The 57,456-nt window shown below is 39.9% G+C and overlaps 1 protein-coding gene across 5 annotated transcripts; it reads right to left on the bottom strand.

The window, feature by feature from the left end:
- Positions 1-4,668: 4,668 nt before the first annotated feature.
- On the bottom strand, positions 4,669-51,808 carry LOC117902914 (zinc finger protein 2). 5 transcript variants are annotated; one of them, XM_034814484.1, is made up of 12 exons: positions 49,272-49,623; positions 32,343-32,374; positions 22,892-24,595; positions 20,508-20,689; positions 18,710-20,314; positions 13,389-14,849; positions 12,636-13,324; positions 12,409-12,549; positions 9,386-12,343; positions 7,710-8,313; positions 6,168-6,234; positions 4,669-6,109 (listed from the first exon to the last, which is right to left on the bottom strand). In XM_034814484.1, the coding sequence occupies exons 3-11, from the start codon at positions 24,562-24,564 to the stop codon at positions 6,218-6,220; spliced, it is 9,330 nt and encodes a 3,109-aa protein (XP_034670375.1). In that variant the 5' UTR covers positions 24,565-24,595; positions 32,343-32,374; positions 49,272-49,623; the 3' UTR covers positions 4,669-6,109; positions 6,168-6,217. The 5 variants fall into 5 exon arrangements, with proteins under 5 accessions (XP_034670375.1, XP_034670378.1, XP_034670374.1 ...); XM_034814483.1 differs by lacking the exons at positions 4,669-6,109; positions 6,168-6,234 and adding an exon at positions 51,748-51,808 and having other exon boundaries at positions 6,493-8,313; positions 49,272-49,570; XM_034814486.1 differs by lacking the exons at positions 4,669-6,109; positions 6,168-6,234 and having other exon boundaries at positions 6,493-8,313; positions 12,636-12,992; positions 13,059-13,324.
- Positions 51,809-57,456: the final 5,648 nt, after the last annotated feature.

Here is a 57,456-nt window from a genome sequence, read left to right as displayed (position 1 = left end):
TCAGATCACCAAATTGGGATACGATTGGATCATTATTATAGCCACAATGAAGAAATTAATTTGCAGTGGCCAAACCCACCCCGTCCCGCAGCATTCACACTCTGCTTCGCGCAGTTTATGGCCTCTCCCCCTGACACGTCTCTGCCACGACTCTGCCCTGACTCTGCAAAGTGTGTCTATAGGGGAGGGTGGCGAGCTAAAGGAGCGTGTTGGCGTGAGCAGTGTTGTTGATGTAGATGACAGATGAAGAAAAAATGTAAAATTTGACAAATAACCGCTAAGTTGCAGATGTAGTACTGAGTGCCGGGTATAAAAGTTGTGACGCGTAAGAAGCGTCTCAAACGTCCCTTCTCGTTTTTTTTGAGCCGCAGACAATTATTAAATTTCCTCTCTTTTGGTTACTTGGCAATCTTATTTCAGTTATCTTTATCGGTACTTCTGTGTAACGAAAATCCTAAGCAGGCTGCTGGATATGCTGTTAGCCAGATAAGAGTTTTAACGCTCAGCACCATGGCTTGTGCCTTCGCTTAAAATAGCATTACAGTTTGCCACTATAATTTTAAATTCGATTTTTTTTTTTAATTACTGGAGACACTTTAGTGACTCAAGGAGAAATGGTTTTTTGATGATTACTCTTTCCCATAAAAATAAGTGTATTCGGTAAGCTAAGCTAAGCTTTTTCTGAATACCGAAATAGGGAAATTATTGATGGTAGATTGGGAAGTTTTAGGAGAAGGCTTGGAAGCATAAATCTTTACAAAAACATTCATATTCATGCTTACTAATATAATTCTGACATAAATACAGAAGTAATACGGAAGACTGTGACGAAATGTGTATATTGTGTGTAATAATTAATTACTATTTATAAATATTATAAAGAAATACTATTGTCCGTATGTATATTCTTATATATGTATGTATGTATACTTGAATATGTTTTACTAGAATAATATTTCATGTCTACGTGTTTATTTCGTTTGCTCATTGTAGACAGTGTAAGCACTTTCTGGGCCATAATAAAGCCTAAAATGATTCATATTTTCCTTAAATGAATGTAAGTATTGTTCATGATTTTGCTCCAGATATTATGCCCGATGATACTGTTTACACATGGAAAAAACAAAGCTTGTCCTCAGCAACTGTTAGTCTATCGATGTAAGGCATGCATGTGCTTAGATTTGTCAACGGAATTCTTTTTTGGTCAATATTCGGATGGCGTATACTCGAAAATCAGCTACTACTAATTCTCTCTCTGTGGCTCTGGCGCAGGGGGAAGCTAAAAGGGCGTCTGGGTGTAAGAAGTGATGTAGAACAAATGTAACATTTTAAATTCGACAGTATATAATGACTGGGTAGCGGTTATAAAAGTTTTGAAGCGGTTCAGCACGTCTCAAACTATTCCCTCTTGTTATACCCGGAACTCGAAGAGTAAATAGGGTATATTGTATTTGGGGGGAAAGCATCAATAACTGAGTCGACATAGATGTAGATGACATGAGTCTGTCTGTCTGTCTGTCTGTCCGTCCGTCCGTCCTTCTGCCCGTCCTTATGAGCGCCTAGACCTCAGAGACCATAAGAGATAGTGTAGCCAAGTTTTGCATCCAGACTTCTGTATGCTCACACTGTTACAAGTGTATTTCAAAAATGAGCCCCGCCCCCATCCGCCGCCATAAATGTCTGAGATCTCCCACAGCCACTATTTTGAAGATAGAAGAAAACTAAGAACGCATTCTGTAGGGAATGACCATATCTATCAGATCACCGAATTGGGGTCAGATTGGATCATTATTATAGCCAGAATGAAGAAATTATTTTTCCGTGGCTAAACCCGTCCCGCAGCTTTTTTTTGTGTTTTTTGCACATTCTCTCATTCACACTCTGCAGTGCCTCTGCAGTGTGCGGCTCGAGCGTGTTGGCGTGAGAAGTGTTGTAGGTGTAGATGTAGGTGACATACATACATATGAAGAAAAAATGTAAAATGTAAAATTTGAGAAAAACGATTAAGGTACAGATGTACTACTGAGTACCGGGTATAAAGGTTGTGACGCGTAAGAAGCGTATTACACGTCTCTTCTCGTTTCATTTTTTGCACATTCTTTCTCACTCTTCTTCGTGTAGTGTGCGGCTCTAGGCGAGGGGGGCGAGCTAAAAGAGCGTGTTGGCGTGAGCAGTGTTGTAGATGTAGATGACATAAAACATATGTAGAAAAATGTAAAATGTAAAATTTGAGAAAAACTACTAAGGTACAGATGTACGACTGAGTACCGGGTGCAAAGGTTGTGACGCGTAAGAAGCGTATCCACGTCCTTCCTCGTTTATTTTTTGAACATTCTCATTCCACACTCTGCTTCGTACGGTGTGCAGCTCTAGTGGAGGGGGGCGAGCTAAAATAGCGTGTTGGCGTGAGAAGTGATGTAGATGTAGATGACATATGTATGTATGTTGAAAAAATGTAAAATATGAAAAAAACCCCTAAGGTACTGATGTACTACTGAGTACCGGGTATAAAAATTGTGACGCTTAAGAAGCGTCTCACACGTCCCAATTCGTTTTTATATTCTGAAGATTATAAATTTGTGGTCAAAGTGATGTTTTTCCAACGCATTAAAGGATGTCCTGGATAAGCCGAGTCGTAAAGTCTTGTCTTTCCCGATGAGTGTTTAGAGTTTTCAAAATTTCCCATAAGAGCTAGAAAAATCTGTGGCATTCACATCTTTGAAGATAGGAGAAAAGCGAAAAGTATCGCAGTTTCGTAGAGAATCAGATTGTATCAGAATCATCTATCAGTTTGCAGAATCCAGACAGAATAAAAGAAATTCAGAGCCAACTTCTCTAGTGGTGGTGGCGAGTGTCTGACTTAATTGGACTTCTTGAATTTCTGCCTTTACGGGTAATTCCCTTTCTCAAATTCTGAATCTTGAATCTTGTGAGTGGCCACTAGGGTTGCGCTTATTTGTATGGGTGAAAAAAAATGAGTCGGAATCGAAGGGGTCAGGGTCTAAAAATTTTCCTTTTGGCCTAAAACAATACAATTTTGGCCCGATTCGAAATCTTTTAGAGGTGGCTTAGAGGTGGTCAAAGTTGATAAATACAATATTTGACGGATGGTTCCTACGGCAAACCACCATGGAGGTAGAGTTAAAGGCGCACTTTTTTTAACGTGGTGTGCCCTCTAGGCATAGTAGTCATAGTCTAGGCATAGTCGCATATGACGGTAGTCGACTGCAATCTTTCCTAATAGAGTACCAAAGAGTCCTCCTCAAAAACTCTTTATCTTCAACTGTTATGGATACTTCTGGAGTACCACAGGGTAGCCTTCTAGGCTCCCTACTTTTTACACTCTTTGACCTGCCAGCAGTTCCTTCCGTATTTCTTCCGTCCATGCAACTGCTTGGTGCCGCTCAAACATCTTAACTTTACATAATTCCAATTGCCTTTAGAGTTTTTGTTGAGTTGAGCTACCGGATACTTGCTAATTTCTAAAACCGGTATATGCATGTGTACATGTCAGTCATACTTAAGCAAGCAGAATACTCAAGCTTTTGATTCAGCATATTACGCACATTTAAAAGATGTGTAAAATAAAATTAAAAAATATTATTCTTTATGTATTGTTCATATCTTTATTTAGTCATAATTTTATAATATATGCACATCTTTTGCCATTCATTAAATATATAGGAACTTTATAAATATGTATTTATATCTTTCATTTTTAAGTTCTACTCAAATTTGCAGCAACTCTGGTTAATACACACATATGTACGTAGATATTAATATTAAAATTAATTTTTCTTTTAAATTTAATTACATCCCGATTTATGAATCGTGGTCGTTGTATAGGATGTACTCTGACGTCTCTATGCAGATAACTAGCAACGGTAAGGTTTTATTAACACCCTTCCCTCACTTTTGCACACAAAATATTTTTGTAACATGACCAAGTTACGAAACAAAGCCCAAATAATGATAACTCTTAGGAAAAAAAAAATAAAGATAGCTGCAAATCTGAAGAAGAAAATAAACATTTTCATGTTAATAGTATTAGTGAGCTGTCAAATCTAGTCTGAGGCTTTCGTTATTTATGTATGTATGTATATGATGATATGTCATATATGTATTGTATGTCTATGTATAAGGAGGTTTGCAATGTAACATGATCTGAGCTCCCCATATTATATTCTGTGTGTTGAGGGTGGGGTTCATGTACATGTATGCATGAGCGCATGGATGTTTACCTACATACATACATATGTACTTTTGCAAGTACATACAGGAACTTTGGCAAGTGTAATAAACTTGCCTTCGTATTTTCATCGAAGGCTTTGCGAGGATTTTATGTCGTTCTTGTATCTGCATTTATGTTTTTTTTATTATAATAATATTATATACATATATGTATATATATATATATGTATGTGGTGTTTGTAGTTTTTTCATTTTTTTTGATACAACATTTATTCTTGTTCAATACTGGCATTTTCTTACTCATAGTTTGTAATATATTCAAAGGTGTATTCCATGAAACACCTTGAGATTAAAAAATTGAATAAACAGATACCCGCATTTCATATACATACATACATACATATACATATGTATGTATATAATATATTTTTCTTAAAGTTACAATAAAATGTAGTTTGGTTTTGTCTGGGTTTTTTCATATTAAATACTATAGGAACTTTTTAGTAAAGTTTTTCTTAACTCTCTTAACATAGTCTACACTTAGGCTATGTTGGGAGTACGTGTATAATGGAGAGAGAAGGTGAAAGGAACATAAGTATCAACTGAGTTTCAATACGATTTTTTAAGAAATTGAATCGCTCTTAAGCTTCTCAAATCTGTTTTCATTTAGCTATTTGGCTAGCCCATGTGTTTTTGAAGTCTTTTAACTAGATGGAAGTACGGCAAGAAGAGTTCAAACATAAGCATATGTATGTAACAGTATGATATTTATGTTGAGCTTTCCCACAAAAAACTCAGAACTGTAATAGGAAGCCTTACAAAATTATGTAATTGTGAAATATATTGGTTGTAACCACTGCCTAACGTTTTAGCTCTTTAGATCTTCAAAATAATAAATAAGAATTAAGTAAATAGTAAATAATAGTGTGATATTTAATAACAAATACATATTTAACAAGGATGCTATCTGACAGGACTAAATAAGAGTAATTTTTCTGGGTATCCATTTATCCAACAATCGAACCCGTGTGCTATTAAAGCCAAGCAGCTCTAAATACACATGACAGTATATTAATATTTTGTAATAGAAACTGAAACTCATTCGAAAGCGAATATTAAATAATAATGTGGCTTTAGTCATAGAATGTGCTAACCATGAAGGTACATATGTACATATGAACATACAAATGTACATATGTATTTATATGCATGCTTCGCGAAATAAATCCTTGGCACATTTAACCTCCGCGTTTTTAGGTAATAATAAAACAATAGTTCTTATCTTTTGTTCGTTTCGTTGATGCACACTCCACACTGCACACTGATCCAAAACTTTAATCGTAAGGATATACTTTAAAGACTAAGCATGTATCAGTTTTTGATAGGTGTCCAAAGGGACTTCGGCAAGCCGAAGTAGCTTCTAAGTATTAATTGTATTCTTGTGACTATGATTATATTCTAAAATAGAAAACAAAGGCATAAAGCAATCAAATGCTAGGAACTCAGTTTGCATCTCATTAAATCTAATGCTTTTGTTAAGTCAGTATATATATATGTCATAATATTTACTTTTGGTAGAAGCTGCCATGGCCTATAAACGTTTAACCTTCCATTTCTGCAATTATATGTATAAACTTTTCGATTATTGCTATATTTATATTTTGAATAGTTAGGAACACTTCCGTATCATTTTGCAATTCATACTAAGGTTGAAGTACATAGGTATTCGTGAGATTTCTTATACATGTATTCATTTTTAGTATCATGAAATGGCAAAAATTTCATTTATGTATGTATGTATTTCTATAAAATAGGAACTTTCAAGTTTGCATAGTATGGTTAATATGTATGTATGCTGGAGTGTAATTATCCTTCACATCAAGTGTTTTAATCATATTCTTCGTCCTTTCTCCATAATCTGAATAAAATCCATATTGATTAATATACTATGCTTGGAAAGTATTTCGAGAACTCACCTGCCCTCTAATCCTTATCCACAATGACAAGATAATGGTAGCCCTTCAGTTCATTTTCCACCTATAACTAATAAAAGATGCGTTACTAAATTTATTCATAATGTACATAGATATGTACATCCAAAAATACGCCCATTAAATATGGAAGCATGTGTGCTATACGCCAGGACTGAAATAAAAATGTCTCCATCATAATTGAGAAGGACAACAAAAATGTAACGAACAGAAATGCAAACAATATATAAAACCAAACAAGTAAAAAAACGCTAATATGCAATGAATTGATTTGAATAAAATAAAAGATTTATTTTTGTACATGTTTTTAATAACGTACTTATATATAAGTTTATTTCGGTTGTTGTATTTATTTTTGTCTATTATTTAAACACGTAATGCTAATTAAGCTACCAAACAACTATCATAATCAAGAATCCGCAATAGTTGCGACAAGGGCTGAATCGGCATATGTACATATAAAAAGGTACATATGCATATGTATTTGTAGATATACATAATATATTCGTAAATATTCAAGATATTGACATTGCAAGAAAAAGAGAGACATATGACACCAGTTGGTAAACTTGAGCGAGGTTGAGAAACAAAAATTAGATAAAAAAAAAGTAGTAGTAGTACCACGTACTACAGTACCTACTAATTCTGTCGCATTCACTTTTAGTGTTTTTATTAATTTACTGAAGTTGTCACATTCATCCTCACTAAATTTTTCAAATACTTTCTAGCTGAATATACGCACACCTCATACTCCTATTAAATAATTATTTATATGCATAAAATATGTATCTAATAAAGTTGAATGAATCCTATCCTAACATTATGTAAAAATATAGTATAATGTAAAATTTTGCGAGGCTTTAAAGTGTATTCCTATTTATAAGTTCTGTATACTTATTACGATAATAGTGTTTGTTTAAAACAACATAGTTTTAGTCTTTGACAATGCCAATACATTTGCGTTTTATACATACTTATACAGTGCATTGCACAACTAGTTGACAGTTTCAAAAGTATCGATTTTTTCTTTTAAAAACTCAACAGCACACATTTTGTTGTTGTTTGTGGCTGCTTGCGCTTCCCGATGCATCGGTTTCCAACTGAAGCTTATTTACGCAAATACTCGTTATGAATCTTACATCACAATGTCTTACTCTTTGAAAACAGACTGTATGCATATTCAGGTCCCTATTCTAAAGAGAGTCGAACTAATCTTCTGAACAATTAAATTTAAGAGCTGTTTTATGAAGACTTCCATTTCAAAGCAGTTTGTATGGGGATTCAGTAATGGAATGATCAAAGCAACAAAAAAATATTTTCAGTTATAGACAATTCAACAAATGTACATAAATTATTTCACATTAAGAACGATTAAACAAACAAAATACAAAATGAAAATAATAATGCTGCCACGTTTATGGTGAGTTAAGGGTGTAGCTACTGGTACTGCTACTGGTTTAGATAGGCATGTAGGTTAGATCAGTAAGAGCAGAGTTTCTGTTATTATGTCGTCGTAACCTTTCTTACCGGTGATATGATTTCGGTTGAATAGTTGTTGCATGAGATCCTGATTTCCACCGACATTTTGTACATCCTTACTTCCAACGTCGGAAGCCGAATGATGCTTAATATGGCCTTTGCTCTCGCAAGAAGCGGCGTCAAAGTTAAGCAGACAGTTCTTTTCTGGGAGCACATCTGTGTCTGGGCCAGTACCAGCACCTGGCGCATGGCGTTGTGTCGATATGCTAGCAGCGTTGGAAACAACGTGCTGTAATAGAAAAGCTTTTGATAGGTTGTAGAAGCGCTTTTCTCTGTCGGAATCGTTATCGTCGCTGCCACTGCCATTACTGTTGGCATATAGTTCGGTGGTTTGTTCAAGAAGCTCCTTCATTTTGCATATATGCTCTACGCTAAAAGCGTGCTTTTGCATGTTGACTTGCGTGACTTGGCAAAGCTGGCAGTCCTGCAAATCCATGTCGTGGTCCTGTACAACGGAGACGCACTTTCCCTTCATGTCATTACCAACCTCTTTGCCACTGGAGCCGTCGTAGCTATTGTCATCCGAAATATGCGAATAATGCCGCTGATTTCGAGATTTTTTGTCTTTGGCACGTGAGTTTTGAAACCAAACCTGTAAGATCAATGTAAAAGTAAGTAAGTAAGTTTATGTATTAGACTGATTTCCTTTCATTAAAAATATGGTGAGACTAGTGCCACCAAGGACCTGAATATCATAGCTCACTACTGTAGCACTGGTACATCTGAAAAATGTTCAGTCTTTGACCTTGCAGACTCTTGTCTGTTCCTTGAAAACTTCCTTCCTTCCGCGTCTTTGAAGCTATCTTACAGAAACTGTCAAAGACCATTATTTTGACTCATGCTGTAAAAGTCGAAAAACAGGTGTTTGTGGGAAAAGCTGAATACATTTTTTATGCTTAAGCTCAAACACACAATCCAAATCGCTCACCTACTATATGCAGCCGAGTGAGTGAGTACCCCAACTGCTTTGAAATTGATATCCTTATAAAATAGATGACAATTAAGAGCTGATTTGATATAGACGACTTAATGAAAATTGTACGGTCCTTTGCTTTCAGTTAATACATAGCGGCAAACACTTCTCACATTAATTAAATTACCTTTATTGCCTTTTCTTCGAGCCAAGTTCAACAAACTGCAGGTTCGAAAGACCAGTGTCTTATCAATACATTTTTGTATGATGTCCCTCGAATACGATTTACATTTTTTGTTTTTATTTACTGGATACTCATTTGGTAATTCATCTCACGTTTTCAATTGTTGTCTCATCACTAAATAACAAAATTAAAAGAAAGCATAAAGAAATATAAGAAATAAATCAATAATTTGATACCAAAAAGGGAAGATCGTAATAAAAATCTTAAAAAGGATGGTGCTCAATGGGAACAAGAAGAAACTGTAGCCCATAAGAAACAGTTTTAAACTGGATCTGTAGTATAATCCTACAATATCTTATCTTCCGAACGATTTAATATACATATGTAAAAACCTCTGTCGATAATGATACAAATAAATGTACATCAATATTTATCTCAAAAAATAGTAAAGCAACTTAGTTGCTATTACTGTATTCACCACAGTTGGTGTTATTTGGCTTGTTAATTGCAGTTGTCTTATGCATTTAATGTACTTTGTACAACTATTGTTAATAATTGTTAGCTTACCTGTACCACACGTTTCTTCAGGTTTACTTTCTTGGATATCTCCTCAAGCATTTTTCGGCTGGGATTCGACTCGGATTGATAGCATTCGTACAAAAAGTTCAATTGCTCGGGAAGTATTGTCGTGCGTAGGCGCTTGTTCTGCTTAGATGGGGCATTGACCGGAGACACTGAATTTACATTTTCATGGACCTTATGGTTTGAGGAGATTTTAGCATCATCTTTCTGCCTAGCAGTGTCGTCATCGTTAAAAGTTAGAGTTTGAGAGTTGTTTTCAATCATTGTGGCATCCAAAAAGTCCTCAAGGTTTTGAAAAAACTGCGACTTCTCTTTATCGTTTTTTTGTGGTGACCTGCCAAATAAAGATTTTTCATCCTCAGTGATCGACATTAAAGTGGGTGTCACTGCCGGTTGCTGATGGTCTCTGATTTCAATTGATTGCGTCTCGCATGCTTCAACTCTAACTGGTGTGAACTGAGCTGATTCAGATGAACTCGAGTTGATTGTAATGCTGTTATTATTCAACTTTTCCTGTTCTTTCTTGTCGTCGCCGGCCAAGTCGGCTTTTCCAAGACGTTTTCTCCCGACGTTAGAGTGCTCTTGATTATTCTGTGACTGGTCTTGTAATTTCTGTCCCTCTTCTGGTTCGCCGATAACATTCATGGTTTCATCCGCCGTCGCGTTCGGCAACTGCGACGACGGTTGGTACCCTTGACCATCAGGCATCGTTTGGGGCGAGGCAACTAACTGAAAAAACTTTTTCGACTCATTAAGCTGATAGTACTGCAACAGGAACTCAATCGTTGGCTTTTTGCTGGAGCTGAATGTCTGCTGTGGCGACTTTGTGTTCAAGGATATTTCTTCACTTTTGCGATAATATTGTAGCAAGAAGTCATAGTTGCTGACATTCTTCAGCTCGCTCTGTTGATAGAAATTAGTTAAAAACTCCAATTCAAAATCCGTTTCATTTCCTTTCTGCTGCTGCTGCTGTTGCTGGTGCTGCATTAGGAACTGCTGTTTGAGCTCGGAGTTCGTTTCATGCTGCATAAAATATTGATATAGGAATTCATATTTCTTTTGTGGGGTCTCCATCTCCCCCACGGACGTTACATCATCTGCGTTGGAAGAGCTATCCGAGTATTTTCGCTTTTTTGTTGGAGGCTGTTGATGCTGCTGCTGATGGGCCGCTGCATTGTGCAGACTTTGCAGTATGCTACCGAATGGACCATAGCTCGCGTCTGGATTGGGGTGTTGACCGGCAGCGGCCAAGAGTGCTGTTGGATTCATCAGATGCATCATTTGGTGTTCACGCAATAGCTCCAGATGGATGAACTGCATGTCACATTTGTCGCAGTCAAACTTTGATGCGGTTCGATGCGGCTGGTCCAAACTATTGCTTCGTTCCCGCTGCGGAGGCGTTGGAGTCGTGGATGGGCTAAAGTCGGTGAGTGATGACGACTTGCTAAATATATGCTGTGGCGAGGGCGAAGCACCAAAAGGCTGGGACCCTGCGTGTGTAGATGGGGTTACGATAGACACAGGGGCGGCAGAAATTATCTGTGAACCCAGCGGCCCCATAGGACCCGGAGGACAGATGCCAGCATGATGTATATCCAGGGAAGAGTTCGAGTCTTCCGAACTTAGATTTTGGGCAATTTGCGCAGCAGCAATCTGGGCTTTGGCCGACTTTTTGTTGTTTTCCTCTTTGAAGCAGTGATTCTTCTGGTGACGTATTAGCTCGTAGTAGCGCTGGAACACCAGGCTACACTTCTTGCACGCATAGTTAATGTTCTGCTTCTTCGTCTCTTCATTCTCGAAAAGTGAATTATTTGGCTGATTTTCGTAAATCTTGCGTTGCTTCTGTCTGGCATTCTGAAACCACACCACTATGACACGGGGTGACAAGAGCAGCAGTTTGCTTAAATACTCTAGATCACTGTCCTTTGGATATGAATTGTTCTCAAAGAACTCCTGCAATACCTTAATTTGATAGTCCGTGAAACGTGTTCTGTTTGCCCGTTTACCTCCCGACGTCGACGATGAATTCGACGAGCTAGAGGAATTACTCTCAAACTGATTGCATGCTGTTGCCGAGCTGGACACGGGGGCCGTGCCTTTGTCGAATGTCTTGCCAGCAATTTGCATTTTTTTGGGAGGACCCATGTTGCTCCCCATGTTTTCTAGCTGATGGCTCAGCAAGTCATTCATGCTGCCATACAAATTGCTTGCAGCCACACTATTTGGAGTTGGTGGACGCGACATTACATCAGAACTTCCGCTCTCTGATTTGGTTTCGCAGCTATTCGTTTGTGCCTGCTGTTGCTGTTGCAGTTGCTGCTGGTTGTGGCAATGAACTGCAAGCGATGCGCCTCCGAGAAGCGATTGATCTTGTAGGGTGTCAGGATCTTGAAGCTGGGACTGCTCCGGAGGATCACCTTGCTGCTGCTGTTGATGCTTAAAAAAATGAAAGCCTTGCTGTTGCTGCTGTTGCTTTCTGAGAAATGCAAGTTCACTGGACACAATCGTCTCGTCCTGCGGCTCCGATTTTATTTGCACTTCCACGGGACACGGCTGGCTCTGTTCTTTGCTCTCTTGCTGTCCAAAACACAAATTGCTGCTTAAATAATCGGATATATTGCCACTTGAGTTGGTTGACGCTGGGCGGGATGCGGAACCAGAGACAGGAGCAGGCAAGATTGCAGGTGCCGACACCGTGGCATTTGTGTTCTCCTTAGAGTTTGCGTTTCCGGATGGAGCCGACAAAACCGCTGACGACGTGGGTATGGTTGCGGGCGTCGCTGAACTGACAATATCATTTAAGGGTGTTACCTTGGTCTGGCCTGTGCGCTCGTACTCCTCCAAGTTTAGGGTAGTTGACGGTGGGTTATTGAAATTGTAGGGTGAGTCCTTATTGCGTTGTCGTTCTTTAAACAGTGTGTTTCGGAACCAGTGCTTGACCACCTGTAATGTCAAAGGCACTTAGTCACAACAGATCTACTCGAGGCAATTAACACCCATGCACCTACCTTCATTGGCAGATTCGCCTTCTGCGACATCTCCATAATGCTCTCCTCGCTGGGCGAGTTATTTATGTCGAAATGTGCCCGCAATATTTTTAACTGATCGTCTGTGATGCGTGTGCGAGCTCGCTTTTGGTTGTTGTTCATCTATTGGTAGATAATAGATAAGGATTTAAACCGAATAACCAATAACCGCACTCTCGTTGTGCAGTATCAAGTAAAAAATCACTCACCTGAGAGTTACTATTGACGCTATGCTGGGCCGTGGGATTGTTTGCGTTGGAGGATTCTCCAGTCAAGTTACATACTCCGCTTCCAATCTGCATGTCGGGGGTTTGGGAAGCTGGTGCTGATAAGGAAGAGGAGGTCATGCCGTTGTTTTGGGCACCGGCTGTTGAAGTTTTATTGCCGGTGGCCGTATTCGCGCCAAATATCAGTGGTGGGGCCAGATTCATGAAGTTAAGAGACATTAAATGATGGAACTGCATAAGGTTGAGCATGTCCACCGGGTTAATTGGCATTCCCGAAGAGGCAGCAACGGCACTAAATTGCTGCTGCATGTGCTGCAGATTTTGTAGATTTTGTAGGCCCTGCAAGGATTGCTGATTAATGCCAGCGACTCCGAAAGCCCCAAGCTGAGATTGCGGTGGCACTACCTGCAACTGCTGAGCAAAGTCGGCTGCGGAAAACGATAAAGGATCTACCGACAGAAGGCCTGCCTCTGGGTGACACTGCTGCTGCTGCTGCTTAAGCAACGCCGCTGTCAGTGTGGCCATATGTTCGTGCTGCTGCTGCTGGGTTTGGATTGCGTCAAGGTTGTGCGGACTGGGGCAGGGTGACAGTTGCGCCGTCTCTTTAGTGTATTTCATCTCTAATCTCAGCGGTGATAGTGAACGCCGTGAGGTGTCATTCGATTTTGGCCCTAAAAATATAACTCTCGATGAGGATCGATATTACCTGGATTTTGTTCGTAAATGCTGTCATACCTGGGTTACTGGCCATGGGGGGCTCTCGTTCCCCCGATGATAATTTGCCTATCTCGCAGTAGCTTTGTGTTGGTGTTGGTGGTCCGGGACTATTCGTACTGGTACTGCCAGCCGCAACTCCAGTTTCAGGTCCATCGTTGGAGTGCGTCTGCTCCATGTGCTTCTGCAGGGCCTGTGTACTACGAAAGTTGCGATGGCACAGGGAGCACTTTGTGGCATCGCGCATTGTGTGATAGAGCATATGTGTGGTAAGTTTTTCCTGTGTTTTGAATGCTAGGGAACACTGCTTGCAACGATATTTGTAGACGTGGCGCTCCGAGATAACTAGACTCATGTGAGAGTCCTTAAAGTGGGTGATCATTGCCGAGAGTGCGCTGAAGCTCATAAAGCAGGGACGGCTGATGTGACTGCTCGCGAGGCAGATGTACTCTCCATTCTGCTCTGGAAAGTGTTGCGTCTGTTGTGCATGCTGCAACAGCTGTTCCTCGTGCTTGAAGATGGCCTCACACTGCTGGCAAGAGAGTCCTTGCATTCCAGCTGAGCTTGCGGTGGAGATGGCTGCTGCGGCAGCAGGGATCCTATTCGACTCACAGTCTTCGGTATTTACACTCCCCGTGGTTGTCGCACAGTCTTCCAATTTGGAAGTGCAATGGGATGTAATACTCGAAGTTGCGGTTAGAGATGGGAAATCAGTGGCTACACTCCAGGCCTTACTGTCGACCAGCTGCAAGAGCCTGGAGAGGCCATCTTTGGTGACGCTATGCACGCCCGTTAAATGGGTCTCAAGCAATTTCTTCTCTCGGAAACCATTTTCTAGACAGAGGGGACACTGCACACCCGTTGGTGCTGTAGGTGTTGTATTTGTTGCCGACGATTTTGGCGCCTCCTCATTTAGACTGGCTGTTGATTTTTTGTCCTCTATACCCGTCATTGGATCGTCATCCACTTCGAGACGCTCACGCTTAATGTCTATGGGGCAGTCGCTTATGCAAGGATCCATATCCGTATCTGCTTCTCTAGGCATGTGGATGGCACTGCAGCGTTGTTGGACCGCCGCTAAGGCTGCAGCTGCAACAGCAGTTTGGAAGGCTTGCAGAGCTGCCGTGTTGGTTGGTATACTCATGAAGTCGTCACCCTCCGCCCCCGGGTGCACTGATTCAATGTGGCTGGCCACGTCCTTCTTCGATTGCACAAAGTACTCGCACAAATTGCACTTGAAAACTGTGGTGGGAATGCTGCTTGAAGCACTCAAACTAAAGTCATTTATGCTTGGAGACGCAGTGCGACCTATACTCTTGCCACACGATGTCGAGCAACTTGAGGTAGACTTTGGAGATAATATGTTGCTATCTGCAGCGGCGGCGACCGAACATCCCGCTGTTGCTGCTGCAGAGCCGACGTCTGATGATCCCCCAACCGGTGCGGTTGTTGCTATATTGAAGCCAGCTTCAAAAATTATATCTGGAATATATACATATAAAAACGTTAAAGAAGAACGGTAGTGGTAACTTATGTTGAAAACAAGTCATTTTCAGTTTCGAGTCCTTAGAGTACATGGATGGCCTTTTAGTTTTATGCTATCTTCAAAATTGTAGATTTGGGAGGTTTTCGCCCTTTTGCGGAGGCGGAAGGGGCGTGGCTCATTTTTTAAATACACTGGTTTCAGTGTGAGCATACAGCAGTCTGGAGCCAAAATTTGGTGGCTCTAGCTCTTATAGTCTCAGAGAACTAGCCGACAAACAAGACGGACAGACGGACAGACAGACAGAGAGACATAGACTCGGCTATTGATGCTGATCAAGAATATATGTATATACTTTATGGGGTTGGAAACGTTTCCTTCTGTGCTTTACATACAACCGTTATTCGCACAAATACAATATACCCTATTTACTCTTCGAGTACCGGGTATAATAAAAATAATCGAAAAATCTTCCATTTCAACTTTTGGAAGCTCACAATCTCTACATCGATATTGTTATCTGTTAACAAACTAGTTTGTTATGTGAGAGCAGAGGAACTGCATGGAATCGGAAAGGTAGACATAAAGCTCAATACGAAGAAGTCTTTCCCTTTCCCGTCATCATTTATCATACATTATTGCACTCTAGTCGACCAGCGCAGGAGATTGATTCTGTGGTCATAAGATTGGCCTCAGCTGCTGCATGAGTTAATTGCTAGCAACGAAGCGTGGCGCAGGGTTCAAAGTGGAAATCGGGGAATCTAGTGTTCTGTCTCAAATTCCATTATCAATTTTCAAGAAATTTCCATACAGTTTGATTGAATCAAAATAAAAACCGAGAACCGAAGGACAATGTTGGTAGCAGGGGCGGTGGTCTGGACGTGGGCATGAGCCGAAAAATTAAGACAGCTGAATGAATAAATCTAACCAAATCGAACATGCTCAAGTGGTAGTTCATTTGTTTAAATTTTTCAACTTCTTAGTTACTTAACATATGCAAATACATACATATTTATGTACATACATATGTATGCGTATAAACACTAGCATACCTACATTTGTACAATAATAGGCCATAATCATGCGCAGCTGTTACCGCTGTCGCTCCTGGGAACAAAAGTGAAAACACACAAACGCATAAACATACTCAAAAACGAGTAGGAACGTTTGTGAGCCGCTTCGTACGCGTCACAACTTTTGTACCCTGTACCTAGTCATTATAAACATATGTATGTATGTACATTCATTTGAATGTAAACTTGGTGTGATACATATGTAACCTTTGTGTGATACATACGTCAATACATATGTAAACTTTCGATTTTTTCGAATTTAACAATTTACATTATGTCTACTTATGTCATCTACATCACTTCTCATGCCATCACGCACTTTAAGCTCGCCCCTTTCCCCCAGAACCGCCACCAGAGTCACAAACTGCATGAGGCAGAGTGTGCGAGCGAGATATTGTGCGAGATGACAACAACGAGCAAGCATACGCAAATCTGCTGGAAGGGGAGAAGTTTTTAATTTCTTCATTCTGGCTAGAATAATAATCCAATCTAATCCCTATTCGGTGATCTGCTAGATATGGTCATTCTCTATGGAATTACATTTTTAGTTTACTCTTATCTTCAAAATTGTGGACACAACAGCAAGGGATTTGCCCTTTGTAGGAAGGGTCTGGGGCGAAATTTTGAAATACAATTGAAATAGTGTGAGCAGACAGAAATTTGGATGCAAAACTTGGATAGCCTATCTCTTATGGTCTCTGAGTACTAGGCGTTCATCAGCACAGACAGACGGATAGTTGGACAGACAGACGTACATACAGAAATAGGTATATTGTCTTGGCTATTGATATTCTTAAATAATATATATGTATACTTTATAGGGTCGGAAACGCTTCCTTCTGTGTGTTAAATTTTTCGGCCACAAATACAATATACCCTATTTACTCTTCGAGTACCGGGTATAATAGAGAAGTTTGAGGCTTCGGCATGGAATACAGTATATCCGATAGAGCGGAGAATTAGAATAATTTAAGGGAAGATTTAAAGCGCAGATTTTAAAACCACATAACACATCAAAACACATCACAACATTATTACATACGCGTAGTATGTACAAGTATTCCTTGTCTGCGTTGCCCAAAATCATAATACGCTCTGCAAGAGTATACAAGAAGAGGAGTTTTCGGATGCGAGCGTCCAGCAGTTTTTTCTTCAATACTTATGTATGACTTAAGATGAGTATCATTATGCAGCGCTTTATTGCCAGCACAATCAAATTTAGCCACATATTCACATAAGTATGCACATACATACCCATACCTTCGCGAAGAGTGATTGTGTGCGAAAAACAAAAACACGTTGGGGAACACTTTGAAAATCGAAGACGGAAAGGTTATGTTATATGATGGGTATGTTTAATAATGTATATATGTACATATGTATGTAAATATGTACTTATATTCATGAGTCCACACGATTTACGATAATCAAATGACCATTATTTAGTGCTCGCTGATATTCTTACTGTCGTCTCCCATAATTGCTTGAGATAGTTAATTCAAATTGTTTTTCTTGGTTTTTTTGTTTGCTAGCTATAATGCTGTTGAGGCTCATTTGAGGCGCAAGCTTTAGCGGAAGCAGAGGCGCAGACGCAGACTGAGGCAGAAGCAAAGACTGTGAAAAAGGAGCAAAGCAATAGCAGTCGCATCCCGAAATACAAGGCCAGCTTTTCGAATCCGCAGGCACAAACACAAAGACTCTTTAGACGGAACGAAGCAGCAGGCAAAGAAACCAGAGGGAGACAACGAAAATCGTATGAGCCTCATTGTCTACGTTAGCAAGCATTTCAATTTTGCATATAAGCCTCCGACACGACACCCTACAGTGGTGCGGAGCGGCATGTGCAATTATCAACATCTGTGGAGGAGGAGGAGTGGGTGAGTAGAAGGCGCGCGCATTGCCAGGCTCAGATTCATGTGGTGTGGTGCGGTGCGGTGCGATGCGATGCTATGCGATGCGCTGCGGAGTGAAGTAGAGCGGTGTGCGGCGACTGTTTGTTGTGTCTCTGCGTGGCCTGTTCTGTGCTCTGTGGTTAGGTGCCATGCCTGCGGTTCGGTCCCGCACGACGCCGCACATCTGATATGGGAATCTCACACTGCGGAGTGGATATGTATGTTTGCCTTTTGGGATTGTGGGCATCGCGCACCGTACCAAAGAGGAGTCGGAGTCCAGTCGAAGCCTGAATCGGAGGTTGAGGTTGAGGTTGAAACTGGCGTGGAGCAAAGTGTGCACGTCACTAATTGCAAATTCGATGGATACACATAATCGTTTTTGCATTCTTAAGTAATTTGTAATAATTTCCTTAAGGGTCAGCGTCAGCGTATAAATCTCAGAGCGCATATAAATCGCATCGGGAGCGAGCGAGGGCGAATGCGAAGGCGACGGTAGAGAAGAGGATGAAGGGTACGCAGTGAAGAATTTACGTAAACGCGACGACTATACCGAACGTGAGGATGGGGATGGGGACGGGAATAGGAATGGGCATGAAGACGAAAAAAAGACGAAGACGATAATAATCGAAGGGTGAAGCAAAAGAAATTGAACTGAAATCAGCTCTTAATGATGAGTTACGAACGAACGAACGAGCCGTATCTACTACAATGCAATATTGTTATGTACTCGGTATGCTCGTAGTGGTTGTAGGTTGCAGTTGTGGTTGTGGTTGTGGTGGGAGAAAACATTGGTAGGTCTTGGAAAAATAGGCATATCAGCTAATAAGTACTCGGACATTGCCTACACAAAATATAAATATGTACTGAGACTCGATTAAAATGATTATTACATACCTTCGCTACCACGGATCCGTTCAGTCACTTTGTATACCTCGTTTAATCCAGGCATCTCCTGGTTCTCACTACGACGCTGCAGACAAATGAACTGCTCCACCTGCATGTGCCGTATGCCCTTCACATGCTGAACCATTTCATACAGATTTTTGGCGGCATAGCTGCACAGCTGGCAAATGAGAACCTTCTCGATCGTTGTAATCGATTGTTGGTCTTCATCCGGACAAGGACATAGAGCATCGTCAGATACCGTGCACGACGGCGACTCCTTATGCATTCGACTCTGCTGCGTAATGTACAACAAATGCTGGAAAATCATCCGCATTGTGTCGTGTCGCATTTGCTGTGTGTGCATGGACAGCTTCTGTATGGAATTGGTGTGAAAGTCACAACAGTTGCACATCAGTTGAACGACGTTGGCAGTAAGCTGAGGCTGATACTGCAGTTTGTACTCATTACGGGCTCCGCCCTCCCTAATGTGGTTTATAAAGTTTAGTTTCTGCAGATGCTTGTCCGTCTTACTGTGCAGCTGGAAGTTGGCCTTTAGGTTCGTCTTGTAGTTGCAGAGCCGGCATATGTAGTTGTTGTTGTGTATGACCATTATGTCAGCGGATGCGCTCGAGGACTGTCGAGATCGATCCACCAACAGATGCTGGTTCAGATCGTCCAAATTGTTTGTGCTGAAGGAGTCGCAGATTAGGCAACTGTAGAGCGCCGTGGGCCACATATCTGGCTTCGCCAGTGGATGAGCATCGCTCCCCGATTCACCAGATGCCTCATTAGAATGGCCGATTCCCATTGGCATCCCCAAGCCCATTCCCATTCCATGACCATGCTTCATGGCCTTTGGGGAAAATGAAAACTGATCAGTTGAGCTAACTGGCGAGGACGATGTGGGCGACATTTTTGCATTAGATGGCTGCTGTTGTTGCTGTTGATGCAGGAGTTGAATCATGAGCGCTTGGTTGTAGGCCAGATCAGCCAATGCCACCTCCGGCATGAAGCTACCACTAGCACTTGACCCTGAAGTACTACCCCCCGCACCTTGTTGTTGCTGCTGCTGCTGTTGCAAGAAGTTGAATGCCTGTATGTGCTTTATGTTGTTCTGTAGCACAGCCATGTTGTGCGTATGCTTCTCACTAGTCATGTGGATTCGAAGATTGCGGGCAACGGAAGTCTCGTAGCTGCAGATGTCGCACCGAAACGAGGGCTTCGGTTTGACGCTGCCGCATCCGCTGGCCACAGCCACACCCGTGCAACCAGGCGTTGGAGTCGCACCCATAGCCGAATTTCCCCCAACGCTGTTAGAAATGACAGCGGTGCTCGCGCTTGCGCTTGAGCCCAGAACAGTTTGTTGGCTGGCAGCAGATGCTTGTGTCGATGAGCTGGACAGCAGCAACTTCCCGCTCGCAGCTGCTGCCGCCGCAGCAGCAACCATGTTTTGGGAACTATTCAGCTCCTGCATGTTGTTCAGGTGCTTGTCTGACTGCATATGTATCGATAGGTTACCCTTTGTGGTCGTTGAGTAGTTGCATATCTCACATCTGTATGGCTTATAGCCGCATGAATACGACTCGCCACGGGCCAGCCGAGGATGCTGTTGTCCTAGGGCACAAACAAAATGGGAGAAAAGATACAAAAATTACAGCTAAATGTCTACTAAAAGTCTTGCAGAAATTTTCGGATGCTGAACATACATACATAGTTCATTTGTACCCGAATATTACCATTTTTGTATATTGGTAATTTATGTACATATGTATTTAGGTCGAGAAGATATTTATGTATGTAGTCGTACCTGCTAGGCAATAGCCACAGGCGCTTTCACCATCAGGATGCTTTTCACGCATATGTATCTCCAGAGTCTCCTGATATTTGTAGTGCCAATTGCACTGGGGACATTTAAGCGTCTTGCACGAGTTTCGGGTAGACATCTGGACGCCGCTATTGAGTCGAGCCGAGTTCAGCAGCATTTCGCAGCTGTAGTTAATTGAAGAAACGAATACAATAATAAGAGCAGGGTCAAAAATGGTATGTGAAAAAACATGTTTTATGTACATATGTATGTAGGTGTAGTGTGTGTGTGTGTGTTTGTGTGTTTACTGATATACATATGTATGTAAATGATAACAAAGATGATCACTTTATAAAGCCATAATTTGCATTCTCCGCTTAGTATGTATTTGGGTAGACTATTTTTATTATCATAATTATTTAATTTGGATCCCAGCCGACAAGGCGACTGCACAGCGCAAATCTGCTGCGGAAACATCGTATCCACATTCAATAGCGTGGTGGAGGTACCGTCACCAAGGCAAACCCGGCACCCAACAACGTTATGTGTTGACGAAATTTTAATGATACCGAACTGAGCCGCGACCCAGTCGCCAACACTAAATTGTGACAATTGAGGACACGGACAGGGACAGAGGCATTTATTAAGTGAAATCAGCGCAATTGGTTTAATTTTTTGTCGGTTAAGCCACCGCCGCCACCATATCATCCATTTGAATATATGTATCTCATTCCACCCTTGTGAAATGATTCTCATCAGGCAAAAGCAAAGCCCACAGATCATCAAATCGCAACAAAGATTTCCCAACAATCAGTTAATTTAAATAGTGTAGTGCTCGTAGTATACTGGCACTCTACTCGTATGCATAAACATACATACATACATACGCCTAAGCGGTGCGGTGCGGTGCGGAGGGAGGTGAGATGTAACAGATGTACGTACACTACTGGCCAAACAAATAAGTACACGCCTTCGAATTTCTTTCATGACTCCTACAATTTTTTTTGTTAAATGATGGCTTTCTAACTGATTAGATTATAGTAGATTAAAAAAAATGTTTAACACAATCATTTTTCATTTTAACTATGTAGTCTGTGTTCGATTAAAGCTAAAATGCATTAAAACGGGTGGGTCAAAATAACAAGTACAGCAATTCTACAAAAACAAAAACTCAAAACGTATCAACATTTTTCTACTATTTTCTTATTATCAGTAATCCCGTGATAATATACGGTAAAGCCGTATTATAGCCGCATTTTAAGTCATGGCATGGCAACGCAGTATGCAGTATACGCAGTACAATGTTTTTTCGCCCTATCTAAAGAATTGTATTTAACTCACATTTACTTAAATATGCAAGGAGTCAATAAAAACCTTAAGGCCAACCTTGACCAGGCCAACATGCCCATCCATAACAAATTGAAGCTTAAAATGTAATAAAGATTGTTCCCCACTTTAATTTTGGATTTAAATGATTTGCTGTCAAAACTGTCATCTTTAAAAAATATAAACAATTGCCAGCCATGCATTCAACAACGTTCGGGATATTTCATAGACAATTGTTTCGGTTCCTATGTACTTATTTTTTTTAGCCAGTAGTGTACATACATATGTACATACATATGTATGTATGTATGTATGTATGTATGTATGTACATACAACGGGAGCATGTTCAAATCAGCCACCTAAAAAAGAACACTTGCTGTACGTGTAAATATCAACATAGAAAACACATAAAGCTACGGTTTTTTTTTGGGCCATTAAAGGGCTTCTCATAAATTTAAGAAATACCTAAAGAATTAATACATCCAATTGAGGAATGAATATTGTTAAGTGGGATGGGGTCCCAGAAGGTGAAATGGAACACCAACACAAATTCAAGTATTGTGTACTCAGTGGTGCGAATCAACCAACCAGAGATAGCCAGATCCAAATCCCAAGGTTCATTTGCGTTTAAATGAACAACCCGCAACGGACCGCAGGGCATAACACATCCTTCCTCCCTGCCTGCCAGCATGCCAGCCTGCCTCTCTGCCGTAACTACTGCTTCTGGGCCTAATGAGTTATTGTGTGCCAATGCCCATCAGCTTTCCCCCATTCAAAGTTCAAACAGTGTCAATAATTACGCATATTACAGCAGTAAGAAAAACACGTAATCCCAACCCTTTCCCATTTCGGCCGAAAGATCTTGCACGCTGCATACGTGCAACCCTTACACTCGCCTTACTAAATGAATCGCTAGCGGCATGCTCTAATTGCCCGGCTGGCCCCCTGTTTTCCCCCAACTTCTTCCTTGCAACGGCAGCCCTACACACACTTTGCTGCTCTCATTTGAGATTTTTGATTCAGTTTGGGGCTACCGCTTTGAGGGATATGCATGACTTACCGGGCACAGTCTATTCCTTGGGGTCGCCCATTGATGTGCTCGGAACACGCTCCGATTGTGAAGCTGGAAGCCGCACCAGACGCATTTCCAACGCTGGCCACCGATGAGGAGCTGGGCGATATGGCCAGACCGCCACTGTTGCTGTTAGGAGAGCGATGTGGCTGAGGCTGAGACTGAGATTGAGCCAGAGACAGATGCTGGTGCTGGTTTTGGTGCGATGGGGGCGGCGATTTAACCCGTTGTTGGATATCAATGAGCTCGCAAGTCTTGCAATCCACCCCCTTGAAGTCGGGATGGTCGGGACATAAGCTGGGGAACAAGGAACTCTGTTGCTGTTGCTGTTGCTGCTGCTGCTGCTGCAGCTGCTGTTGAAGAAACTCCGTGAGAAGCTTGACCCTATTGGCATTTGGTTCGTTGGCGGCCAGCGCTGCCAAGGAGGCATGGAAGGAACTGACTTCGGGAGGAAATATGCTAACAGCCGCAGCCACCTGTTGCAGTTGCAAGAAATCTGCGCCTGCTGTATCCGACTCGTTTGGTTGAGGTGAAGTGCAAACAGAAGCTGTTGGGCTCTGACTCTTGGCATCATTCAGATATCCATATGATGTTGTTGGCGGCTCTATTCCTTGTCTACAATTCGTTGACTTATTTTTACTTATATTATCAGTACTAGGTAATGGGACCTCTCCCTCAACCACGGTTGCGGATGCGTATGCTGGTGAGCTTGATGAGGATACTTTTGATAGATTATTAGTCTTAGCTGTTGCTGAGTTTAAGGAACCAAATTTCACAGTTACTGATTTCGCTGCTACTTTAGTCGATGATGATGCGAGATTGGCACTAGGTGCTGCCATTCTTTTTCTATTAGCATGGTCCTGATCCTGATCCCGATCCCGATCCTGATCCTGATCCTGATCCTGATTATGCTCTGAGTCTTGCTCTTTCTCTTGCGCTACTCCTTTTTCCTGACCACGATCGTTTTCATGCTCATAAAGATCATGACTGACCTCTGACTCAGAAGCCAGAGGAGTACAATGTGCATCGGTGGCAAGTATAAGCTTCTCGACAGCACAAGTGGCATTAATGTCCAGGGGCTGCAGGAAGGATATCTGCGGCTTCTCATCCATATTACGCTGGATAATGGCACTGGAGTACTCGCGATTCAGTAGCTGCTGCTCGAGCTCTTCCAGATTGAGTCTGTGCTCTGTATTCGCATGCAGGCTAAATGATTTCACGTTGCCAAATGATAGTTTACATATAAAGCACATTAAAATTGGTTTTTGAATGTTAAGTGCTCCATTCGGATCCGGGCAAGTTGTATTTGCATCTTGCGCGGACACAACGCGGAAGGAATGGATCTTTGGACTTGATTTATAACCAAATCCCCCAGCAGGAGCACCACCAGCATCAGCTTCAGCTTCAGCATCAGCGTCGTCCTGATCCTCTTCCTGTTTATGTTTCTGTTCCTGTGGCTGTTGGTCTTCCTCCTTTTCCGGTCTTCGGTCTTTAGTCTTCGGTGGTCTTTTCACTAGTGTCGATGTTGAGGCATCTGAACTTTGGAGAGAGACAGAAACAGATTCACATCCATTGGCATTATCAGCATCGATAATATATGCGCTGCCATCGATATTGTAAACTATTTTGCCTTTGAAAGTTTCCACATCAGAACTGGACATTGGAGAGCCGTCGTCTTTAGCATTATTGAAACTGCAAATATTTCCAAATAAAAGTTTAAAATAAGTAAATGCTACATAAGATATTGAGTAAGTGTTTAATCTTAAAGCCTACTCGCCCAGACATTAGGGCATAAGGGCAACTAAGGGCCATGGCCTTCCTTTTCTTCATTCAGCACCCCTTAATTAAATGACCATCCTTTCGTAGCTCTCACATTACCAAAGAAGCAGCCCACGCAACTCCATAGACCTAGACATTTCTCAGACTGAGCCACAGGTCCAGGTCGACCGTGAGCACTTTTTGGTGGCAGTACACCTATGTACATATGTATGTATGTACATATGTATGTATGTATGTATGTATGTACATATGTATGTATGTATGTACATATGTATGTATGTACATATGTATGTATGTATGTAGATAAATGCGTAGTGAGGGGTGGTCAATTACCTGAAAATTATTTGATCACATCTACCCTTTCTCAATTAAAACACTCAATAGTTGGAACTAAAAGTAGTGCACTCTATATATATTCGAACTTTGAATTTTTATCGTGGCACGGTACAGCCCAACAGCCCCATTTTCTATGTCTGCATGTATATCCGTACGTAATTTACACTTTCTTACTTGATCAGTGGTTTGGTGTGGTCACAAATGGAAGGAAGGGTTCACTGCCTCTTATGGTTGTACACAAAACAAAGGAAGTCAAGGTTTTCCTTCTTCCCCATTCCCCATTCCCCATTCTCCGTCACCCATCCAGCAACCATCCCTTTCCCATTCTATCCCCACATATCCCTCTCCTCTCCACTCCACTCCTCTGCACTACCAGATTTCAGCTTGTGCTGCGCGTGCCTTGTTGTTGTACGTCTTTATTTCTGTGGAGTCGTCTTTATCTGTTCTTCATATTCCTCAACTGGTTTGACTCAGTCGTCTTTGTAGTCTTTTGCTTTTGCTTATGCTTATGCTTATATATGTATGTAGCCAGCACCCTGTACAGTGTACACCCACACACAAATTCCGTAATATATCAGCCACCACCATCGAGTGGCATGCAGCGCTGTGCGGTTTGGTTTTAGTTCAATCTTCGACTTTGGATTTAGCAGGCAAGTTGGGGTAGCCGAGCAGAGTTGGTATGCAAACAACTCTTGAAGCACAGCACTCAAAAGCCAGGCAAGAACCAGGTTCATGTTTAGGTCGATCGGCGCTGCGCGTCTGTCTTCCCATTACACCTTTAGTCTTCTTAATAATTTTTTGCTCTTTCTTGTCGACAATGCGTTGCCAGCGCCTGAAACTTACTTATTTTTACCTTAACCATTCCATCCCATTGTCGTCTCACATTAAAGGCGTCGTCTCTTCCCAACTTTGCGAGTTGGTTTATATAGTTACATATACATACATACATATACGAATAGTTTATTGAAACGAGAGAAAAGCATTTCCCAAGCCACTGCGTTCATCTTTCACCAGTGCTTCCATACATATTCGAATTGGCGATGCAGTCTTGACATTTCTACTCAGTCTAACGTTGCTCTATTTAAACAGATTTACTACTATATACATACATGGGACTACGGTACATGTCTGTATTAAAGTGATCCAAGACCAGACATCATTTTTGTATTTTTGGTTCCTTTGGTTCTGTGACTATTTGCTCAGCAATGCATGAAATTATTTCAAATTACATTCGCAACAAAAGCTTTATACAGGATATGTACATATGTATGTACAAAGCTGTACATACATAGCTCGTGAAGCAATTGTCAGTGCGCCTAACATATCAGTCAGAAGAGTAAAAAGAGTGTTGTATTTGTGGTCGAAGCAAGTTGCGTAACGGACCGGGAAGAGCTTTCCGATATACAAAAAAAAGTATAAAAGTACATAAATTCTTGATCAGCATAAATAGCCGGTCGATATGTGTATGTAGCTATGATTCTCTGTCCGTTGGTCCGTGCCTGTTTTTCAGAGACTTTAAAAGGCAGTCACCAAAATTTGAGTGAAGACTCATGTGATATCATACTGAATCAAGTTTGTTTCAAAATTATGCCCTGCCCCCTTAAAGCGCGAAAATCTGCTGTATCCACAATTTTAAAGATAGAAGAAACTAAAAACGCAGTTCCGTAGGGAACTCCTAAGGTGTAAAAAGTGATGTATGTAGATGTTCATATGTACATGACAGATGTAGCAATAATGTGAAATTCTAAAAAATCATAGGGATACATACATACATATGTATGAATGAATGTATTTATCTCACTAAAGTTACGAATTAAATAAATATGTACATATGAATATATATGTACATCTAAATGTATGTACATACATATATACTTAGTGAGTACCGGGTATAAGAGTTGTTCTCCTTTTTTTTATACCCGGTACTCGAAGAGTAAATAGGGAATATTGTATTTGTGCGAATAACGGTTGTATGTAACGCACAGAAGGAAACGTCTCCGACCCCATAAAGTATATATATTCTTGATCAGCATCAATAGCCGAGTCGATTGAGCCATGTCTGTCTGTCTGTCTGTCGCTCCGTCCGTCTGTCCGTCCGTCCGTGTTGTTTGTCGGCTAGTTCTCAGAGACTATAAGAGCTAGAGCCACCAAATTTTGCATCCAGACTGCTGTATGCTCCACTGAAACCAGTGTATTTCAAAAATTAGCCCCGCCCCCTTCCGCCCCCGCAAAAGGGCGAAAACCTGCCAAAAATTCTGTAGGGAATGACCATATCGATCAGATCACCAAATTGGGATCCAATTGGATCAATATTATAGCCACAATGAAGAAATTAATTTGCAGTGGCTAAACCCCATCTCGCAGCTTATATTTGTGTTTTTCACATTTTTCGCCTCTGCCTCTCGCGTTTCTCTGCCTCTGCTGGGACTCTGCAGTTTGTGGCTCTAGGAAAGGGGGCGAGCTAAAGGAGCGTGTTGGCGTGAGAAGTGTTGTAGATAGATGTAGATGACAAATGAAGAAAAAGGTAAAATTTGACAAAAAACCGCTAAGGTACAGATGTAGTACTGAGTGCCGGGTATAAAAGTTGTGACGCGTAAGAAGCGTCTCACACGTCCCTTCTCGTTTCATTTTGGGAACCGAACCTCTCCACTTGGTTGGGTTCAAATTCAAGATTCTTCATCCCCCGGGCACCCTTTTAATATCGCATCTGTTGATTCTCTGTGGGTGAGGCGAGTGTGTGTCGTGTCCCCTTTTTTTACACAGCAATACCACATGCATTTGTACACACTAACAACGGTACATGTACATATGTATGTATGCAAATTACAGCCGCTTTGAATGCACTTGCATGCAGAAACGATTTATTGACCTTAGTGAATGCCAGTGCAACAATAGCTGATACACATACGAGCACACACATAATTACACAGAACACATGCGAAACTGCACGCATAATAATATTTAAGTTGTCATCAGAGCTAAAGTTGTCATTAAATAGCTATAAAGCAGTTGGGAAAACGTAGTTTCAGATAATTGTCTAGTCGGGAGTTGCGTCGAGTTGAGTTGAGTCAAGTAATTACCCATTTTACATTGTTTGTGTTCCCTTTTACCCTCTGGTGGTTGTCATCGCTGTTATTCTCGTTGTAGAGAGCTCTGGGCCTGCGTCTGGGTCTGCTCTTCCTATCCTTCCTCCCTACCACCCTTTACACTTTAAACAAGGAAGACGTATCTTGACTTTATTTACCAGTTATGGAGTATTACCCGTAATGCATTTAAAAGATTAGAAGCCCTCGCTACCATCAAATGGGTTCAATAAGGATCATAACTTACAAATGTACATGCATACATATGTACATATGTCATCGCGAAGTAAAACTTAACGGTCGTACCGCGAGAGGGATACGGAGAGTAGGGGGGTTTTTAGTGGGTGAGGTAATTCCAAGTCCCACACTTATCGGCTTTCAATGCTTTTCCCTCCTATACATACAAAAAAAAAAAAAAAAAAATACATATGTCAAAAGCATTGACTTAACATTTCAACGATTCCAGAATAGTATCAATATTAATTAAACGCACTTTAATATTATCTTTAATACCATTGGTGCTTGCTTCTTGGTGCCAGTGCCATTAAAGAGTACTCAGTATTTTCAAGGAGACGGGTCGGAATGGTAAGGGCAGCAAGTAAAAGATGTATGTATGTATACAAAGATCTTATGTATGGGTTCAGGTTTTTTTTTACCAAGAAATCGTCTTTTGTTCTCGGGGATTCAGCATAAAAAGTTGCGAATATAAAACAAAAGTGTCACTTGGCGAGGGTCTGGAGGAACCAGAGAGGTCCAGGTTTAGCTTGCATTGTTTTTCCCTTTGTCGCTGGCTTGGCTTGTGTTGATTCATTTTTTTCCGGAATATGTATTCATGTAGGTATGAATGTATGTATGTCTGTATGTACATATGTATGTCTGTATGTATATGGCCATTTGATTTTTTATGCTGTGGCTTCCACAAAAGCTCCACAATCATTCATTTCGGTAAGATCAATGGATCGATACAATATACCTGGGGAGGCTGAGAATTGCGACAAAAAGGAAAACTGGAGGCAAAAGCCAAACGGTATGAGCTCTTGGGATCGGGACGATACGGAACGGAACTGAACGGAAAAGGGAAGGGATTTCGAAGCCTCCGTTGATGAACTCTTTTCAAAATTCTCGAAACGAGTTGCACAAAAACAACAATAAATTTCATTTATTTTAAGCCTTTTCAGCCTTCATTAAAATTGTCGCGTATTGTTTTCATCGCATGAATATGTTAATGAATGGTTGTAAGCAGGACACATTCACACACATCGAAATGTACACATGTATGTACGTTCGAATGTACATACATACATACATATGTATGTATGTACAAACATATGCAATGCCTCAGCATGACGACAATGCAAGGGCAAGGGCAACGAAAATGCCTTCGCTACCGACTACGGAGCGTGACACATAACAATGCGAGCCCATGCCATTGTTGTAGCTCTGGATCTTAAGTATGTATATATGTACATATATATGTATGTATTTCTATAACTATTTTTACTATTTTGTCCAGTTAAATGACATGTATCTACATTTATGTAAATTCATATCCATATAGATATACTTACATACATACATATGTTCGTATGTAGCTATGTACACATGTCTACGTTTCTATGTTTATGTATTGGCTATGTACCTACATATCTATTGAATCTGTATTCACTGCACTTTTGAGGACGTAGATACATACATACATATGTACATGCATACGTACATACATACATAGGTGAGTTGCACATTTCTACTAAAATTACAGGCTACATGACCGCTCTCCCTCCACGACTGTTTTAAAAAGTGACATCGGCCTCTGACACAGCTAGTCAACATCACTTCGCGACTTCAAGACAGCAATTCATCATTTTCAGTTATATTGTCCGTTAGGTTAGACCCAAAAATAATGAGAACGAAATTGAATGAAACTAGACTAAGATAGGCTGAGGCGATGGCAGAATCGTTGAAGTTGATGCCGGTGCCAATTCAGAGTCACCCTCTTTTTTGCAATCAATAGCCAATACATAGACTTAGCCACACATACATACATATGTATACAGATACAGATTCATACAGAACATTCATAAGTCATGCTGCGGAATAGGAATTGAGAGAAAAATGTCCACAGGCTTCATTATGAAATGTACATACCCTAGTCTCAGACGTCAGTACCCAAGTATATACCAGTATAAGTGTAGTGTAGTATACGAGTGTACCAATGTACCAATGTAAGAAACAGGGCAAATAAGCCCTGAACATTCCCTGTTTCAGGGAAAATACAATGAGACTGTGCAAAGGAAGGCGCAGCACAATTTGAATCCATAAATTCATAAGCAAGAGCTGCACACAATGAACATGAGCACGAGGATGAGGACGAGGATCTGGATGTGGATGTGGTTGTGGATGTGGTTGTGGATGCGGAGGACCAGCAAAATAGAAGGCCGAGAAGGAGTAAAAAAGCAATAATAAAACGAATTAATGCACTGTAAATATATATGGACACAATATCAAAGAGAACAAAAACAAAGATGAAGAAGAAGAAAATGAAAAAATGTATTGTGTTTTATTGAAAGAATTGTTTTCTTTGCCTTCTTTTCTCAGAACAGAAAAGAACAGAACTAAACAGAACGGTGTTCCGTACGTAGGCCCGAACACAATGCGGATCATGTGAGTAGAGACTGGAATCGGAATGGGGACTGTGTGAGATTGTGATTGGAGTGGGACAGTGAGTAAAAGCTGGACGGAGGCAGTTGAGCTGCTAAATCTAGATGACAGTGTCTGAGTGTACACTGTGACTTGACCCAAACATATTCTTAGTTGAATATGTGCATACACATGTACATACATATGTATGTATTTACATCCATCATAGTACATACATATGTACAATACATAGGCCCGTCGGGAGCAAATATGTACATACGTACACACAAAAAGTTCGACTATATTAGGTAAGAATTAAATTCAGATTTACATATGTATGTACCTTCAGAATTAAATATGTAAATACATGTACATACATACATATGTATGTATGTATGTACATACATATTTACATATGTACATATATAGGTCCTCAGGGGCATAACAGAATGTCAATGTACATTGTACTTATGTACATACATATGTAGGTATGTATATACTTTCTTGGGTCGGAAACGTTTCCATTTGTGCGTTACATATGTACTTATGTATATCTACTTTCGAGCACAAATTCGGTCTCGACAAAAAGACAAAACGCTATCACTCAGTTTATGGACATTTCAACTTATTTATTTCCATTTCCAAACCAAGACGTGCAACCCTGACAATAACCCACTTGCCTGGAGATATTACTTCCTCTAGATCAGTGGTCGGTATCAGTACAATAACAGTCAGGCAACACGGCACAATAGAATGATACAAAATGTTATTGTACTAGTGCCGATTATGTATGTACATGTTCTTCAAATGTATTTAAAATGTATTTCAAAGAGAAAATCTGCTGTATCCACAATTTAAAAAAGAAAATAAATCTAAAAATGCCATTCTGTAGGAAAGGACCATATTTATCAGATCACCGTCTTGGGATCAGATTAGATCCTTATTATAGCCAGAATGAAGAAATTAATTTGCAGTAGCTACCCCCACCCCTTCCAGCAACTATTTTTGGTTTTTGCACATTCTCTTGTTCCACACTCTGCTTCGTGTAGTGTGTGGCTCTTGGGGAGTGGGGAGAGCTAAAAGAGATGTAGATGTAGATGACATTCATAGATATGTAGAAAACATTTAAAATGTAAAATTTGAAAAAACCACGTAGATTCAAATGTACTACTGAGTACCGGGTATAAAAGATGTGACGCCTAAGAAGCGTCTCACACGTCCCTTCTCGTTTATAGTTATTTTCTTCTTCCCTTCCTATCAAGAGATAAAAGAAACAAATGCAAAATGCTATCCGGGTGGATGGACAATCTCTTTCACTCCCTGTGAAATTCTCACTTTAATTGAACGGCGACAGATAACGTTAATTCCTTCATTCCGGATGTAAAAATTATCCGATTGGGTCTGCATGGACCAATTGTGCATATTACAAAAATATGTGTCAAGGCAAGCACCTGCATGTACATATGTACATAAATATTTACATATGTATGTACATATATATGTATTTATGTATGTACGTATGTATGTACATACATATGTATGCATGTACTCGTATCTACAACTAAATGAATATTTTGTTAGCCATAGAAGTAGGTGGAACTTACCAATTCTATTGGTTCTTTAGCCATTTAATGCTCTGGAAGGGAAAGAGTGTTCTTTAATTAGTGTTAAAATAAATAATGTGTCATAAATATTTATACATGTTTGATAGTTCGATTTAAAGAGTATACAATGCTCAAGGCTGTTTTAAGCGTTTGCTTATTTGTGTGCGTATAAAACAGACATAACGGAAGACCAGAACGCTTAATATTCATATGTATGTACATATGTATGTACATATGTATATATGCACGTACATATACATATATGTATGTAAATATATCCGTTCCAGTCCTTCGAATTGAACAAGTGACACCTTTGCATTCCATATTCTTGTTTTACAAGACTTTAGAAAAATACCCATGAAAACTGCTGTTCAACGAAAGAGTAGTGCTGGGTATTGCTAGTGCAAGTATATAAAAAAGAAATAAATAAATAAATCAAATCAACTAAAACGAGAAGGGACGTGTGAGACCCTTCTTACCCGTCACAACTTTTATACCCGGTACTCAGTAGGACATCTGTACCTTAGTGGTTTTTTTAAAATTTTACATTTGACATTTTTGATAGTTTCTACATACATATGTCATTTACATGCTGATCAAGAATATATGTATTTATGTCTATACTTTGTGGGGTCGGAAACGTCTCCTTCTGTGTTTTACATATGTATGTATGTATGCACATCCACTTTGTGCACAAATACAATATACCCTATTTATTCTTCGAGTACCGGGCACAAAAAAGTCACCATCAGTAAGCCTAATTTATATATTGAATATTTTGATGGAATTTGAATATAGCGGTACTTCTATTTATTGAGCGTAGCAGAAATCATTGGTCGGTCCAGTAGGGTTGACTTAAGAATTAGACTAAAAACTAAAATCAGGAGGTATAATGGAATTCAAAATGAATTTGAATGTGCGTTTACTGTTATATTAAATAGTTTAAATTAAAAGAAGCACCCTGAAAAATGATTTTTTATGCGAAAAAACTGTCTTTTAGTAGATGGTCGAAGATGGTTGAAGGCAAGACCAAGGTCTTCGATATCCTCAATATCCTCCTTTAGCTCGCCACCCTCCCCTATAGACACACACTGCAGAGTCGCTGCAGAGGCAGCGGCAGAGGCAGCGGCAGAGGCAGCGGCAGAGATGTGTCAGGGGCAGAGGCCATAAACAGCTCGAAGCAGAGTGTGAATGCTGCGGGACGGGGTGGGTTTGGCCACTGAAAATTAATTTCTTCATTGTGGCTATAATAATGATCCAATCGGATCAATTTGGTGATCTGATAGATATGGTCATTCCCTACGGAATGGCGTTTTTAGTTTTCTGTTATCTTCAAAATTGTAGATTTGGGAGGTTTTCGCCCTTTTGCGGAGGCGGAAAGGGGCGTGGCTCTTATAGTCTCTGAGAACTAGACGACAAACAAGACGGACAGACGGACGGACGGACAGACAGACATGGCTCAATCGACTCGGCTATTGATGCTGATCAAGAATATATGTATATACTTTATGGGGTCGGAAACGTTTCCTTCTGTGCGTTACATACATTCACTTTGTGCACAAATACAATATACCCTATTTACTCTTCGAGTACCGGGCACAAAAAGTCACCATCAGTAAGCCTAATTTATATATTGAATATTTTGATGGAATTTGAATATAGCGGTACTTCTATTTATTGAGCGTAGCAGAAATCATTGGTCGGTCCAGTAGGGTTGACTTAAGAATTAGACTAAAAACTAAAATCAGGAGGTATAATGGAATTCAAAATGAATTTGAATGTGCGTTTACTGTTATATTAAATAGTTTAAATTAAAAGAAGCACCCTGAAAAATGATTTTTTATGCGAAAAAACTGTCTTTTAGTAGATGGTCGAAGATGGTTGAAGGCAAGACCAAGGTCTTCGATATCCTCAATATCCTCCTTTAGCTCGCCACCCTCCCCTATAGACACACACTGCAGAGTCGCTGCAGAGGCAGCGGCAGAGGCAGCGGCAGAGGCAGCGGCAGAGATGTGTCAGGGGCAGAGGCCATAAACAGCTCGAAGCAGAGTGTGAATGCTGCGGGACGGGGTGGGTTTGGCCACTGAAAATTAATTTCTTCATTGTGGCTATAATAATGATCCAATCGGATCAATTTGGTGATCTGATAGATATGGTCATTCCCTACGGAATGGCGTTTTTAGTTTTCTGTTATCTTCAAAATTGTAGATTTGGGAGGTTTTCGCCCTTTTGCGGAGGCGGAAAGGGGCGTGGCTCTTATAGTCTCTGAGAACTAGACGACAAACAAGACGGACAGACGGACGGACGGACAGACAGACATGGCTCAATCGACTCGGCTATTGATGCTGATCAAGAATATATGTATATACTTTATGGGGTCGGAAACGTTTCCTTCTGTGCGTTACATACATTCACTTTGTGCACAAATACAATATACCCTATTTACTCTTCGAGTACCGGGTATAATAACATTGGGCATGTTGGGTTAACCCTTATAAGCTCCAGCCCATATAAACATTGACGTATTTCATAAAGTGGTGTTTGCAAGCATACCTTTTAATACAAAACAGTAATATTACTTTCCAGTAATATTACCAGTAATATATCCGTCAACCAGAGCACAGTTTTGCCAATTGGTTTATGAATTATAGTCTGAGATCCTATTTAAGATGGGGCAGGACATTATGTACACATGCCAGGTGGGAGTTATTGGCATTATTGGCATTAATCCAAAAAATAGAGCTAGAGCTTTACAAATTGGCATGAATGTTCGTTAGACTTTAGTCTAAGTAGTAGAAAAGTAGAATTTCAGAAAAAAAGGGAGCCTTTTGAGCTCCGCCTATCTCCCGCCACCATACGAGCTGCAACCCATTTACGTCGTATTTATTATAAAAAATGTATTCAAAAGATTAATTATGATAAAAGATCCTTTAAAACATTTTAGAACTTAACAAAAATATATTTTATTGAATGATTGTTTGGTTAAAAGTTATTTGAGTGGAATCGCTCCAACGTGCGATTGCATTTCGCTCAGTACTTGTTTACCTAAGCAACAATATGGATTATTTTCGTTTAAATTGTAATGGTTTCATCTTTAGTTAGACAGTTTTCGTCAAAACTTTCTACAGTTCTACATTTTATTGCGTCTGCTTCGCGATTGTTGTTGTTCCAGACCTCCAGGAATGCTGCATGAGGAAACTCATAAGCATCTGCAAAATCAAAAACTTTCCGAAAAGGGGTAAAAAACGGGCAAAAAGCATTCACACAACATGATTCTATAATAATTGGTTAATAACATGTAACTTGAACCTCTGTGCAGTGGTGTGCTGTGCAAAAGTAATATTCCATAGAAAACACGAGCAATTGTTAGTACCAAGCTAAAAATAAACACGAACAAAACATTGGACAATTAAATAACTACACACACCTATAAAAAAATGTTTTAGCAATTAATTGAAATACCTCGACCTATTATTTCCATATTTTTACCTTTATTTAAACTTTGAAATCCAGCTACAATTAAAGCTGCAAGTTACTCTATTTTTCCCGCACTTTTTCACAAGCATCTCAAATCAGCCGACTTTGAAAGCGCGCAAAAAATGTATGGTACTCCATAAAATCTTCTAAAACCAGTTTTAGTCTATCTTGATATTCAGGAATCAGAAAATTTAAGGAGCGTTCAGATATTTTACCCAAAAAAAATTACATTAATGCCAAAAATAGTGAAATGGGTAAAATATCCATGCATCCCTTGGGTCGTGGGAAGTTGTAAAAAACTTCCTAATATGATGTTTTCTACAAAAATCTAAGCAAATGGACATTAGTTTGACTGGGGCGAAATAAATGCACGTTCGAGAAATTAAGCCAGTTTCTGAATATTTTTTTCTGAATTTCGGAATATTTTTTTCGAAAGTGGTGGTACTTTTACCATTCTTAGGTCTTCTGACGAGAGAGGGAGATTTTTGTTTTGTTTTTTCGAACAAGTCACTGAATCACTAACTGACATTGTGTGGCCCTCATTGTAGTGTCTGAACCGAATAACAATATCAAACAAAACAGGATCCGCCGGAACAGTCATTTTATATCTTAGTTGCCTTTGGTTTACTAAATTTTATCAGTATTATTTGATCAACACAATTTTACAAAAAGTAATGAACAGAATTAGACAGCTTTTTTATTATTTTTTTTCAAGACAAAAACGTTGTCTTCTTACTAATCAGGCTATACATATCTTTCGAAAGAAGCTAAAAAGAGAATCCTATATGAAATGCGATTGTCGTTTCTATAATTTTGTTCGTCCCTGTATGTACACACATAGTATGTATGTATGTACATATGTATTTATAATGATTAACTTGGTGGAAAATGTCTATAAAATGAATCCGATCGAATAAAGATTCAGAAACCAAGTAAATACATAGTACATACATCCATATGTGCATTCATACATTTGTATGTACATACATACATTTTGTGGTATTTACATCTACATACAAGTGTACGTTCATATGAATATTACATCCAGAAGGCTGTATATGAACATGTGTACATATGTACATACTTACATATATTATTGATCACCACCAAACGTCCATTACCCAGAGACTTAAATTAAACTCGGTTATTTTGATATCACAAGCTTATTACATATTCAGCAAGAAAGGGGTATACGAAACTCTAGTTTCTGTCTAATGAGCTCAACATGCGACTGGACTGAAAAATTTCGCGTAACTCAGCTCAACTCTTTCTTCCTATTCACTTGTATAGGTTAATCTTCTTCTCTCTTTTGTCGAGCAGTAATTAAATATTGTATTCACGTAATTGGCTTTATGTGCATGCAAAGGTTCATACATTTGCCGTTCATTTATTTGCCAACACAGTACGCATAAATGCTGAGTTCTAACTCATGTCTACATGTCTACATGAACTTGGCCACGCCAAGATTTTATGTTTGTATGCGCATGAGCACAGCCCTCTTGGATCATTTAAACAGTTCAATGCCCAAAAATTGTCGTCGATGTCGATGTGTGTGCACACACACACAACACATCACACGCCACATCAAACACAAAAGGTGCTGAACTATTTCAAATGCGCAAAGCTGCCCTCGGAGTTCTCGCTCGTCAACCAATTCAACCGCACGGCACGGCACGTACATACTTATGTACATATGTACATTGCCTGAGACACCAATCCTATCGTGATATCAATATCTTTGAATTTGATTTTGGACGCTGTATCAGCAATAGATAGGTGGGTCGGAAAAGTAAGAGCACTAGCAGTGAGCAATCGTGCAAGTTTCAATATGGAGCATTATTTTCGACTGGTGCTTTGCAACCCCATCTTAGTTTACCTGGTTTTATCATTACCTCCTTTGTCCGGCAGATTTCGAATTTCTTGTTCCTTCAAAATCTTCACTCCCTTGCTTTGGTTTCCCTTCGCAGCGTGCACGGTTTAAAACCAATCTACCCTAATTGGCAGTATTGAAGATAATTGTTGTTAATTGGTATCCTTCTTCTCAACTTTTCTCTAACCTGGCCATCACCGCGGTAGGGGGTAGCACAAACATACACACAGCATATACACATGTTCATAAGTGAGCAAATCACGCATGCGGAATATTTGTATTCCCTAAAAACAGACGGGATCCGTTCAGGTTCTTTCTTTTTCGATTACGCTCCAAGCTCAATATGAATTTAGATCAGGACTCTATTCTGTTATTATCAGTGATCGCTTCCGCGCTCAGCCAGTAAACAGGTGCCAATTTCAATTAGCCATCTAACATCTCTAATTTTTACCTTACACCCATTCATATTGCTCATAGGACCTATCCTGTTGATGTAATCACACATAACTGGAGTAGATTGCGCTCTTTCCATGCGGCAACCTGCTAATTGAGCGACACTGCGCCTGCTTAGCAGTTGTACACAAATTTGTGTACCCATACACATACCCCTGGTACCCGGTACCACTTCTCTTTCAACTTAATACTAATTATAACCATGATTATTTTTTCCCATTTTCTCTCTTTCGCCATCAATTCGGAGTCGGTAAACTTGTTTTGTTGGTTGGTGAGTGTGTGTCAAGTGATGTGATTGCGGGCGATTCAAAAAGTAATTCAAAGAAGACGACTCGGAAAGCAATGTGAAAAATAAGAGGGGCATAAGCGCAGCGGAAGTTGTCGAGACGCTTTTTCACTCATAATTAAAAGAGATTATTGCTGAAGGAGGCTCTCTTTGTGTGCGTGCTCATCGGCACATATGGATGTATATGTGTACAAGAATATGTATGTATGTACATACATATGTATATGTAGGTGTTACAAAACTATCGAAAAACGTACGTGAATTATGTTAACTCTGATATACATATGTACATGCACATATACTCGCAAATAAATACATACATACATAGATACATAATCAGTTTTGGCTTTGGACTTACGAGTATCTACATACGTGTGTATGAACATACATATGTACTTGTAGATATTTAAATTTTGCTTGTATTTATATATATATATATACAAGGAGCACCCGGTGTAGGAATAGAATTCCGGTGGAGCTGGTCCATACTATCCTTTTGTCCTAGTGTTTGTTTCCCCTGACAATATTTAATATATTATTTTATTTTATTTTCTCATAGTGTTTCCACTTTTCGAACATCCATATTATACCCGGTACTTGAAGAGTAAATAGGGTATATTGTATTTGTGGGGAATAGCGGATGCTTGTAACGCACAGAAGGAAACGTTTCCGACCCCATAAAGTATATACATACATACATATGTACATACATACATATATACTTAATCAGCATAAATAGCCGAGTCTATATCTGTATGTCTGTCTGTCCGTCCGTCTTGTTTGTCGGCTTGTTCTCAGAGACTATAAAAGCTAAAGCCACCAAATTTTGGCTCCAGACCATGGTGAAATTAGTATTAGTAATTTTACCATGCTCCAGACTGCTGTTTGCTCACACTGATACCAGTGTATTTCAAAACTTAGTCCCTCCCCATTCCGCCATTCCGTAGGAAATGACTGTATCTATCAGATCACCGATCCGATTGGATCATTAATATAGACAGAATGAAGAAATAATTTTGCAGTGGATAAACCCACCCCATCCAGCATTTTTTTGTTTTTTACACATTCTCTCATTCCACTGCACTATGCTTCAGTGTGCTGCTCTAGGGGAGGGGGGCGAGCTAAAAGAATGTGTTGGCGTGAGAAGTTATGTAGATGTAGATGACATATGTAAAAAATGTAAAATTTGAAAAAAAAAAAATAATAAATAACCGTAATGTACAGATGTCTTACTGAGTACCGGGTTTAAAAGTTTAAAAGTTGTGACGCGTAAGAAGCGTCTCACATGCCCCTTCTCGTTTTTCATTTACAGCCTCATCCGATTTGAATTAAATAATGGGTTAAGATAGCCAAATATGGATATTTAGTACAAATATTTGTGTATAATCTTTATATGAAATTCTTTATAAAAAGAAGAAGAAAGTTTAATTCACTTAGGTCTGCGTAGCCGTATTCCCTGTGCTCAACAAATTCGTTGCCCCCAACGGGTAACAACCGAACGATCTCTAACAACACTCACACGCAGACACACTTTCGCGAATGTGCAGTGGGAGAGGAAGATAATAATGATTCGCCAATTTAATAATAATTCCTCTAATAATTATACAGTAACTATAATAATGGTCACATTAAAACACGAATTTCGTTGAAAAATTTAATTTCAACACATTTTTGGGCTTGTGTTTTTTACCGCTGCGTGTCTGTCTGTCTGTCTATTTACCTTTCCCGTGTGCTCGCCTTTCCACTCGCAGAGCAGAGCTACTTCCATGAGCAGAACCACATTTAATTGTTCTGATCTCAAACAACGACCATTATTCGGTCAGCAGCGAAGCCGTAAAGGGAACCAGCTGACTTTTTTATTTTTCCTAAGTATGTACATATGTAGTTTCATAAGTGCATTTGCAAATTGAAACGATTTTCATGGTGGCATGTTTAAATTCCTATGAATGTATCTCTTCTACATCTGATAATAGTCTGTCGATGTAGACGATTTAGGCAACCTTACCAAGAAAAGGCTAAACAAAATAATAAAAAACTTAGTGGCCTTTAAACCTTATGAGAGCAAACAAATAAATGTGCACATATGTATGTACATAAAAAATAGTATTGCTGCACCTCATCACTTTCAAAGCTTTTGAGACACTTCCCATCTTTCAAATTAAACAAGTAATCACTTTGTGAATAGATTGGAAGGTATGAAATACAAACGAGAAAAAACCACATAACATTTGCATTCCATCTTCTAGTTTTTCATGATTTTTGACAAATAGACATGAAATCTGCTGTTCAAAAAAATAGTAATAGTGGGTAAACATATTTTATAAAAATTTAAAAATATTTTAAAATAGCGGCGCTCTTTTTTTGGAGCGTTGAATAAATCATTGCTTGGTACAGTCGTGGAGACCTAAGAGTTGAACTAAAGTCAGTTATAATGGAACTTAAAACTTAATTGAAGATGCTCTTACTATTGTAATAAACAATTTTTACTAGAAGAAGAACCCTGAAGACTGGTCTTTTATGCGAAAAACGTATCTTTTAGAGGTTGGTCGAAGGCAAACCAATCCTTCGATACCCTCAAAAATTAGGAAAAACGAGAAGGGACGTGTGAGACGCTTCTTACGCGTCACAACTTTTATACCCGGCACTCAGTACTACATCTGCACTTCAGCGGTTATTTGTCAAATTTTTTCTTCATCTGTCATCTACATCAACAACACCACTCACGCCAACACGCTCCTTTAGCTCGCCACCCTCCCCTAGAGACACGCACTGTAGAGTCATGGCAGAGTCGCGGCAGAGAGACGGCAGAGGCAGAGACGTGTCAGGGGCAGAGGCCATAAACTGCGCAAAACAGAGTGTGAATGAGAGAATATATAAAAAACAAATATAAGCTGCGGAGCTGGGTGGGTTTAGCCACTGCAAATTAATTTCTTTATTGTGGCTATATTAATGATCCAATTGGATCCCAATTTGGTGATCTGATAGATATGGTCATTCCCTACGGAATGGCGTTTTCTTTTATCTTCAAAATTGTAGATTTGAGAGGTTTTCGCCCTTTTGGCGGGGCTCATTTTTTAAATACACTTGTAACAGTGTGAGCATACAGAAGTCTGAATGCAAAATTTGGTGGCTCTAGCTCTTATAGTCTCTGAGAACTAGCCGACAAACAAGACGGACGGACGGACAGACAGATATGGCTCAATCGACTCGGCTATTGATGCTGATCAAGAATATATATACTTTGTGGGGTCGGAAACGTTTCCTTCTGAGCGTTACATACAACCGTTATTCCCCACAAATACAATATACCCTATTTACTCTTCGAGTACCGGGTATAAAAATGTATATCGCTCTGTCAGTTATCTGATAGTTAATAGACACCTGATTACTTATTATAAAGAAGTCCACGCAAGAAGTCCAAGAAAGCTACGCGCTTCGTAATACGACACATGGGTGCACGACTTAAGTTACCCAAAACCCATGTGGTCGGGTCTGTATCAGACTGAAGAAAAATACTCATCTATCATCTAAAACAGTCAGGAAAGCTTGCTAGGAAATGATTTTTATCGGAACAAATCGACGTTTTACATTCTACAGCTCAGTCCCTGGACCGAAATCTCATATTTAACAAATCTATTATTAGTTTTCACAATTGGTTTAAGAATTATTGGCTCAAATACTAATAAAGCGTTTGAAGGACCTTAATGACCAATTTCAGGAGGGTATGACGAAATTGATTAAAATCTATATATTAAAACTTAAGGAACAATTTGAGATTGGTTTTTTTTTTATTTTATAAAAAACTACTACTTATTTTTATGAACAGCAGTATTTATGGGGATGACTGCTAATGTATCGAATTTATATTGCTGACATTCCAGTCTATTCAAAAAGGTATCACTTGTTTAAATTGAAGGATTGGAAGTGTGGCAAAAAAAGCTTTGAAAGTCGTGAGATGCGGCACCACTATTATTATGAACAAAGCTGTATGTACAAATGTTGTACATGTATATACATATGTATGTACGAATGTATGTATGTATGTATTTATGTATGTACATATGTATGTACATACACATGTATAGATATTTGTTATCGACTTAGTTTGTAACCTAATGAAGAATATAGATACTTTATTGGGTCGGTCCTGGTATCCTGGTACCAAATCTTTAATTAGGGTTTAATTAAATACAGATCTAAATCCCGAATCAGGCTATCAGGATATCGCACCGGTTAATAACCGACGACGCATTCTTTGGCCTTCCATTGGCCAGCCAATCACAGCTTCCTCTGAGACTACTTTGTTGTATGCCTTGCTTGCCCCACCACCACCACCTCTTAACGATTCTGTCATCGTCCAATTAAACCCCAAAGTCTATACAGAGGGTGGTTGCTCGTGACGTGGCGACAACCACAGGACGATTAATTAGTGACTATTTTTGGTTCCCATCAAATCGTTATCAATTGCTTGCCATTGGCTACGGCATAATTAAAACTCCCCACTTGGGAATGGATGTGATTTGATGGATATATTTTGACATATTTTGAAATGAGTGCACAAATGATTTAATTATGTTTATTCAAAAAAAAAACGAAGCATACACTAATTACATAAAGAGAATGTACCTTACAATTAAGTTAACTTTAAAAAAATTTAACATAAATAAATTTCAAAGTCAACCTAATCTTCTTAAAATTGCTCAGAACTCAAATGTATGTATTTTATGTACCTAATATGCACGTACATATGTATTTAGATGGCGTATTATAATAGTCTCTAATTAATCGTCCTGTTGTTGTCGCCCATATGTATTTATAAGTATATGAACATACTTATGTACATATGTTCATATATGTAAATCTATCCATTCAAATCGCTACTCGATCTACTATCGAAAAACATTCAACAAGCGAAACTTTAGATGTGTGCCGTCCGTTTATGTGTGATAGGCCTATTTGGGGTGACATACATACATATGTATGTACATATACTTTGAAAGAAAAATAATACAAAAAGGGACACGAAACCTTTATTGACCGTAAAGATAAAAGCAAGCACTAACATTACAAAATGAGGAGTAGGTGTCAAAATGCACGCACAAAATACCCCCCCACACACACACACACGACACATAAACACTACAAAACAAGCTATGGTCAAGAATGCGATACAACATACATACATATGTATGTATGTACATGTATTTATGTACATACTATGTACATCATCGCATGTAGGACGAACAACTCTGCAACAATTTGACCCACTCACCACGCGCCGCACGCTATTTGCCACTCACGTGAGTTGATGACCCACCTGACGCGCTCACCAAGGGCCATGGCCCGCAAGACAGGTACTGCTCGTGGATATATGTACATATGTATGTACATATGTACTCGCAGTTAAAGCCGAGGCCAAATGAAGTAGCACATTTGTATGAATGTGTGCAGTGCCAACAGTGATCTAATGGAATAAGAGTGATTAGAAGCTCAAGTGAACTATGCACATACATATTTACATATGCATATACATATGCATATACATATGCATATACATATGTATGTACATATTTATATACATATGTATGTACATATTTATATTAACCAAAATAAATTAAATTGAAACCTAACCGATATACATATACTAGTTTGCTATCCACATAAATTAAGTAAAATGTTTAACTCAGATCATAAAAAGGTATGAGTATATTTATGTACATAGTTCATACATACATACATACATATGTATCCATATGATCATGTAACATTTGTATGCGACATGTGGTAGGCACAACCCTCTGGAAAGAAACAAGTCGAAGGTGGTCCCAAAAAATTTGGTTTAACAAAGAATTGGACTGATATTTGTTCCTATTGTACTGACGGGGCGGTGTAGATCCATTCATCCATCCATATGTACTTGGAGCGAATTGAAGGCTGTGCCAGCCCTGTGCTCTGCACCAATTAAAATACTCGGAATGCTTATAATATGGGAACGTTAATTAAAGCATTTTCCAAGGGGGGCAGGCGCGGGCGCACAGCTCTCATTTAAACGACCAATCAGAAGATGCTCTGAGGCCCCAAAGACCGTGCTGGTTGCGAAATATTCAACGCACATCGCAAAGAGCTCCTCACTCATACTCACACTCGCACTCACACACACACACATAAACACACCTACGCTCTGGATCTGACTCTGAGTGCGATTTATGTGCCACTTTCTGAGCACAAGTTCGAGTGGGTGAGAGATGATGAGTTGGTTGAGGATGGCTGGCTAACTACATTCTATATACATGTATTTGTATATATGTATGTATGTACGTACAGTGAGAGCGACAGAGTGTGGAGCGAAAACCTTGTGTGCATGTACACACCTACATAGCCAAAAGTATGCATGGGAGCATGCATATATATGCACACATCCATACATTCATATGTATGTTGCATATGAGGAACAAGCGCGCACACAAAGCTCAACATACATATGTACATATACATACATATATATATATACTTATGTATGGATGCATTCACATTCATATTCGCTTAGAGTACACCTAATGGCTGGCAATTATGGACATATGTACATGTTTTTGCATGTGTGTGCACATGTATGTAGTATCTATATGTAAGTATTTATGGACGCTATGCAGATTTTGTATGGCCAGGGCAGCCAGACTGTCTGAGAGTCGAAGTCGAGGAGTGGAGTACATTTTTACGCCACGCCTATTCAGCGCAGAGCAGAGCACAGCATCGCACTCCACTCATTGACGCGCACAATGCTCAGCACAGGATTAGTATGGGATGGGATGGGGTTTAAGGTTTAGGGTTACCGAGCAATAGCAATGAACGTCATAAGCAAGCTACGCGAGTGCGACTGCGAGAGAGCAGAACGGAAAGCCACGGCGGGGCAGCATTTTCAGCATTCAACAAAAACAATGAGCACGACTAAATCATTGCCACCCATACTCCATCTCGTTCACGCCCATTTAACTGGTTGTGCATATATGTACGTACATATATATGCATGTAGATATATATGCAAGCTCAACTGCACTCACACAATGGACAGAACGAGACAGACAGAGAAGCGACAGAGCGGTTAGGTGAAACAGAGAAAGAGGCTGAGAGCTGGGGACAGAAACTAAGATAAGATGAAAGAGCAACCAGAGAAGAGAGACTTTTAATTTAATTAGTATTAACAAACAAATTCAAGAGAGTAGACAGACTGACTGGCAGCGGTAAAGAGAGCGGAGCGGAAGAGAGCAAAGAGAACTTCATCATTGTCAATGAGAGAGCGAGGCGAGCCAAATTGCTTAACTCTTCGGGTCTCTCTCACTACCCTCTCTTTAAAAACAGTTTTGCCGACTGAGAAATTCGCTTTTCTCGTACGAGCAACAACAAAACGAAAACAGGTTCCCCCTCACCCAACACACAAACAACCTTAGTTCATTGAGCAGAGGGAGGTGGGTGGTGGGTACCTAAGGGTTCGGTTCGGCTGTGGGTTCGTATTGTGCTCAAGTTCCAGCAGATTCGCTGTTCTGTTAATTCTCTTTTTGTCGCATTTTGTATTGTTTACCCCTTTCTTTGTGTGTGCGTTCGTGTGTCTTGTCAGTGTGCATAGAATTACAGTTTACAGTATACACACACACACGCTCGTCTATCAGCGGCTTTGAGCTGGGAGATGAAAGGAGACAATGTGGCGGCTCAACGAGACGGACCCGAAACCAACATCGTCGTTCATTTTCGTATCGTGTTCATGCACCCCACTCCCACACATCACACCAACACCGACAGCCCAGCGACCATAGAGACTGTGACTACAAATATAATGTAAATAAATAATTTATACATAATGCGCTGCGCTTAGCTTTCCTGCTGCTGTGTCCCTTTCGCGCATGTTTTCGACGTACTCTTCGTCACGTCTCTTATGGCAACGCAACTCAGGAAAGCAAAACGCTCAGACTTGTGGGTGTTGGTGTTTCGTGCCGTGGCTGTGACTGCGGCTGTGGGAGCGAGATAGACTGAGTAGAGTGGAGGAGCAAATAAGACAGCCCCACGCTTCTCGGCCGCTCAAGTTTGCGAGGGGGATAGGATGAGTACACAATTACTCGAATATCGCGTCTGGTCTGTCGCCGTCACGCAGGACATTTCTTGTTCTCTTTGTTGCAATATTTCCTTCATACTTTGCTACTTAAAGATTTTTTTCCTCGTTCCCACAATTTTTTGTCTCATTTCGGAACAAAAACCACCCTCACCTTCGTCTACACTTTGTATGTACATAATGTACATATTTCCTTTTTTATTCATTGTCGTCGGTCGCAATCCTTGTACATATCTATTTAGCAAAGGTGATGATGTGTACATGCACATTTATATGCATGTATACATGTATTTGTGTGTGTAAATGTACATACATAGATACGTACGTACAATATGCCTGCAGCAATGAGGTACATATGTATGCACATACACATATGTATGTATGTATCATGTACATATGTATATTTGAATGAGGATTCTTATGGTAATCATTTTCAAAAGCATGAAATTGGAATTGGACATAGACACCTTGTCGGACATACAAAAAATCATGGCCATGGTAAATAAGAATATACGGTACATACATACATACATAGATAAGTTGAGCTTGTATATGAAAAAGGTAATTATTTCCCCATTAAAATAAAAATCACACCCAAACCCACCCAAGCAACATATGTTCATACATACATACGTATGTACATATGTAAGTACTAGTTATGTACACATGAAAAGGCGGTATGTACTTCAACTGAAGATCAGAATATTCCTACTGATGTCTGCTGTTTAGCCCCTTCTACACCACCCACGTTCAACACCCCCAACCATCACACCCACAAACCCACACGCCAACCAAAATCAGATATATGTATGTATGTACATATGTATGTACATATGTACAATCTACCCAAATTCAGAACCCCACCCCACCCACTGTTGGCATTCAAAAAATCTGAGACGAAAGGCTCGAGAAGACGAGCAGAACAGCATTCATTTGCATGTACGGTGTACATCAACCACCCCATTTTACACACACACATTCATAGCGAGTAACAGTTACTTGAACAAGAACGATACACACTCACTCATACATACAAACATATGTATGTATACGGAGCAGAAATTTCGTTTCTTGTTTATTGTATATTTGAGTCGCATTTTTTTATATTTTAATTTCGTTGCTCGGAGTTATCGATTTTTGCGCCTTTTCCGTTGCTATTTGCTTCCTTTCTGTTCGTTTTGGGGTCTGGTCTGGGCAGCAGCCCACAAGAAGTTGTGGGGTGGTGTTTTGCTCCGCGTAAAAGAGGACCTGGTTGAGGGATGGTTGAGGATGATTTTTCGTGAATATAATAAGCATTCACACATACATATGTACATAAGTAAGTACATCTATTCATAAGTATATAGTTGTATATACATATGTACCTTTTAATATTTATTTGTCTAGGTACATGCATATAAACCTACACATGTACATATGTATATATATGTACATACATACATATGTATGTGTATGTACGCCAGTACGACAATTAGTAGGGGTCAAATCTACAGAGAGTAAATTTGTTTATTACCATTTGTATGTATGTACATACGTACAAATGTAAATATTTATGAATTAGTATTTATGTACAATATAATATACGTAATGGACATACATATAAGCATGTGATTAATGAAAGACGCCGTAGGGATATAAAAAGTTCAGATTTGCATCCATATGTACATATGTATGTATGTACATACATATGTAGGTTTAATACGAGAAAAGGTGCAAGTGTATTTACTCTGTACCATATACAAAATAAATCTCTCATTTAATTGGTTCTACTGCAACCACACATGTACCATAGATAATACATATTTTTATGTATGTGAAACGAGACGGAGCGCTCGACTGACAGAATGAGAAACTCAGAACAGACAGTGTGCGGTATATGTAAGTACATATGTGTACATACATACATACATATGTACATACATGAATATGAACGTGCATGAACTGTCTGTGGTGTATGTGTGGGCTTAATTGGTTGGATTTGTAATTAACATTTGCCGAGCCGAGAGTCGCTTCCTCCCCTTTTGCGTGTGATGTGGGGTGGTGGGCTAGCGACGATAACGAATCACGTACTCCGAGGCGACCCATAGCCAGTAATAATAACGCCAACGAATGGGGTGTGGAGTGCTGGGTGTGGGAGTATGAAAGGCAGCAATTAACTCTACTCTGCTCATCACACTCACACCAAACACCACCAGCACCACTCAGAATAAGAAGTGACAGAAGTATATTTTAGCAGGAACGGAATGGAAAGGGGTCGGGTGGCTGGGGAAGGGAATCCAATGATAGCAGCAACACACACAACTGTTGGGAAGGGGATGGATGGATGCGAATGTGGATAGCAGGTGTGGAGAAGGAGGAGAAGATGAGGACCGACCAATCATGTCGCGCGTTGGTGTCGCGCACTGTTGCTTTACTCTTCTGTTTCTACTGCCCTGGCAGCATCTGAGATTGAAAATGAGATTGTGAAAAAGAAGAGAGAGAGAGAGAGAGCGGGGAACTAAAGCTCGTTTTAGTCATTGTTTTTGCTGTTGGTTTTGCTTAATTACTCGGCCAACTTCGGATCGGTTCGGTTCGTTTCGTTTCGTTTTGACACGAACCGTGCTGAATTGTCATTGGCTAATTAGAGTTAGTCTGCTGTTAATTATGTGGGGTCGAAGGCCTTTAGCCATCAAAGTGATTTTAATTGGTGAGGAGCCAAATAGACAAACATAACATCCCATCCGAGAGAACGAACTCACTCACCTGCTGTCCTCGGGGTACTGTATGACGCGTACGGAACGGGTTGGTTGTCAGCTGTTCTGATTCTCTTAGTCTTCCCTGCAGCACATTCGCTTCAAAGAGGCATTGCGCAGCTTCAACGCTTTGAATCGATGTTTTTATTCATTTTGTTGTTTTCCGTGTGAAGTGAATTTCGAATTGTATTTTATTTAGGGGTTGTGTTGTGGCATTGGTTGCATAGACCATCGACGATAGTTAGTGGCTTTTAAGTAGTCGTACTAGTTTTGTACTATTTTATGTTATGCTTAATATTATAGGAACTTCTGAAACGAGCGTATTTAAGCGTGGACGAGTTTTTAAGATTGGCCTGCAGCACCTGGGGACGGTTCAGTTTACAAATCTATATGTATTCCTCCTCGTTGGGTCGAAACAACAACACAATTCATACAAAAGGACTACATACATCCACATGTATGAATGCATGAATTTGCGGAAAAACATCAGTTTGGGATTGATATTTTGGGCTCTCATGTATGCGAATTATTGATGGAGGGAGGAAAGTAATGCAAGAGGCAGGATACTGAAGCAGGACATTAGGGGAGAGATCGCAACAGAGCGGCTGCCCGAAACAGGATCCGGATCCGAAACACATACATACATACATATGTACATGCGATTGAGGGTGTAATTGCCGTGACCTGTGACAGGTGAGAGGGATCAGGCGGCAGGTGAGCAACCTGCTGTTGCCAATCGACCAACATAGGGGTGCTTGGTGTGGCAACAGGAAGGTCCCGAATGAGAAGAATCACTCAATGGTTAAGAAGGAGAATGAATTTATAATTCATACGCGATGCAGAGAAAAAATGATGGAACTGAATATTCTTGAATATCCTTCATACATACATACATATATACTCGTACATACACATGTATGTATATGAACATATGTACATATGTAGAAAATAGCACGAATGTATGTATATTTATGTACATATGTATGTATGTATGTATGTATGTACATCTTCTCATCTGTATATACTATATAGGGGGTACTCGTTTTCATATGCTGCTAGTGTGTGTGAGCGCGTCTGAGCTTAGACAAGAACGAGAGTAAGCGAGCAAGTGAGCAAGAGGGCAATCTAATTTGCCAAGGCTTTTTTTGCTTTTTTGCATTTTTAATGTCAACACTGTTACTTTACTCCTATTTGGCGTCTTATAACGAGAGACAGTTGTCTCTTTTTTATGCATGCATTCGCGGACATACATACATACACACACACACACGCACAGCTACTCAAAATCCCGCACTTTTCGACATTCAATGCTCTCACCCCTATGCAGACACAAAGCAGGGCCCGTGAGAGAGAGAGAGAGAGAGAGAGAGAGAGAGAGAGAGAGAGTGAGTGAGCGATATAGAGTCCTTTTGCATACACTCTTTTCTCTCCTCTCATCGTTCCACGTGCTCATTATTCTCTCGCACCCTTTTCTTGTTGCTGCCAGTGGGTATGTGTGCCCGCTATGCAATTAAAATATAAAAAAAGCTACTCCTTGCCACATCCGCATTCTCATCTTAGTTTGATTGAAATTAAGTATTTTTGTTGCATGAAAAACATATGTACATAAATAGACCGATCATTCCTGGATTGATTTAGCGACGGGCCCTGACCTGATCGTTCTTACTAGAATGTCCCGATAGTTGCACACACACGCACATTCTTAAGCACACAACACCTATGATGCCATGTGGTGAGGAATAAAACGGAATTGAAGGGGTGAATGCTTTGCGATGCTAAGGATTGGGTTTGTTAGGTGCGGGTATCCCTTTCTGGGAACCGGCAATCCCTTTAGTCCTGTATCGAATCGGATAAAATCGAGAAGTATGGCCACTTGAAGGATTTATATGTATGTATGTATATTCCGGCGCTTCGGATGTATGTATGTACACAGAGAGAGATACAATCTGAGCACTTTTTATCCTTAGAAATGTTTTGTTGTTTTTTGTTCACTATTAAATATAGCACAGATCGGTGGCGATATGTGTAGAGAGGTACATATATGTACATATTCAGGTAGAGACATGCACGGTCACGGCGGCGGCACCTTCGTTCCAAACACACACACTCACACAAATACACAACACACTCGCGCTTTTACACTGCATAGATATGGAAGTGGAATAACAGTATCTACACATTTACAGCACAGGCAATAGTATTATATTCCGTTCGAATTTTCTTGCTCTGTTTTGTGGTCGGACACTTCGACTCCGCGGCCATTTCAGCGGTTTCACTCTTGTCCTTTTGTCCTGGCTTTCACGAGCACTTGTTTTTAAATGTTTCGCACAGATTTTCAATCGTTTTTACTAACTGGCTGCTTTGGAGTACGCGGTACGGTTAGCTTAGGCTTAGAGCCGTCTAGCGCATTCACATTCAACTTCCAGACAAATCACAGTAACAGTCCAGTCCCAGTCAGAGGCACGGCAACTTAGAACAGAACTCACCATCCGACCCGCATCCGACTCGTCCAACGGTTTTTTTTCGACAGTCGACAGAGATACAGATACAGATGCAGAGAGAGAAATGAGCGTTCCACGCGCTCGCTCTCACTCGTCGCTCTGTTACGGTTTGTTTGGGCAGAGGCAGGCAAGAGAATCACGTTGCTCTTTCTCTCTTTTGCATTAATCGGAGTGTACAACTATCCATAGGGTACGGCAAACTCAAAGATCATTCGGTGGCCAAAGGTGGTAGGTGGTGTGGAAAACAACTTTGGCCACCGAGGAGCGGAACGGCAGTACGTACCTTAGCGTGTTTACTTGCTGGTCCTTGCGCGGTGACATCCGCTCTTGCTCTCACGTACGTACTCTTTGGGCGGAATTGAGTCGGAATCGAAGCATGCGTACTGAAGAGAGTCTCAAGGTAATCTAATGGGGTAATTATTGCCACGCAGAGTGGTAATTACGAAAGAGGGAGACGGCGAAGAACTGATAAAACAATGTACCAATGTGGACGTCTCTCGCTCTCTCCCGCTTTTTCTCCCTCTCACACACTTCTTGAGAGTGTGCGTGCGTGTCTCGTGTGGGAGTAGCTTGGGAAATCATCCTTCAATATTTTCTTGTTCATATGTACATTCATACATATGTATGTACATAACTGCCGTCGGAACTTAAGGGTTTCAAGGACTGAAAGCTGAATGTTGGGAAGGGATTATTCGCTTGTGCAATATTCGCCAATCATTGGTTTAAAAAACCCTTTTTGAGGAAAATATATGTAAAAATGCTTCACTGCACTGTAGAACTATGCCAATGCATTTTCTGAATCCAACATTTTACTGTCCAGTGACCATTTTCCGAACATGACTGTAGAAATACACATTTATGTACACGCATACGTAGGTTGTTAGCTTTCTTTAAGATATCTCTTAGACGTTTTTCACTCAGGGACAAGAATAAATTAAATACATATTTATAATCAATTCAGTGGCGATCATGCCGTTTACCGCCTATTTTAACAGCCTGAGATAGATCCACTCCAGATCGGCGAGTAAAGTGAACTTATGCAGTCGAACTTTGTTCTCTTTGGTCTCTTGGCAACTTTCTGGCTGATGTCTGTAAATGTTGACATTATTATTTTTCTGGTGAAGAATACAGGATACATATGTACATACATACATATGTATACATTATCTACATTATTATATGTATGTAATGGCCCCACGTATTGAAAATATCATACTACATACATACATATGTACATATGTATGTACAGTTTTGGCGAAAATAATAGCACCGTGTCGTACAACAGTCTTTATTGTTTCAAAAAATGTGTTCCACACAAAATTGTTTGCACTTTGCAGTAATATAAAGTAGGTTGAGATGTCTCCTATCTGAGAGAAGTGTCCTTACTCTTACAATTTTGGGGGCTCTCAATAATGTAGGCAATTTTTCTAAAAAGAAGCGAAGTTGAACGGCAACACAAATAGCATCAAAAGTGGTATTTTATATCAACTTTTTCTTTTCCGAGCTTTTTGATATGTTATGTTTTTAATTGATATAATAATCGTCGGTTTAAATCGTTTGTAAACAGATAGTTACAAAATATTAGTTGTTATGGGCCGTCGAAAACACTTTAGGGAAGCAAAAAGCCGAAGGATCAAATCTTTAACTCCAAAAAAAGAAAGCTATCCTTATGTGAGGTAAATAGTAGGTTTTTCTCATCTAAAATGATTCGTAATGCTTTAAAACATGTTACCAACAAGAAACTCGTGAAAGAACTGACGCAATATCCCCCTTTCGGTTGAAAATGCTGGTTCCTGAGAGCAAGACGGGTCCTTTAAAATGAGCTTAAAATGGATCTTAAAAAATGTCCACAGATAGGCAACGCTAGATTTTAAAAGCTTAAAAGAATATAAATTAAGTGTTCGAAGTCTGAGAAAAAAATTCAGTTTAGCAAAGAAACCATGGGGAAAAGTGAATACAAGGTAGAAAAAACACTGGAGTTGGCCCAAATAAATATGGATATATGTAGATCAGCCCCAAGATATGAACTATTGTGGAAATCTTGGAGGAACAGTTAAATAATGCTTCTCTTATGAAATCAAGGAAAAAGCTTGATATTTGGGGGTCCTGCCAGATTTGTGGAGATGAATCCCCCAGGACAGACGCGAAAATAAGGTTACATTTTATGACAGGACTTTGAACCTTTTTTTTGTATGCCAAAAGCTTTAAAAACATTTTATTAACCTTTGAATACAATTAAAGTAAACTATAGTAATGAAAAAATGAAAGTTGTGACGCGTAAGAAGCGTCTCACACGTCCCTTCTCGTTTTGAATGATTGTTTGACTCTTTTAGTTGTGTCTAGTTATAACTTTCCGCATTTAGTTTTCGAATATTAGTGTAAAATGCGGCGTTTCTGGCCTGGTAACCGCGCAAAACCGGCTTCGGCTTGATGCAGTCATTGCATTTCAACGTCTAAATTAAAAATTATTATAAGAGAAAAGGAAAAATGTGATTATATGTACATGAAATGATGCTATGATATGATAATACCTACATTTGCATTTAAATACATGCAATATAACGTTATTAGTATCAGGATCTGAACAGTTTATGATATACTTATCCATAGCGTCTCATTTTGAAACCAGCTATTTTGGCTGATTGTCATTATTCTTATTCCAGTGAACCAAAAAATAATTTGTTTGTCTGTATGCAGGAAAATAACTACTCATGATGTATCTGATAAAAAGATACATATGTACATACAAAGCTATCAACCCACATAAAAGTGTGCAAATCTATATACATACATATGTATATATATAGATATGTATGTATACTTGTATACTTTCTTATTTACATACATGTACATACATTGTACATACAGACAACATTCATTTGTATACAATAGCTCGTAGCTTTAGTTTCATTTAAATAAAACCGAGTTCGTCATCAAGCGCCATTTTATTTACTGGCAAATCGGGAAAGAATGGAGCTGGAGCAGGTTGGTACCTCAGTGAACCAAGATGCGATGCGATGTGACACGATGCTCCACCCTTTGCATACACGAACAGACACACGCACACACACGCACACACACACACACACACTAACACATAAACACATCTGCACATGATCCTGCAGTCGGCGTCGTAATCGAATGCATATATTTTCATTTCGTTGGAAAAAGTCAGAACTGAAAGAAGGAACCAGCGAATAAGGCAGAAACGTAAAATTCGCGTCTGCGTTTACGCTTTTTAACTAGAAATGAATAAAACACGCATGCATGATGGGGTAGGAGTATGAGTTGGAGTAGGTGGGTAAGAGAATTGTGAAGGATGGGATGGGAAACGGCGGCTAGGTAAACCCCTTTTTTTGCCAACCACACTCCCTCTCTCATTCGCTCTTTTGCTCGCTTACTCTCGCTTTTACTCACTTGCCATGTACCCATGGATGTATGTACATATTTATGTAAGTATTTATGTACTACTACATATGTACATATGTATTTGGAAGTTTAAGTGATTGGGTTGGGAAGGCTCAAGGGGAGTCAGCATCCAACAGCTGTACCACTGACAGTCAGCCCCCAAGCTCCAGCAAAATCAGGCGACGATATATGTACATAGCAATGACGACGGCGACGGCGTCGTCAATTGCAAGGGCAGTGGCAGACAGAGAGTCCTCTCATGAGTTAGGTTTTGGTTTTTTTTTGTTTTTTTTAACAACAAGCCAGCATTTTTAACTCCTTCGAATTATATGTGTATGTATGTAATACATACACGAGCTCACACCAACGCCCCCACAAACACACAAACCCATTTAAATATGTATGTATATATGTATGTACATAATGCGAGTGTACGCGCATTTAAAGTTGTACGTACATAAATATGTATGTATATACATACATATGTATACTAGTATGCATGGGGATATACATATGTAACATGTGCATGAGCATGTACATATAAGTTTTCTCATTTCGCGGTCATGAGGCGGACACACATTCACACACAAGGGCCGCATGGGTTGGGGGGTGGGTGGGTGGTTTCTATTTCCTAGCTTCCTGACTGGTTGCTAGTAATGCAGAGGCTCTATCCCTCCATATGTCGGTTTGAGGCAGTTTTCCGTTTTAATTTCAAGTCCAAATCTGATTGGGAATGTGTGTGCTGCGTTGGTGCTTCCTTTCGGAGTACCTATGTGAGTAGGTACAGTTCTTAGGTCCAGTCTATAAGTCCAACGACTTATAGAATACGAGAAGCATTAACATATAAACTATTACATTACATATGTAAATAGGTACATATGTACATAAATATTTACATACATATGTGTTTTTAAGTACTTTATCTTTCAAACAAGCATCAGGTTTAACAGTCTAAGGTTTAAAATAAAATCACTCTAACAATTCGTAGGACAGAAACGCAGTTTTGGAAATAGGGCTAAATACCGCCGCCAGGATAGAATTGCGCACTGCGTTTGAAATCATTTCAAATTGGAACATTTCTTCCATAAAACCATAAAAGTATTCAGCGGAAATCGTGATTTTTAAAATAATTTGTTTTGGTTTACGTTATTCTTTTGCGTTCTCTTGTTTATATGTACATACATATGTATATGTACATATGTATCAGCTATCGATATAAGAAAAAAACAATGGATCCGGCACGAGTTCAATAGGTCGTTTTTTTTTCACAATCCATTTCTCAAAATCAGATCCATGACTTCTTTCATCTAAAAGGCTGATCATGTGCGTTCATCCGGACGATCACTAGAAATGGATCATAGATCCAGTTGTCCTGGTGAACGCTCCCAATCTATGTTTCGATTTCCATCGAATTCATAGAAGCAGACAAAAACAGTGTTATTCTTTTCAGAGTTTTCTTTAGCATTTAGAATCTATAATCTAGATACATTCGTAGTGGCGGCTAGCATATTTAACCCCCAGATTATACAATTATGTTTGCTGTATAGTGACCCGTTAAGCCAAGGTGTATGTACATACCTATGTTTGCATATTAATTAATTACACAAATCATTAACGAATAATTGTGCACAGCCATAAAACAGATAGAACCCATTGAGATGAGGATAAGCATTGAAGTGGCACGGTACTGCCACTCCCCGAAATGCATTTGCATGATTATCGGAACGGGTGGAACGCTGCTGAGCGGTAAACGATCGGTAAATAATCCAATATACTGTAGGTACACGCAAACATACATATGTACATATGTATGCATACATAGAGCATACATAGATGGCTGTGTGAGTGCTTGAGACTCGTCGGGTTTCACGTGCTCATCATATGAATGTATAATTAGAGAGTACCTTCATGTCTCTGTGCGCTCTAGTGTGTGGGTAGTGTATATATTAAATAAATACAGGTGATCAAACAAACTGCGAACGCCTCTGCCGGACTCGGCTTCAGTACGGACAAGGCACGAACCTAACCGAGCTCATGGAGCCATCGTAATTGGTTGAGATATTCATAGCTTCAATGATTCGATTTCGAAGATTCCGTTACAGGTACCAGTTGCCGGTACAGGGATAGACGGCTGACCCCACAACGCGCTGCCGACAGTTTTCGATCGGCCGCTAAAGAAAAGGCTAAAAAGAATATCCCATCCTGCAGAGGTCCCACGACTTTTATGGAAACACGACTTTTGTGTTCAAATGTTATAGACTGGACATATGTATGTACGATTATATA

This window comes from Drosophila subobscura, chromosome dot (assembly GCF_008121235.1).
Source record: "Drosophila subobscura isolate 14011-0131.10 chromosome dot, UCBerk_Dsub_1.0, whole genome shotgun sequence".
Classification (NCBI taxonomy): Eukaryota; Metazoa; Arthropoda; class Insecta; order Diptera; family Drosophilidae; genus Drosophila; species Drosophila subobscura.
This window is presented reverse-complemented; position numbering and strand designations above follow the sequence as displayed.

Bases quoted from the DNA above. Each gene is read 5' to 3' on its own strand.
- LOC117902914 (XM_034814483.1), bottom strand. From the start codon at position 24,564: ATGTCCAGTTCTGATGTGGAAACTTTCAAAGGCAAAATAGTTTACAAT. The intron at 14,850-18,709 runs GTATGTAATAAT...TATATATTCCAG, and splicing joins ACGGATCCGTGGTAGCGAAG to ATATAATTTTTGAAGCTGGC. The intron at 12,344-12,408 runs GTAGGTGCATGG...TTGACATTACAG, and splicing joins AGGCGAATCTGCCAATGAAG to GTGGTCAAGCACTGGTTCCG.